Below are 72,089 nucleotides of genomic sequence, written 5' to 3'. Positions count from 1 at the left end.
CGCAGATATAATATTGAACGTGCATAATTTCCAAATTGCATCACATTCGACACTGCAGATATGTGTGAAGTGTGAACTAAATTGGATGAATGGTCCTAGAGATATGCAAAAGAAAAGGAAAAGACAGATACATTGTCTAAATGTTGCTGGATTTGAAAAACATAGTTTTCTTTCATATTCCAGATGAATACCAGTTTATTTCCTAGGTATTAACTTAAAGACTCAGCAAGGTATCTGTGGTCTGGCATATAATTGACATCACATTTTACTTTTCTTAACCAATCGCTAAAGAACTTGACACATCTGGTGTTGAAATAAGGTAAAATATGTGTAAATGATTCCTGTACTGACCCTGCAGTATGTATCCATATCTGACCTAGACGTATTAAAGTGATAGAGTGCCAGTAATGTGCCGTGTTGCTGCATTGTCGTTGAGTTCGTTGGTGTGAGGCTTACTGTAGTTAGAGGGACTCAAAGGGATAGTTTGGATTTTTGTAAGTGGGGGCGACAAGATTGGAGAAACAGTTTGGAATCAAAGAAATGTTCTATTTTCTGAGCTTTACTTTGACAGCCCTTTCGACTTTAAATAATTGCAAGTCCATTTCCATTTCCCATTGATAGACTACAATAAAAAATGGATGACTGGATAACATAAAAAGGTACTTACAGTATTAAACCGGAAATATCTACAGATTAGCATCATATGAGCCTGCTTAAAAAGAGTGGTAGTGTATTTAATGAATGTCATCGCTTGACTTTCTTCCACATAATAACCAGCATGCCAGAGCATCACTCTACATCACAAGTGGTATGCACAGAAGGAGGGCATTTAGCAGTAAAGTGTTCAGAGTATTACCATAGCGAGGCAGCGATGTGAATCAGCCTTGTTTCATTTTTTACCCTGACGCCGTGCGACATGCATTTGATTGACATAACAACTTTTTTTTTTTTTGCTTCGGTTCTTGTTCTGCATTGCGGCGGTTCCATTCCAATAAGTCCTGCCACCAAACTAATTGGGCTTGGTGTGAAACCTCAAATAGTTCAAAACCTCCGACAGGCAAGAGAAAAAACTGTGATTGGTGCAGTTGACTGTGCTGTAATGAAAGCCTCTGTGAAGTCTAGCACCGTTGACTGTCACAGGTACAAAAAAATGAACCTTTCACTGTGTTGATTTTGACAACTAGGAAATCCACTGACAAGCTGCAGCTGTGTATTTTCTCACAGTTAGACTGGTTCCAATGTGACTTTGATACATCGAAGAAAATGTATCATCAACAACAACAAGGTCACTGACGGAATTGCACTGTTGACCAAAAAAAGCAAAGGAAAAAAAAGGAAAAAACTGTAATATTACACCTTTTTACAGGGTCATGCAGCCCCAAAGGGCCAGCGACACTGCAAAAGATTTATTGGAATGATTGGATCCGGTATTTTTGCACTTTGATTTGATCTCCTTCCCCTGCGCAACCATTTCAGCCTGTTCCCTGTGTCTTAGCACCCAAGACCTTCACATCGTGGATCATATCTTGTTTTCTCCCCTCTGCAATTGGTCTTTGACTGTGAAAGGGAAACTTGCCAGCTTTACATAATTGGATTGCAAAAGATTGCTTCTCTCTTTTGAGGCTCCACATCAATCTCTGGGCCTATTAGAGGGAATGAAGTAAATCGTATTGTCATTTCAGTTGTGCTTTATCGAAGGTATGCATCAAAGGTGTGCAATCCTTACCACCACGCTCTCTGGTATTACAGCCTCCCCCTAAAAAAGAGTGACCAAATTCGACAGAATATCAGAGTGACTGATTGTTTCAAGCTGCCTGCAGCACAGAGGCAGGATATGCTCTCTGATCACGGGCTGGGTTTGCTTCATATTTTACTTACCAATTGCAGTGACAAAAGCCCAGTTTGGTGTGTACTCGGTGCAGTCGAATAAAGTGCTTTAACTGTAGCAATACATTTAAAAAAAAGACTGACAGGTGGATGCTCCGTGCAACATACTGTACGTGACCGTTCAGATTACTCCAACAAACAAATGCCTCCGGTGCTCTAAGCCTCTTTTTTTCCCCGTTGCAACATTTTCACTCTACTTTCCGTCACAGCGGACCGACTATGTGTGAGCTCTGCTTCCCAGTTTATGTGCGATTGATAAGGCCGTGCTCAATTCATTACGGTTCGTCACAGACTGCAAACGACATGTTCAGTGGACAAAAGCTTTGCATACTAATTTGAGCATTGCTATGTTTTTCCAAGCAGCAGCAGCAGCAGCCAGCCAGGTGTGATCAACATGTCTCGAAGTGTGTTTTTACCAAAGCATCCTCTAGTCACTCCTCCACTTAGTGTTGCTTCTCATTACCAAATGCTCACGCAATGCATTTAATTGACTGCTATGATCGACCAGGACGGCTTGCATTTATTAGTGTGTGGGGTGGGCTGCCCTTCGCTCCACGGAGGGGGCGATATACAAAGAAATTGTGATGAACGAATAGTTGATACCTTTGGCTTGGAAATGCCCATCCATCCAGTCTTTCTCCCAAAAAATGCAAGCAACATATAACTACACATATTTGGTCGGGTTCTGTACTGGCCGTAGTAATCATGACAGGAGAAAAAGAGGAGTTGGCTGACTGAGTATAAAGAGCGACACATAGCGAAAAAAGTTGGGATGGATGGATGAGTCAAACAAACGCAGGGCTTTCACCCAGGAAAACTCTGTTAAACATTGTGGAACGTTGACTCATTTTAATGGTTTGTCCGTTCTGGGCTACTTTGGATTTGTTGACCTACTTTGTAGTTCATGTATGAGGACGTGTCGCGAATAACAGATGACGACGGCAGGGGGGTTAGTGTACACCACTAAACATCTTGGAATCTACGACACTGAAGCGTTTCCATTGGATTTATTTGTCTTTACATGGCACTTAATCTCAAACGTCATCCTCCAGGTGATCTGCTGTGAGGTCCATTAAGAATAAAGACGTAATCAGGCCAACTACAAACAATGACCGAACTCAAGGGGAGGCCAGAATAATAATCATGTTTAGTTTTTTTTGGTCACATACACAGTTAAAAGCGTTAACATTAATACGCACAAAAACAAAAATCCACTCAAAATAGATTTAACTGATTCTCACAATCGACTTTGCTCTGGTTCGGGTAATGCTTACGTCTGTCTGCTCACAAGTTATGTTTTTTTGTTCCCGCAGCTGGAGTTCCTGCTGTGTTGTTAGAAACCCTGTATGTGATCCAGCTTTGGCGTGTCAGCCCTTTGCCTCTGAACATTTTGTCTGTGAAATGCAAAACAGCCTTTTGTCGGTATTTTGAAGAAGTTTGTAGTGCACTTTGAATTACATTTTTAGGGTGTTTTTTCCAGACTTTTCTGGTAGTTTTGTGATGCTGTGTGAACGCTTTGAACTATTATTGGTTCCTGGAAGTCTTGTAAATTACAGAGTAAATATTCACCGGTAGTTGAAGTGGAGCATAGCCTTCGTTAGGCAGCACACTGACAGTGAGCTCGCATGCATTCATGCTCAGCGTTGATTGGGCCACTGCAACACCTGCACCCCGGTGTTGGTTAGGGTGATGGCATCGCTGTGGATGTGCATGTAATTTACTAAGTAAGACCAGGCTTTGTGTCCGTTTTTAGATCAACAATTTACAATATTTGGAGCCCAAATCAAAATGTAGAAAATGTTACATTCAAGTATGCTATGAAAATTGTATGTATGTGGTGAGAATAATACAATCTGTATTGGCTGTTGTCATGAGCTGACATACAGCAACTTTGAACTCACAATCACAATTGTAGATGTTTGGATTCGGCACCGCGACTAGAAAGATATGTCTTTTGTGCACTAATCCAATGTAACGACAAACGTGTCCCTTAGTTATTAGATCATGATAAGCATTGTTAGAATAATTATTATAATTTTAATATTTTTAGGCGGCTGTAGCTCATGGGGATGAGGTGGTTGTCCCGTAACCAGAAGGTACCCGGTTCGATCCCCGCTCCCCCCATTAGTTGCATGTCGAAGTGTCCTTGAGCAAGACACTGAACCCCCAGTTGCTCCCCGGGCGCTTTCACAGCAGCCCACTGCTCCTTAATAATTAAGGATGGGTTAAATGCAGAGGACAAATTTCATATATATGTAAAAATGTAATATGACAATAAAATACGGTTTAAATTTTTAAGTTATTTCATGCTGTATGTTACTTATCACACTTAGATTATTTAGTAGAAATTAGTTTTCACATTGATTTTCTGTTATTTTTTTTCTTTTTCTTGTATGAATAACTAATTAAATCCACTGTGATTCATTGTTGTAAAACAATGAAACGTGAAAAGCCATAATCAGTAGTACGCTCTCCAATACCTGTGTTGTCACGGATCGAAGACCAGGGACCCAAGCACAATGGACAAAACAGAGTAAGCAAATAATAATCCTTTACTGGAGTAACAGCAGGAACAGAACAGACAGAAACAGGGACACAGACTATGGAACGCTGGAGAACTTGGTCTCAAAACACAAGACAATCTGGCAGAGGACGAGTGAGGGAACCTAAGTAGTGAGTGACTAACAAGGGAATGGGTTGCAGGTGAGAGGGACGTGAGAACCAGGTGAAGGGAATGAAGGATGATCAGGTGTGAATGACCGGGTCTGAAATGACAAGAGAGTTAATAGACAAACAGATCTAATGAAAACAACTAATAACAGAAAGAAGGTGTGGAGCTGAACTGTTACATGTGTGGGTAACACTGGGAACAGCTACTAAATTATGCATCGCAACTGCTTGACAAGAAAAGAATCAAAAATCATGATTGTAGCTCAGAGATCATTTGTGTAGTTTTCGCTTGAGTGGGTTTTGTCAAGATTTGAATGAGTGTTTCAACCCAGATACAGTACTGCAAACAAACCCGATACATCCACCAACCAGTTTCTATATCTGAACATAGGATGAACACTCTTGTTTCCATGAAACGGTTCAACTGAACTATATCTTCCTGAGGAAAATCTTGTTTTTCTTTACCAAATGAGTCTCCATTTACTCTTTACTCTGTCACAGAGAGGGACTTGGCCCGCTGATGTGCAGCTGGCTCATTCAGCGTTGCTTTGAAGCCACTCGATGCCTTGGAGAGGCATACGGTCTGTGTGACCTGACATCACCCAGCTTGTTCGCCTGGCTGTAAAAAAAAAACAAAAAAAAAACAGACACCGGCACTGAAGTCCTGGAACTGACAAGTTTCACTGTGTCTGCCAAAAGAGTCTGAAGCGCCAACCCCGCCCACCCGCTTAGTCAGAGTCCAACTCTTCTCCCCGTCTATCAGGAACTACTGATGGTTTGCTATGAAATTTAGTCCACGATTTAGTCCCCTCAGGATGAATCGTTTGGTAATTCTCTTACTTTTCATCCAGCATCATCTTTTGTCCAATACTTTGCTTTATGACCAAGTATCTGCAAAATCAATGACATTCCCATCAACAATGCAGTTTTGTTCCATGTAGCAAATGTTGGCATACAAGCTAAACTAAGATAGCAAACATGGTAAACATTGAACCTCAGCATCAGCCTGTTATCGTTGTCATGATGGAATGAGCTTTTAGCTTAACGTTCTACAGTCTCGCATAACTGCTTGAATGGCTTGTGTTTATGTTGTCAAATGTTGTTTCATACTTTTTTTGCAGCATCCTAATGGGCACGGAGCAAACAACAACCTAAAGCCTTGATCATACTTCAGTACAGACCTGCACACAAACACACTTCCACTTCCATACACACTACAAATGGGGTCTGCATACAGACTCATGTTCGACACATGCACATCAAAAAACACAATGGATCCCTCCTGACAGCAAGAAGAGTTAGTTTGTATTTCATTTTCATAAAAAATAGTTTAAGAAAAAGAGGATACCTGTATATGTGACCATTTTACAAGAGGACTAATAACGTGGAATACAGTATTCAGTATCCAGGTTGTGGGCTTGCCGTACTTTTGGTCTAAGCTTGGTCTTGACACATGCCACGCAAGTTAAAAAAACATTTTTAACCACCAAGGAGACCCCACTTATTGCTGAAGCCAGTCAAAGTATTACCTGGTGCTAATCCCTGCCACCAGTCATGATGCAACAAAAACTGTGAGTAAGAAGCTTCCAGTCCTGGTGGGAAGCCAAGGATTTCCTGGTCCTGTCAGGTTTAACTTGAGGGTAAATGTATAATAAACCTGGGCTGATTAGATTAACTCGTATGTTCATGTCTTTATAAACAGTTTACAGACAATTTGAGTCAGTATAGATGGAAGCTAAAACCGTCTGCATTATGAAGCTATCCCTTCCTGTTATGTTGTGTTAGATCCACAATTATTCCTGGAGTCTCTTTCACTGAAACACTCTACCCCCCCGCCTGAAACTCTTAAGCCACGTTGCAACCGTTTGACTACTCATGGATGATGTATCACACAGAGGATGACGAGGCAATCCTCCTGTTCCCTTGATAAAATCCTCAATGAATTTGTCAAAAAGATCTTGAAGGCTGAAGGCACCAGCGTCGCTCCCTACAGTGAACAAGTTTTCCTTGGCGTGCACCGCGACAACGTACAAAGGCTCCTTCGAGGCCCCTGCATGGATTTCACACTGCGCTACGTGTTTGTGTGTGTGCAGCCACGTACCTTTATAATTACAGCAGTGAGTGTGACAATACTCACAACGCTCGTCCAATATTCAAAAGAAGATCATTTAAAGTTACATGCTGATGATAAATCTGTTTTCCTGAAACCTTCTTGCTGACAAAATCTTGCCCTTTACCCCAATCCCTCAGTCCACTAAACCCTATCGGCCTTCTTTTAATGGACCTGTACTTGTATAGGGCTTTTCTAGTCTTCCGACCACTCAAAGCGCTACATTACATCATTCACCCATTCACACCCATTCATGCACTGACACTGAGAAATGACCATATTTGGAAGGCGGAGTGACGTAGACGTATGCGGCCCTGGTATTTGTTGTGACCTGCCAATTACAAGGTAGCCCGCCCTAAAGCATACCCTGCTTTATGGTCTCAAAATAGACCATCATTTACTAAATGAACATCACTGTGATGAACAAGACTTGAACCAAGCTATTGAGACCATAAACTCATGTGTACAATTTTTACTGAGGGAATAAATAAAGTGGGAAGCAGAGTCATTTTCTCATAGACTTTCGATACAATCTCACATTTTCTTTTGCATCCAGAGGAGTCGCCCCCTGCTGGCCATTTGAAAGAATGCAAGTTTAAGACACCTTCGCATTGGATTTACTATTCAGAACCAGAGATTTGCCGCCTGGTTTAAATGAAGGATTTAAGGTTAAAAGTGCATTAGGTCAGAGAATTGTGTTATAACAATAACCACAATATTTGTAATACTAGTGGAGCTAGATAGGCAGGAATGACTGCTGAGTGGGCTGTGGCATTCAGAGGAAACTGCCTACTCAGCCAGGGCAGTTTTTTATAGAATTAATGAAATGCCGTCACATCCGCATGCTATTTAAACTCTCAGCCATTAGCAGTAGCGTGGTCTATTATATAAATATTATAGTAGTTTAACAGATTTCCTTTCCCTTCCGCAAAGACCTGCCTTACTCTCCATGCCTTCTTGTTACTGATAGGTAGGTGAAAAGTTTGTAAGGTTAATTATTTCACAATTTCAGATGTGGATGTTGACCGTCTTATTTTGAGCTCTAATATAGAATTACAATGTCCCGATAATGGGAGGAAATTGTTATTATGTTGCCTTGATGGATGCAATTAAATTACAGCTCCGTTAGAAATTTAAATCTTGATGGGGTGTCATATATAAACATAATGTTAACTATAACGTTGATGACTACATTGCAGTTGCCGAACTATACAACTATGTTGAACAATTATTATTTTTGCAACATTAACCGGTGTGAAATCTAATGACCCATTTGGAGAAAAATCGTGCATTCATTACCATTAATTGAGGTAAGAAGAAAGGCTCCCTGGATGATAAATGAGCTGAAACCTCAGAGCCACCTGCAGTCAGAAGTGCTCCAAGTTGTTAATGATCACCAGTAGCAATTTTGCCATCAATTAAAGTGACAAGAGGATGTCAAAGGTGTCTCCGCAGGAAGCCTCTTCATCTAAGGCGTTATAGCATCAACAAGGATGTGAAAAAGAGCCTCGCCGAGTGCTTACTGCAGCAACACACGGCCCTGTACGCGACAGATAGCGCCACTGCAATTAAGAGCCAAGCTTGTCTAATGGGGCAGTAACATGAAGAATATGGGGAGGACACCAATGTGAAAGGCTTGACAGTCTTGAGCCGTGAAAGCTCCGAGCTTCAAATTAGACTGGGAGTAAAACCCTGTTATAAATGATGGCCTGCGGATAAAAGTCACGGGACTTTACTGCTATGGGGAGTTCAGGAGAATAACCCCGGGCCTTTCAGCTAATGTGCTCTTTCAGACACAGAGACGTCCATTTTCACACCGACAACTCTTAATCTGCACACACAACAGATGTGCCACACTGTTACTGCACACAGTCTCGTGTATAATGGAGGATGAAATATGTTGCATGACTTCAGCGACCTTTGCTCTCACGATTACTGCATGAACATCACAGTGTGTAACCCAGCCGCATGCCTGTGTCTGCCACAGAAACTTGACACGGCTTGACTCAGGGTTCCACGCATTTCATTCGAGATCACAGACCATTACAAGTTAATGCCCGTTTCTCTATTTTTTTCACGCCAGCTTTTTCCACGCTAGCTCAATGGCGATGCTGTTCTGTCAGTCGGTCTTTCCACACTTTGCCAACGAAAATATTTCAACAACTTCTGGATGGAATTTGATACAGTATTCATGGTTCCCAGAGAATGAATCTAAATGACTTTGGTGATCCCTGAGATTTCATTTAGCGTCACCAATTGGTTTAAATTATACCTTATTCTGTTCTTCTTGATGGATTATCTATTTTTTATTTTACAAACATTCATGATTTCCATGAAGTCAAATTCTAATGACTTTGATGTTCCTATTTGCGATACAGACATGTAATGTTCATCCAGAATCCTCATCAGGTGGCCGATCATAGGTTCATTAGCTTAAATATCTCTCAAATTAAAACTGATTTGCTTGAGAATAAACACCCAATATGAATGATTTTATTTGGAGTCTTTTGGACCCCATGGACCCCTGAACATACTAGATTGATTAAGCATTCTCTAAATAAAGTGTTCCAGTAGCATTGTGGCTAATGCTGTCTTCCAGAGATGCAAGAAAATGTGAAATTCTCAATATTGTGGTTTGAGGTGTAGTTAACTGGCATCTTGCAGTGTCATGGTAAATATACCTGGTACATGCACGCTGTTGTTCTAGTCTGCATGCAAATGAAAGAAGAAAATAAGTTGTTCACAGTTTTAGTGAGGAATGACCTGTAGTGTTTTCATTAAGTGGGGTTGTTGCAAGATGTTCCCGTCCTCAGCTGGCACCCCTGTCGTGCATTGCTGTTAAACAGAACGTGGCATTGTTTGCTTGAATTAGCACTAAACGCAGCAGTCGCAGGGGAGGATTAAATGCCTTCGCACTGAAATAAATAATTTAAGGTTGCAGGGGTTTACCGATAAACAGCTGTTTATTTAGCGGGAAAATGTTTACTTATATACTCTGGATCACTTCACCAACCAGATGCATCATTTTCCATGCATCACTTTGCCAAATCCCCTTTTACTTTGCCGTCTCTGTTTACTCTAATCTATGGTATTTTCTTGTAAAACCATGTTTTTACCTTCATTTTCACAGCTCGATATGTGTCCAATGTCTACAAATGGCAGGTTGCTGGTTAGTGTCTGATGAGGGAATCCAGGTTGCTTGCTAAGCAAATTCACACCAATCACCCAAGGACACACTCCTTCAGCACACTTCCAAGTGCACACATTTGCAAACCTGTTTTTCTTTTTAATTGCTAGATTTACTGAAAAAATGACAAATGCCATTGGCAATCTCCAATAATGAACACACATGGCGGTGTGTGTGTGTGTGTGTGTGTGTGTGTGTACAACTCTCGTTCAAGATGCAGTTTTATTATCCTCAGAGTGTTCAGAGCTTCCTCAGCCACACAGTCTAAATGGAGCAGGAGACCTGGCAGTAATGGATGTCTTGTCTCCTGAGTTGATATTCTCAGGCCGACTCGGTGGGAGCCAAATTAATTGAAACCACTGAGGCTGAGGGATGCGGGTTCGGGGGCGCACCAGAGGGCAAGGATAAAGGAGACCGTAGTGGCTACAGGGGTTTGGATGGAACGACACAACCTTTTCTGAGCAATGTGGTTTTTGGAGCTTTCGTTTATACTGTCAAGCCGTATTTAATTGGGTTTTTTTTGTCAGCGGCTAAAGAAACATTCCAGTTTTGTCTTTTGACCCGTATCTTTGGCCAACATTTGGATTATGACAATGATATGACATTGCTGCAAAGAAGTCAACAATCAACAACAGAAACACAATCTGCGAAACTATTACTTTATTTGGAGGTAAAACCAAATATAAAAATGTTCAGCTGCAGCAAGCTGTAGCCGGTGATGGTTCTAATACACATTTTCAATACACAGCTGTACTTAATTAACAATAATTAAGTGACTTGATTAAAAAAAAAAAAAGAGGAAATATTGGCTCCGGTAACTAATCTGATTCTATTTTATCTAGAAACAGGATAAAGGCTTGGCAGAACCATGGCTGGTTTCATAATTTATACACAAATACAGGCCCGTGGTTTTTATGTTTTCAAAGAAATGCATTTTATAACGAGATCACACTTTGCCTCAAATTGCTCAGCCCTGACTGACAGGGATGATGGACAAAACAACGAGAGAACACGAGGACTGGAATCATCATTTCAGGAAACATCTCAAGCACGACATGTAAATAATACTCTTTGCCTTTCCCTTTCCCTTTAACAGAGACACCGAGTCAATAGTTCTCAGCGGTTTGACATTTCTATCACTTCAGTTTTGAGTTAATGCGCGGCTGAGATTATGATACGGCGCCCTTTTAATCCCCTTTGTGAAACTGCCTCGTGTGCAGGGATTGTTTCGCTCTCTGGGAGGTGATTCTCGAGTTTTGCAGTGCGTGACCCTTCAGCATAGAAATCCCAGCTATTTGCATTCTGAAATTGAAATGTCTCAGCTTTCTAAACAGGTGAGGCGGTGTCCTCTATGAGTATTTGTACGCCCACGTTGTGCACAGACCAATGTTGGTTGAGATGGTTAGATTTACAATAGATGTTGTTCTATCAAACACCTTTTTTTGCCAGGAGCAGCTGTCAGGTGAGAGTTTTTGTGGCAGCATTGAAATGAGTGAGTCAAAAGGGGAACACACTTTTGCGTTGCCCAATCTTTCCACGACTGCTGTGTGAAAAGCCTCGGCAATGAAAACATCTGAGGAGCTTCGGCAACGGTGAACATCACAGCGCAAACTTGCCCTGTAGCTTTGAAATAAATTAATCTGACGGTTCTCGTGCATTGGGAAAGATGAAGAAGCAGCGGAGACTATCTGCTGCACCACAGTAATGAAAACAATGTAATTTACTGGATTGTAGTTCAGTATCACAGTCTGATCTAATCTATTTTAACTCATCATAGATCTGGGGAAGCCAGAGGATCAGAGGGGCACTTCCAAGCTTTTACCAATCGAGTTCAGTTTACTTGTGTAGAAGTGGCACAAACTGTTGTACAAGGAGCTTTCCAACCTTGATGATGTAACAGGGTTAACTGGTGTTGCGCTCGGAGATCACAAAACCTGAATTACTGATCAGGGCAGTTTGCCAGTTCAGCCTGGTTGGACTTTGAGTCGGCGGGTGAAGGGTCAAACGGCATCAGGCCTTAGGGCGCGTTCATAAGTTATACACCCATTTGGCGTGTCCCAATCAGGGTGACATTTTTAGGTTTTGCTTTGTTCACTTCCTGCAATTGTGTCGGATTACGTTCTCGCTGCATTCCAACAGCAACAGGGTTCGCTTTACAGAGTTTTGACTTAATGCTGGCTTGAGAAAGCACCCAAGTCAGAGCAGGGTCGTCCTTCAGTGGAGAGGCGGGTTCGATCACCGGCCCCACTAGTCCATGTCGATGTGTCCTTGGGCAAGACACTTAACCCCAAAGTGCTCCCGTAGCTGTGCCTACGGTGTATGAATGTTAGTTAGACTCCTGATGAGCAGGTGGCACCTTGCATGGCAGCACCTGCCATCAGTGTATGAATGGGTGAATGATGACATGCTTCGGAAGACTAGAAAAGTCTTTTTTTTTGCTCCCAGGTGTGGTGTAATTCACCGAGTCGTCATGTGCAACGTTTGGCATCGACAAACAACACATCGATTTGCAGCTCGTCAAGTCAAACAGACTCTTTCCGTACATTCTTGAATTTTATCCGTACCAGTGTTCATTTCAAGATGCTTATGTAATGTTCTTAGCGTGTATCCCCAAGCACCGGATGAGGCCAGTGGCTGCACACTGGTGGTGGTGGAGAGAGAGAGGGGGGTTAAGCACAAGGACTGACATCAATTGATGTCGACCGACTCTTGGAACCCCCGAAATCCATTGTTTGTTATTGTCAGAAGCTTCGAAGGCCTCCGTATCCTTACAAATATAATGGAGACTTTTTGCACAGGTTGCAGGATGTAATCGTTCCTTTTCACTCTCTCTCTCTTAAAGTTAATAGACGAGCAGCCATTTGATCCGCCCGCAGGTGAAAAAACATGGCATGCCCATGAAAGAGCCATTGTTAGAATACTCCACACCATCAGACATGATCTATACGTTGGCTCAAAGCCGGTGTGCACGGATCCTTCCAGCAGGCCTTCGCCGAGACCGACACTTTAAAAAAAAAAGAAGTGAACTGAGAGCAGACTCCTCTCTTCTTCGGGGCTGCTTCCAAGAAGCCGCCAACGGAAACCTTTGAAGAGGCTCAACCGCGGAAGCAACAAAACGGCATGAATTTTTTATGTAGTAACCGTATTGTGTGCTTTTTTTTCTTCCTAACGTTCTGCCGCATTTCCAAATTGTAGTCTCTCGCTGCGAGCCTCCCAGCCAGAGCAAACTAGTTGTAGACTCACTCCCACGATGTTGGGGGGGGGGTAATCAAACCGCCACGAACGTGAATTCTCCTCCAGTGATGACCAGTCAAAGCCGTGTGAAGAAAAGTAGACGCTCTTTACACCTCACCTTTTACTAAAATGAGTCATTTGCCGTGTGACCTGCTGAAGGAAAGATGATAAAATTCCTCTCTCTGGTCTGAAATACCACCGCTGTCACCCGTGTTATTTAGGTGACTGACAGCCACGATTGCCCGGCCAGCAAGGCGAGCGGGAGGTTGTGACAGAAGCCTGAGTAGCTGTGATGATACTGTATGGTGTGATGAAGCGGGTGTACAGCATCAGCAATTTATGATCTAGCCTGATGCTTTATTTTCCTTGGCAGAATTTGGTACGGTGTCTTCTTCTTTCATTTCACACAGAGAGTTGTTGCATTGCACTGAAAACAGCAATTTTTCAGTCTGCATTATCATTTCCTTTCCTCACTTCCTTCCTTTCCTTTCTTCAAGGGCACAATATGCCCAGGCGCTCACCAAAACACTCTCTTCATCCCACGATTTTTTTTGTGCGCTTCACTGAGGAAACGTAGATGGGTTTATTGTGTCGGTGACATTGCTGGTCCGGTATCCTCCTTTTGATTTTGATTGGAGAAGCGCTGTGATTTTGCTTCACAAAAGGAACATTCTTAGTTTTCATATTTCCACAACAGTCATTTAGATATTCACCTTGTATATAAATTGGGAGAGGAGCGAATTTCCGCGAAAATGATCATTGCTGACTGGTTTTTTTTACGGCATTTCCACCCCTTATATTATTTTATATGTATCTTATAATAGACAAATAAGCATTTTTTCAAGAATATAGGTAGGATAACCCAATCACAACTCTATGCGTCTGTTATTGAAAAAGTTGTAAATGAGACCAAATGAATACCTTTAGGCATAATTAACTGGCTCTCATCAGTAAAACAAACGGAATGTACACTAGCCTTTCATATCAGATTCAATGTTATAATTACCCAAACAATATGAACATGCAAGCTCCTTCATGTGACTCGAATGTCTACAGCAGCCTTGAATGTTAAATAAAAGGCAATGGAGGTAATTCCGCAAATTAATTTGGCGACCCAAACTAAATTTCTGTGATGACACAGCTTTGGGGAATAAATGCTCTAGCGTGCCCCTCCAGAAGAAAACATGTAAGGCAGTGCCCTCTAGAAGCACCTTAGAATAAATATATAATTTACACAATGGCATACTGTATAGGCTTCCATAAAAACTCTGTGCTGGTGCCCTACCGCTTGCAGCTGGTGGCCTTTTCTATATTTTCAGCCCCTGCGCCTCACACAGTTCGCCACTGCATGAAAGTGTATCACAATCGCTGTAAGGGTGTGGGAGTGGTAGTACATATATACTTACTCAACATACTTTATTGCAGAAGAACTTCCTGTCTGTCTGGGTTGTGATCCAAGAGCAAAAAGGCCCGTTTTTTTAAATTGTTGTTGATCGGGCTCTCCACCGCTCTTCGCACCTGGTTTACACAAATGTGTGAATTTGACAAGACAACATGTTTGTAGATGCTTTTTGATCTGACTCTGAGACCTATGTCTACACAGCTCCACTGCTCCATCTGTGTCTACGGAGGCTGCGTTCATGCACAGCATCGAGTCGAGGTCACCTGCATTTTGGCAGCGCTTTATGTAAGCTGGAAGAAAAGACGTTTTGGATCACATTTTCATATAATACGTGTTAAACACAAGCTGTTACGCAGCCTGTGTAGACAGCTGCATTGATTAAAATAGAGGTGCATCTGTTTCATCTGACGCGCTCGTGACAGACGACGGAGTAACGTGCTGAAAAGCCTCCGGTCTAGGCGAGCTGTAAGAGAAGCCTGACAATCATACGCTATGATATGACGTGATCTTAAAGCTGCATTTCTTTGGATTTCTGGGGCTGGCAGAACAATCGAATCAGAACATCGGTATGTTATCGCCTCATAAAGTTGGCATGTTGGAGTGGATTTTCTGGCCACCCGGTGAATGTAAAGCTGTATTCATGCTCAACACACAGTCCCACCATAGATACCAACATCCTTTAATTACGCATGTTACCCAGCAGATGTGTTTACGTTCTTCTTTTACTTTGTGATAGGAGCATCAGTGGGGAGGTCCGTCTGGTTTCAATACTGAATATTGTTTTGTACAGTCGGCGTGTTTGCATCGTTTCATTCATATCTTATGAAGTTACTTGTCTCTTTTGGTGCTTTGGTTTTCCTACAAAAGTCAGCGACACACACAGTTTTTTCCAAAAATGAACTTCTGACTTCAAAGTTAACTCTCAGTTGGGTTTAGGCAAACCAAACTACTAGTTTCAGGGAAGAATTGTGAAATACTTAGTTAGGAGTAGGAAAAGATTATGAAAACACTTCTTAGTCAGGTTTCTGGTTACATCATTGTTTGGATTCTCGTTTCACATGGAGAACAAACAAAGGTCTCTGGGTTGAAGGATCCCCGATTGTTGGACCCATTCGCCTCCGTTCCCACCCGCCCTGCGTGAGTGCTTTTACGCTCTTTATATTTCCTCGTTGGTACGTGGATAACATAAAAAATAATTGTTACGGCGCATGATTATTGGTGGGTAAAGCTACGAATGCCGGATGAGACCAGCCTGTCCACTGTGATACACAGAGCATGTAATGAAGGGAAGATACACCCAAACAGCCAAATTCATCAAGCTCACAGCTCAACAGCAGATCCACTGAGATGCATCGGAAAAACTGTCTACGGTTATCAATTACATGTTACGTAACAGACCAGAATGAAGCTACTATATGCGTTCACCGACTCCAGCATCAACTGCTCTACACCAGATAATAAAATCCAAGTATGAATACACAAGCACCTCAGGGAGTTGAGTCTTTATGCAGTTTATGCAAGCAGGGTTCACATGTCACATATCTGCAGGCCAGGGGGCGAATTATGAGGATAACAATGCCGCTGTTTCTCACAAGCGGCTCCACGTAGAAACTAACCGACATGGTTTCCCGTGGGTGGTTTACTCCTTGAAGCAGTCTTTCCTTTGATTAGAATACGTGTATAAAAAATGCACCATTGCAACAGCATACTTATGACGATTGACACGGATAGTGTGCCATATCTTTCAAATCCATCTTCAGAAAGTATTATTTAAATAAACGTTTACAAAATAGCTTTAAGCCTTATTCACCCAAAGGCGAATGAAGCGGCTTCTGCTGAAGAATTTGTGCCACTTTATTTGCTTTTAATAATTTCAATTGCTATCGTTTTTTAGAGACATTGTGGGCTTTTTTTCCGGGGCTCTCCATCGAATGGGATACAGATCCCAAGCTGAACGGCACATGCATCACTTGTACTGGAAGCAATCAATCGGAGAGGAAAGGCCTGATGCAACACAGTTGAATATTTGGAGGGCTGAAATTTGAAGCCATGAATTATTCATTTGCGGCACTTTAATGAATATGAAGGGAGTCTCTCTATCATTCACAATCTGTACAGCCTCTGAAATGTGACTCTCTAGCTGTGGCCACTTAGCAGGGTTTCCAACAGGCCCTGTGATACCTGAGGGAAGGGCTTGAAATATATGTGCGACATATCTGATGCCATTTAAGGAGGATTTTTTTGAAAAAGACAAAAACAAAAATCATCTAGTTATTGAGATTTTCATCTTACTCTCCAAAATAGGAGTAATAATCTCCATCAACGCAGTTTCACATTTGATTAAAAAAAAAAAAAAAAAAGACCTCCTGGACACGACAATGATGACAGAGTGATGCATCATGATTCGAATTCTGAAGTTGACCTAAATCCCAATAAAAATCGCCTCATTGGAATGTTAACCTTCTGCTTCCAGACACAAAAACTAAAATATTGAATATGCTTCTCCCTTGAAGCATTGAAAAAGTCACGTTAATTGTCCTTGATTCCTCAATTATGTATTTATGAATTGATTATTGTGTTGGTGCTTGTTGCTTGGGCTTTTGCCGTTTGATGAGGTCAGAGTACATGTAAACTACCCGGGTCTACTTATTCAAAACAAGCCCCTGTTGTTGCTGCCAGTCATAAAATACATTAGTTCCCCGGGGATCTTCATAACGTTGTGTTCAAGAACAGTGAGAAGATAATTGTTTTTGTAGCTTAGATTGCCCGCACAATGTTCTCTTGATTATATAATTGCATTCTGTACTTTCCGTAAATGCGTGCAGAATGTTGGCTTTTGATCCATTTTGCAACATCTGTATTTTCATGTATCCAGTTGTGTTCATTTGAGCTGCAGCCCGGTCCAGACGGCCAACAGACGGTGTTGCTTTTCAAGAGCTTAGCTGAAGATCAAACATACCAGCAGCCAATTCAAAAGCTTACCTTTACTGTCCATCTTCGGGGTGTTGTTCATGTTCGATACGTTTATCCTGAAAAACATGTTTTCTGGTCGTCATACAGAAAGTTGGTGGTGGTTTATAAAGTCGTGTCCTCTCATCTCTCTGTTAACCACTGTGGTCCCGAATGAGATGAGGTGGTTATCAATGTTATTGTTCCTTTTCTAAATGAACGGCATGCAAAAGGTCAAATTTGTCAGGTCTGATTTATTGATGTGAAAATAACAATAAAGCCAGAACACTTTTTATTTTGCTTGGAGCATGGCCCTGTTCCTATTATACTATGTGTGTGACAGTGTTGCCATCCCTATAGGGCTGCATGATTATGGACAAAATACTAATCACGATCAATTAAAAGTGAAGCCAAAACATCTCGACCTGCAGGATGAATGCGTGGGGAAAGTGAAAGGCAGCGCTCGTCCCTTCCTCATTCCCACTACTTGTCCGCCCTTGAGCAAGGCCTTGAACCCAAACGGTGGAGCTGGTCAGTGGCGAGCAGATGTAGAAAACATGGCGCGAAGAGAACTTGCTTAGTAGATATAAAGGGCTCCTTAAGTAAAGAAACTGACTCTTAGTTTAAGGTGTTTATACACTCATGATAACAATGATTATTATATTCAATTTCTGCTAATAGATTTACAGAAATCCTACACACTGGCCAGTGATTCCAATGTCTACATTCCCAAAAACTTGGTAATTGTATGATCAGGTTTTTGGGAGTAAACTGTTCATCTTTGGACACCAGTTTAAAAGCTCTGATCCTGGTTTTGACATCTGTATATGCAAGCTATAAACGAGTTAAACGACTAACGTAGCATGTAAGCACTATTCCAGGTTTAAGATCACTGTCTTCCTGAGCAATCCCCTTCGAGACAGAACAACAACGAAAAAGTGATTCTTCTCCTAATGTTTATTTTATTTTTATTTTTTTTCAGCTAACAGCTCCAGATGCACAAAACCTTTCATAGTCAGATTTGCGATCTGGCCGAGAATCAAACTCACTTTCTCTATTTCTTATAGGGCGACTCATATATTTATTTATTTTATTTAGTATGCCTGTTCTTTAGAGACATGAGGTTGAGTCAGAAAAATGTGACCGTAGGATGTGGGGCTGAACTTCTCAAAGATGTTGGAGATAGCGACCGCTGACTTTTAATGATTTTCCCCTGAAGACAGACAGAGAGGAGGAAGAGAACATTCTAAGAGCAGAGATGAAAAGTGATGAAAGGTCTATACGATTCTTATTTTTTCTTTCACACATTGTAACAACTAATTAGCCTCTCCTGCCCATCACAGGATTACAGAAGGTACTGTAGCATGCAGTCGGCATAATACCTTTTATTCACTTCTTGATGGAAAGAGGTTTGATTCAGGCAGTCTAGTTCATACCCCAAGCAACATTTAGGTTACACTTAATATATATGTAGTACACCCTGTACTTATCCTATCAGACTTTCATGAAGGAAGAGCAGCACACATTATTCTTTAAAAGTGACACTATAAACACAAGCTTTTTTTCATTAGTCCAGTGGTAATCATGGTGACCAACGCGGTCACCATGCAGCCGAAGAAGGGTCTACAGGCTGTGTGCTTACTGTCCATTTATTTATTATTTATTGACAGAAACCCACGGGTCAAATGTTTCCCATGAGGCTTGATGGGACTGAAACATACACCAAATGTGCTAAAACATTGGTGATCATGAATGAATTATAGAAACGTTGTAAGCCATGTTTGAAGAACTAAAAAAGACCCGCCGGTAAAAAATCATTGAAAACAAGTTAACGCAGTTTCCAAATCTGACAATCCAGAATAAGTGTATGTAATAATGCAAGAATCAACAATTTCAAGTCTTGCAAAGTTTTCACTCACCAAAATAAGTTCCAACGGGAAGCTGTTTTCCTCGAGCACAGCTCTTGCGTAATAAAGACCTGTTACCTATATTGTGGTGTAAAAATATTCCCCATCTGCTTTTCTCAAGGAAAATATATATCTTCCCCTCTGATGTTTACAGTGCAGTATTGTGAAAACAGAGTGTGTTTTGTTATTATTATTATTATTATTATGGCAAGTGCAAGCAGGGTTCTATCCACCTGCAGAATCAATCAGTCTTTTTCTGATAGCTCTACTGGAGTCTGTCCTGCTAGAAAACCAAATTACACTGAATAAATGGCCTCCGGTGCCAGCGCAGACTTTCAGGTCATTATGATTAGTTATTTTGTCTGGAAGTACGTGTTTGTGATGTCGGAATTTGTTCCTCCTAATGAATGTAATCTTGTGAAAGCACACTTTCATATTCAGGAAAGTGGGACTAATGTCGGTTCCTACAGAGCATGTCTTCTTTATGGTTTATCCTCTATATGGCTCATTTGTTGGGAGGATGGTGCAGCTGCTCAGCACAGTAGCCTTCAGTCATGTGAAGGCTGCACCTTTGCAGTCCTCGTTCTTTCGTAGGAGGTGGCCCCTGAAATGGGTCACAGCTGCTGACACAACGGAGCCCGGTGAAAAGGTAGGATGCTAAATGAGGAGCTAGGAATCATCGTAAGGCCTATAGTGCCCCTGCTTAGTGACTCCAATCGGTTCAAAGGTGCACGGTGCCATGCCACAATGCTCCAAAGAAATAGTGGGCAGCAATCACTTCTACTAGTGGGTCCATACAATCTAGATTTACAGTCGACTGTAAAAAAAAATATACAGCCGGGCAAGAAAAAGCATAATTCAACCAAACTGCTGAGACTCTGAGAGCCGGTCAAAATAACAAGGCTATCTTAGCCTGTAGCTTTGCCAATTTTAGTGTTCATGCCACAGTTCGTTATAATAGTTTTTTTTCATGGCTTGGGTCAAGGATGGAAGACACAAGGATGGAAGATACACGAGGAAATGACACGTCTTTGTTTCGTCCTCCTTGCCAACCGGGAACAATTGTTTGAACTCTTAATGCCGACCAAATGAGCCCATGCACAAATTGTGTATTTGGTTAAAGGATGAATTGTTGGTTTAACAGCACCGTTGCCAGCCAGTAAAACCATAATTGAAATTGAATACAAACAGGAAACCTGTCATGCACAGAACAAAACATTAATCCATTTCTCTACAACCATGTTTGCCTGAAGATTATATCTGCATATTTAAATATTTGTTGCCAAACCTCGATCTGCATTTTCATCAGTGAGAGCGGTATTTGTTAATGTCTATCCTGTTCCAAAGATTCTTACATTGTAGGAGCATCTTAAAACCTGCTGTGTCTTGCGGAGTGTCCCCTTCCTGCTCCAGACCGTCTTCAGATTATTACTACAATGACTCTCAATACTTCCTGTGTCTCTCTTTCTCGCTGCATCTTGTTCAGCTGGCCGAAGGGCTGATAGTGTCTACGCTGCGGTACTCCGTGATGTTGTCCATGCAACAAATGAGTGCGATCATAGACGTTTTTCCAGGTGGAGCTGTAGTAGCATATACAGTCATCGCCCCTTTCCTTGAAATGTTTGTGTGTGTGGTTGTGTGTGTGGTTATATATATATATATATATATATATATATATATATATATATATATATATTAAAAGGCATAAACACCTCACACATTTTTGAAGAAAATAAAATTCAATTGCATAAACTTGGAGATTAGAGTGGCACATTTGCGAGAAAGAGAGAGAGCGAGAGAAAGATATATATTTTTTGTCAAGTAATCACATAGGTTTACTTTGCAAGGTCGGATCGACATTGTCGCGCCTCAGACGAGACACTCAAACACTGCTTTAACGTGAGCTGCAGAGCACGAAATGTATTATACTGTACCATTCTCCTCTCTTATCTGAGGCGGGGGGGGGGGGGGGGGGGGGGGGGGGAGTCACAGAAGCAGCATGCTAAGTGTATTCCAGACGTCCCTCTCTCCAGCAATCTCTAAGGACATAATCCACCAGAATCTGTGGTTCAACACGAGCACTTTGCTTGTTGTTTTCCTTCCACACTGACAGTGAAAAGTTGAGCACTGTCCCTTTAAAAGTGTCCGAGTGTAGCTACGGTAACGCAGTGTCTTTTACTCTTAGCCGCGCTGAAAGCAAAGACATGCTACATGATCCATGTTCTGAAAACTGGAGAACGAAAAAAATAATTTAAATGGCCAGTGACACACATACAGTAGGTATTATACGACTCAGAAGCTTCATGTACGGTTGTGTTTGCTGAGCTTCTCGGATTGACATTCTGTTAGCTGTCAATATTCTCCTCCAACTCTTCGTCAACGAGTATTAATATGCACTCGCACCGTGAGTGACAGTTTGCTTCCCCAGCTGCAGCGCCACTCATGCTCCCTTGTGGCTGACTGGATTTAAGATCTGAGATCAGGAGGCTTTTTCTGGATGTTTAGACAGCCCGGCACTTTCTATGATGAAACTGTAGCCGTATACAGATAAGACATGTTTTAATATGGCCGTCGGTTGATTGGACAATCACTACAACGAGGGAGGCTCTGTGTTTTCAAGCTGTCAGGGGGCGGGGGGTGGGGGGACGGGACGTGATGTCAGGTCGACGTGTTTATGGGGCCCCGGTTTGATGCAGATTAGAATGCCCTGCTTCAAAAAAAGAGAAGAAAAAAAGGGGAAATAGCAAAAGCCTTAATTACCTCTCACAAGGCTGCTGAAGCTAATTTCTGTCGTCACATGTTCAGCCAATTACACGGCTCACCAGAGTTCACAGGACACCCTTTTATTCAGAGCCCAGTTTGGCTACGCCGGAGCAAGAAGCTCATCGTCACTGAGCAATACTTAACTCTGGATACATACATTTATCCGTGTCAATATTCACCCCCCCCCCCCCCCCTCTAATCATTTTTTGCACAGCTATCTCAATATCACGGGCTAGTGAGATAGGCAGGGGAAGCACATTATCTGTGGCGGAAGGGAGGGGGGAGGGGGGGGGGGGGTGTTACAGTATTAGGGATTATCCCTGAGAGATAGTTTCCATCGCAAGCACCATTAGCTTGGCCCCATCCCATTTTGTATTTCCAACACCTGCGAACCGGCAACCAGCCGGGCAGAAGAATTATTACCATTTTTTTTGTTCTTCTAGGATATATCAATTAATCATGGGGATCACAAGCAACTACTTTAAATTTCTGGACTGTGACCAAGAAACACATCCTCCCCAAAGGATGCCACGGGCCCATGCATCATTAGAGTTGTGCTCTTCGGCAGAGGAGCGGCGCCAGCTCCCTCGCTTATACACCTCGCGGGATTGTGGCCTCTGCATTTTCCACACCACATGCATAATAGCTACTGTCTACGGCTGAATGCAATCAGGCTCCTCGTGGCCGACTTTGAATGCCAAACGAGCGCAGGTCGGGCGAGCAGGCGAAATGAAGTTGATCAGCTCGAAAGTGAGAGTGGACAGCTGACTACAGCGGACATAGATTACCATTGATCACTGGGCAGAGCACGTAGGCTAATGACTCAAGGCTGCTTCGACAACCTCTGCAGTGGGCTGTAATGGTTCCCGTATCCTCTCAATCCACTAAATACCAACGGCTGCAATTCCTCATCGCTCATCCTCGTATCGGCAAATGATTCGTATCGGATTCACGTGCATGAATTAATTATGTGGGCATTGATGTAGACATTACCCCTGGAAGATATTCGGCAAACAGCGCGATGAAGATCCGCCCCGTGCTCTATGGAGGAGTAAACGCTCCACAATACAAGCAATCATTTAAATTCAGGCTCCAAAAGGTGGTCAAGACAATCATCAGCTCAGTCTGATCAATGTGAAGGAGCTCCTTCTCTTTCATTCGGGAGCAGCTGATCGTGGCTGTCGGTCCAAACCATGAGCTTCGCTTTAAAGACGCCCGTTCGGTAGAGTTTTCATCCCTGGGTTTAATTTGACTCGGCTCACACAGCGGTTGGCGAGCGCGTCTGAATTTAAAAACATATTGATTTGGAATTACTTACAGGTGCCGGCCTATAACGGCATCGATCGCAGATCTGAAAAAAACAACATTTCGCATCGATTTCAAAAGTGGCTCAGAGCCCAAAATAATCATAAAAACCTTGCATTTAACCGTGTAATTGCCAAGCACACCTTTTGTGTGAATCCCTTTACGGCTATTAATCCAGCGCCCTAATCGACGGAACAGTTTTACCTCTGACTCTAAAGAACAGCGCAAACTAGAGCAGTCTATTGAAAGGGCATTCCATAGCTCACGGCCCAGAGTAGGTCAAAAGATTGCGTCTCCTTCTTCTTGTTGCGGGTAAAGTTTCTTCATTGGTTTTCTCCGGAACGGGCCGATATATCAACACAGTGAGTCTCATAAGGAAATGTATCAACCAAATCTCCCGTTATTGATCCATCCCTCCATATTTGATTGACAGTTGTGATAAGATTGTGGGCTGACAAACAAAAGGCAAACACCTGCCACTCGGCCTCTATGGGTCCAGCAAAGATGAGCAGTAAACACAAAAAAGTGACATAATATTATTTGTATTGTCTTAATACGGCCAACCTGTTGGCATCAGCACTCACTTGAAGTCCAATATTCACTTCCCTCAGAGCTGATCGTTCTTTGTGCGTTCAAATATCGATTATAAAAGCGTCAACAAGCCCATTGTGTGTCAACAATGGGCTCAGCAGTAATATCTCGGCACCCGGACGTGGCTGCATTGTCTTACCTGTAATTGTATTCGACAAGGTTGGCCAACTCCTCAAAGCTTTCATTGTGCAGTTCTGAATCCGATGCCGATAGTTCTTGGCATCGTGATCCATGGAGGATGTGCTTTCTTTTAACATGTTTTTAAGTGGGTTGAATGATTTACCCACAGAGGGATCTGTGCTCTCCTTCAGTTCCGTCTGTCTACATTCATTAGCATTCCATGTGATATATACCGTACATCAATACATCACACATTTTTGCCAAAGTAAATATGTTGAACTAACAGTTATTAGAAAGCTTAGCATAACCGTTGGCAGTTGTGCTCATCTGTTGCTGCAAACCACATTTTTCCTTTTTTTTTCTTTTTTAATGCTTGACTTGCCACGAGGAGATAGTGGAGCAGCAGTATGTATACACTAAATATCAGCTCCTAGGTATCAGTTGCTAGATGGCCCTTCGGCACGGGATCTTGGCTCGCCAATTTTTCACAAGTTCCAGCATGTTTTCTTTTTCTTCTTCTTTTTTTTCTCTTTTCTTTTCAAGAAGTCTTATTGCAGACGACATCTCCCCTCGCTCATGTGCCCTCATTTCTCCCCCCCCCCCCCCCCCCCTCTTTTTTCACAGCCAAACGGAGCAGCGACTGCCCAGGAAATACTCTCCGCTCTCCTGGACTGGATGGGAGGAAGGAGAATCTTTGACCTTGGGAAATGAAGATGCTGTTGCCATGGGAACTGTTAATCCTTCTGTCACTCCAAGAGTGCCTGGCCGGTGAGACGCCAAGTAGGGCCGCCCTTTTTCTTTTTTGTGCCTAATTCACATGCAGGTTCATTTCATTTGAAAGGGAGCGATAGTCTCAGAAGGCATTTAGCGTTTGTAAAAATGTTGTACAAATGTGCAAAACACGGCAAAATCTGGAGATTTTACTTTAGTTTTAAAGAGCTTAGCGAAGCATTTTCGGGGCAAATAAGAACCACAGAGGTTTGAGTTTAGCAGTTTTCTATTGAGGGATTAAGAGCGACTGCCTTGTGCCATTCTAAAAGATTGACTATTAGTATAGTTACATTTCTATCTTAATATGTACCTACAGCCAGGGATGAACGTGTTCTCTTTGAGGTAAACGTACCCCCTCTGATAAAGGTGACTCACTTCCATATTTATATTAGAAGAGAGTCCGGTACGAGAGCTCACACTTTCATTTATTTATTTTTTAACGCCTCCCTGTTTTATTATGCAATTTCCCCGCTTTATGTCCAACTGCTGCCACTTAGGTGAAATGTGTTAGTAAAAAAAAAAGTGATATATATATTCCGTGCTCCGTTCGACATAGATTCCGCCGTGTGCCTCCGGCTCCCTAATACCTGTGTGAGCAACCTGCTGACGAGTTCAAATCTCTCTGAGGGCTTTCACTTAACGCCTGGATCCGGTAACCAGTGCAGGCCCGACAACCGAGTGAGATTTAATGTCGACATATGACGGATACGCTATATGTTGATCTCAATGTGTACAGCTTATGGACTGGGGGGGGGTGTTGTTTTCTTATTTATGCTGCCATCTCTATTGATTTAGCGTCTCATCTCTAGTCAGCAGTTTGACTGGTGTATCTATGCAGCCTGCAAACACAGAACAATGAAGGTTTATGCAAATAGCGGCGCGCGCCACACCATATAAGATACTCGCCAGCCAGTGAGCTCGGATTTGCATGCACTCCCATGAAATCTAATTAGGTGTTAATTGTGTACGTGTGTGCGTGTGTTTAAGTGTATGCTAGCGGTCAGTCCAGTCGGTGTGTTTACAGGGCAGGCCTCTTCTCGAGCATACACACAGAACCACCCGGTCATTTCCCTGGTGAAATAGCCCGGATTTTAAAGGCTCATTAATTTGTTTAATTTAAAGGACATCACTACCAGGGTAAAAAAAATGAAGCGCTTCCCTCAGAGGCCGGGGGGGAAACGGGGCCTCTTACCTGAAGCAAAGACTCCCACTCTCATTAGGATGATGATAGCGATGATGATACGGGTGGGAGCAATCTTTGTCCTAGTCAAGGTTAGAGACAAAAAGAAAGACAAATTAACCTTTTTTTTTTGCAAGAGCAATGCCAGCGTGTGGCTCAGAAGAAAGAGAGGGTGGGGGCTGGGGAGGGAGGGGTGGACATCAGAGTGTGAGCGTGCATCCATTGAAGAAATGTTAGATTTCATGGGAGTAATTAGTGCAACATTGGTTAATTACTCCTGTGTATTGATCGCTTGGCTGGAACGTACCAGGAACACAAGCTCGACTGAGCAGACACACATGTACAAACAAACATGCATGCAGCCAACAGCTTCTGAAGGCTCTCTAATGATCAGATTACATCAAGTAAAAGGCAGCTCTCTGATATTGCAACTCCCATGTAACCACCTTAACCAAGTTGTCCTACTTGCATTGCGATCATAATGGAATAAAGCATAAGTCAATTAGCCAGCTGGGTTACTTGACGATGTTTCTAATTACTCTTGGCATGTAATATAGCGATATCTTTGGTTCCCTGCATGAACGGTAAAGGCCACACAGTGAACCAGACGCAAAGTAAAGCATATTTTTAGTAACGCTGAAAATCAGAAGCAATCGACCATTTGCTGAAACTCACCCACCGTCAAACACCGATGGTCCAATCAGGGCCTCGCAAACCACACATTGGCACAGCAGGCCTTTTAAATCGTCGCTACAACGCTGAGTCAGCATCTAAAGAAAGATCTGGCTCCACACTTTATCACTCTGACGTGGGTTGAAGAAAATATATACACAGGATCTGCAGTCATCACAAGTCACTGCGGTATAATCACGGTACGATCTGGTATTTATTTAAACCAATCACAATCGTCCTAGAAGCGGCGCCGAGTACAGGATGCAGCGACGGGGCGCTCGTCAAAGAGTGCCTGAGGAGTGAGTCACAAAAAAAACCCAAATTAGTCCGCTTTTCTCCACTTGTTGTTCCGTCATCTCAAGATTGAAGCCTGAAATAAGGTCTGTGACTAATACAAGCTTAAGATGTTTAAACGTTTTGTTCTACAACATAAAAATACGTCGGTAAGTAACGTTTGAAGCTTTTATGCTAAGCTGTAGTCCGTCGTGAGCCCAACGGCTTCAAAAATCATAAAAGTAGTGTTAATTTATGAAGTTCACCTTGCTGAATAAAACGTATATTTTCCAAAAAGCCAATGATAAAATTCCCATTGGCTTTTTGTGTTTAGGGAACCAGTGCGATGCAAACTTCTGGCCTTCGCACTTGGAAAAACATGTCATCCGCGCAGCGCTCTATAGAAAGCACAGATAGCACGAGAATGCCGCATGAGGTAAACAGCCGCTTATGTACCCACTGGATCAGCTGGAGGAACTTTTGATCATTGTACTTATACTCATAAAGACAGATGTGTTCTTTCTTTCTCTCTGTATTATCAAGGAAGAACGTTGTTTGTGGTCCTTTTGTTGTTCAGACCTACATTGAACATCTATTTTAACCAGATGGTGAAACAGAAAACAAATCAAATATATAACCTGAGTTTAATCTGTGATCTGTCTTCACTCCAGTGACGTTGAGAACAATCTGATCATTTTGATTAGATGCAGCATCCAATCAAATAGCTGTTGAACAATGAGGGGGGCGTGTCGGCCCCTCAGAGGATATGAGCTTTGGGCCCGCCGTTAATATGGCTTAGGGTACAGCCCAAGTCTCCTATTGTCATTTCCTCGAACCCGATATCTCTCAAAAACTAAAAAGACACGAGCAGTCAAGTGTCGAGTAGATTAAAAGTGTGTTTATCTGGTTTAACGTCGGCTGCAATGGTCAGCATGCCTGGTAACCTAACCCAAGAAGGGAGTATATCATTCACTACTTTGCAATACAAATTAATGGGGTTCAAATCAATGAGTCAAAACTTGCTTCTAGTTCTCTTTTCCTGTATTTACACTGATGAAATTACTTCTCTGAACAAGCTCCCCGGTTGTGTGCCAGTTAGCCAGTGTAGGACGGGGTTTATTGCATTATCTCCCTCGTGAAACGTGCACAAGGGGGTTTATTAAACGCAGAAGAGCCATGTTGGCAGCTAATTATATGAGTGTAGAGTTTAAAGAAATTTTTTTTGAGCGGCATGTGATTTTATTTATGCATTAATTCAGTGTCACATGCTGAGCACAGTCGTACGGCTAATGTGCTTTTTTTTTTTCTTTCAACACAGGGAATACGCTCCATGGTCCTCTCTTAACCCAGGAGCCCAGTGACAGTATATTCCCCCTGAGCACTGATGATAAGCAGGTGTTTATTAATTGCAAAGCAAAGGGAAACCCACCTCCGCATTATAGGTAAGTGTTTTTCTTTTTATTGACCTTTAACTGCCTGTTACGTGAGACTACAGTGTTTATGATTAATTTCCCCAAAGATGAGAAGGAATCACACTATTAGCAGACCTAGGAAACCTATTTAGTCGTTCCTCTGCAGGTGGAAAATGGATGGGGGGGAAATAAACACACAGTCAGATCCTAACTACAGCCTTGTGGAGGGGAACCTGCTGATCAATAACCCCCATGTCATCGACCACGGAGGAGTGTATCAGTGCATCGCCACCAACACTTTTGGGACCGTCGTCAGCAGGGAGGCCAAAGTCCAGTTTGCTTGTGAGTAGTCAGATGTTTGTATTCACTGTTACTGACATGACACTTTTTAAATTCCCCTTTTTGATTTGTGAAATTGTGCATTCACAGAATAACACTATTGAAGGTGTAACATACAAACAGCTATTCGCTACCCGAAGATGTCGTGGAGTGAAGTCGACGGAGGATGTAGTCGCTCGTCCTCTTGTGTGTGTGTGTCGTTATCTGAGTTCCTCCTTCCTTTGTTGACATAGCCTGTGCGTGTGTGTGTGTGTGTGTGTGTGTGTGTGTATGTGAGTGAGCGCCCCACAGCTGATAACGTCATCCCAACCGATTGTATCGCTGCCGCAGTGTGTTATTCGCAGATTGTTGTACTAACAATGGTAACGGACTGGTGCACTGAGGTTATTCCTTGATTGTGCTGGTTTGGTATCTCTGTGACACGTCCCCAAAAGTGGTCGTGGTCTTGGCAGTATATTTTGTTCTGCCGCATTCATATTTAAAACGCTGCAGATCCACACAACAACCATAAACTGAGGAGAGCTCTCCACAGGGATCCCCCAATCGCCATTGTGTGAGATGGCGGTGTCACCTCGGCGTGCTAGTCTGAAGGAACGAGGACCACCACGTCTTGATTTTGGCGGATTTTCTCATCGGTCGAGTTCTGATTTGATCACTGCTGATATTTGTTGGATCTCTCCTGGGACTCGGCTGGTATTTATAAGACTTTGGGATTGATATGTCCTCCCCGCTGTTTGTTCTCTAACACCGCACGGCAGCATTTAATTAAAGGTGAAAGTAATCTCTCAAGCTCGATTGTCGAGGGACACTTTAGTGCACCTCAAACAGATCTCCTGCTCGTTCCGGCGATATTAACGAGCGGCTCCCGGGTCTGACTTGTAAGCAACGCGAACAGAAGTCATTGTGCAGAATAAAATGCCCTTTTGCTCGTCGTCACCTTTTTCTTTTTTAGTTTTTGTAAAGTTATTCCTGCTGTCGAACACTGAAAAGTTGTCTTTTTAATTTTTTTCTCCCCCATTTCACATTCAACAGTTCTGCAGAACTTCGGCAGGAAGTCCAGGAACACGGTGTCGGTGCGAGAGGGTCAAGCCGTGGTTCTGCTCTGCGGCCCTCCACCCCATTACGGAGGTACAGCACTAACTCTTCTGCATTGTCTGCTGCGGTCTCACACTCCTGCTTGCCTCAGCAGTCTTTTTTGTTCCTCACTCGGCTGCTTATTATCTCGCTGTAACACCGCCGTGTCTCTTTTGTTTTTTTTGTTATACCTTCCCACCTGCTCTTTTTGCTGCTCTTCCTCTCCAACTCTGACACACTGTTTTCCACTCACCTCTCCTTATCTGTCAGATGGAGGGGGGGGGGTGGACTTTTTTTTCATGATCAGCCACCGCTCTCCCTGCCCGGACCCATGCCTTCACATCTATAGTTCATAGCCTTGCACTTCTTAACCTTGAGCTCACTTTTCTTGCCCATATGATCTGTGACCATGCTCTCATCTATAAAGTCTCAAGGGCTCCACTTCCCCCACACTGTCTTCTTATTTTTTTCCCCCTCATATGTGGGCAGGTTATCTGCGAGTAATAAAGTCTGGCGGTGGCTGCTGTGACCAGGGAAGCGTTTATCCTCATGGCACAGCTGCGAGTCGGCTCGCATGTGTCTGTGCGCCGCTGATTAGCAGACCCTCAAAGTGGTCTGCACTCCTGCAGCCATCCGGTGCCCAACAGCACAATTTCACGCCGGCGTAGCAGTCTTTTCTCCGCTCCCTGGTGCCAGCTGAATCCTGCGGCCACACAGGGATCCACACTTTAACAATTTGCCCTCCGGCCTCCCCTCCCCTCCTCCTTTCCAAAAGCCTCCATCTCTTCATTTTTGCCTCTTAAACACACACATTGTCACACATTTGATGGGATTTGCGCTACACGATAATACTGGCTTGAGGTGTTCTAAAATTGAAAAATGATGTGGTTTTTTTGGGGGGGCGGGGTTTCTTTTTTTTTGCTGCCACATTATGTCAAAAAGCTTCTTAGCCGCTTGTTGATTGCGCCCCTCGAGGAGCGCGGTGATGCACCTTGGTAAAAGAGGGATCACACAAAGCGTCTTTGAGCAGGTAAGTGGTCTAAAAAGGAGCCATGCTGAGAGGTAAACTCTGTCGGAGGACATGAGATTATGTGCCTGCAAGTCCTCTGTTGCTGTGAGACTGCGAGCTCTTAAACAGACCCACTCTCTGATAGTTCCTAATCATGAAAGGTCTGTCGGTTTGTGGCCCTGACTTCTCCCCAATAATGATTTTAATTCACTGTTTTTCCTCAAGGAAGCGAGTGGGACTTTTTACCGTCTGCCCAGTCAAAAGGTCTGCCTGCAGAATGTCATGTGTCTGATACAGAAGGGCTGCACTAATAGCCAAGTTCACTCTGCTGGGCCCCTGCAGACATCTCCGCCTCTCTCTCTCTCGCTCGCTCGCTCTCTGTGTGTGTGTGTTTCACAACACTGCTACATTGGCATTCTCATCAGCCCTTTCCATTCTTTATTTTGACATGAATCCTCCTCTTCAATCTGTGTGACAAGAGCGAGAGCGAGATCGACTCAAATAGATACTTCCTGCGAAATCTATAAAACAGAGTACGACAAAGCACACGCGTGACCTTGTGACCTGCTTGCATTCTGTTGCCAAGTCCATCTTTGCTCCATACCATACCAGAAGATATTTTTTTATTGTTGATAAATCATATGCAAAGACCAAAGCCGATACTATCAAGCTGGGTAATCAGAGCAAAAACTGCCTTGTGGTTAAAAAATAAATACAATGCACAAGGGGCAGATTTGGTGGGCGCGTGTTTTTTCAAGTACCAGTGAGACAATGAAATGCAATCCAGGATCACTGGCTTGATCCACGAGCTTAAAGGCTGATACGATAAAAGCCAAAACACTGCACAGCTGTTTATAATACTTAAAGGCCTAAATAACATAAGGTATTCTCCTGTGATATAAACTGCAGAATGACATTGTTCACATCCAACAAGGATGAATGTACGTCTGCACACATTTGGTTGCAGAAGGACGTTGAGCGGGGCTCTGCTGCTCTACAGAATGACCCTGCAATTTGTTTTAGCTTGTGCCCTGCGTGTCAACGCGCCTGCTGAGCAACAGAGCGGCCTTAAAAATAGGATGAGGGCGCTGCATTATTTCACACAGTCTGGCTGAACTCAACCTTGATCCATCTTGTGCTGGTTTTTCGACTCACAGGCTTCGCCCCCAACCAATTCATTCCTACTTCCTGCATCCAAAAATGGGCCACAAATACACTCTTTATTTCTATGAAAACAAAGTCATTTTCAAAAATCACTGGAATTTATTTTGCAGATGTTACTGGAACAAACGTTAGTAACACATTTATTGGTGACTATTTTCATATCTTCAATATTATTATTATTAAATTTTTTTTCAATGTTGTGAAACGTAACACACAATACAGGAGGTAAGCTAGTTACCTTTACGTTCTATGTAACGTTACTGTAACGATGTCTAGGAGTTACGAAGAACCAGAGCAGTTCACAGCTGCTTCAACAGAAGTGGCAAACTTGCTAGCTTAGCTAGCGGACGTTCATGGGCTACGATACTGTCTAGGGGCTGTGGCTGGTCTCACAGAATAACTAACTCTTAATTTGTTCTAACGAAGACAACTCAATGACCTAAAAAGTAAACATCATTCGGAAGGCATCACAAACAGAACACAACGCCTTTTACTGGTGGCCTTCGGCCAAATGCGCCATGGTTGCCCGCAGTGGCGGCACCGCAAACAGAACATGTAGGTGGCATCGTAAAAAAGCCTTGAATTTTACTTTACGCAATTTAAAATACATATCTATGTTGGTTATCTACGCCAACCATTCACGTACTTTACCATAAGCAACGACGGACGCATCCTACAGAAAGTCACTAGCTAACGCGGTTAGCAGTCACTAAAACTTGCCACCACTAATGGCAAGCAGTCACACAAAGCAGTCGCGGGATTCTACTGTTTTTTGATGACTCAGCCTTCACTTGTGAGTCTTGGTAGCTAACAGAGTGTGGGCGATTAAGTGTGTGTTTGGAAACCTGAACAATTTGTCCAACTCCCTCTTGTAATTAAAACCATGCCAACATAGTCTGTTTAACTAAAGAAGCTCCAGCTGCTATTTTACCCTTTATTGATTGTTTTCAAGGGATTGTTGACAACAATATCAAATATGCTAGCCCTATTCTGTGCTTCTTCAATCTACGAGAAATAAAATATCTCATAATTTGTTTTAGAAGTGATCTCTTCCCATGTAGGTCCTAATGTCATTTTGGGAGTGTCACAGCAAGGTGTATTATTATATTTTTAATCACCTTCTGTCTTTTCCAGAGATCAAATATTCATGGGTTTTCAACGGACAGCGGAGCTTCCTGCAACAGGACGCCCGCCGTTTTATCTCTCAGATGACGGGCAACTTGTACATCGCCAAAGTTGAAGCCTCGGACGCGGGGAACTACACGTGTGCGGTGAGAAACATGATGACCAACGCCACGGTGTTCAGCTCTCCAACCCCCGTGGTGGTGCGGAGAGACGGTAAGCACCCTCAGTTCGCCTCTGCTGCCTCCTGGTTATCTTGCGCGCTGAACTGACGCGCGCTGTCGGCTGCGGGTTGGGGTTTAGGGTGGGTGGGCGAGCCGGGGAGATAAATCGCTTGTCTTGAGCATGACAGTGTTTTTGCTTTTTGTTCACGAGATTTCTTTTTTTCCCCCCCCCCGCACCATCCCAAAGCCTCTGAACTGTACAGGGGTTGTTTTGTTCCAGGAAGCCCCATCTATCTGCATGAAAGCATATATTAACATAACCAGAAATGCAGACACACTCGCACAGCGAGGAGCTTGCCACACATATTAAACCCCCATCAGGAGCGTTTATGTGTACCACTTCAGATTTGAGCTGAGGCGAGATATGTAATCCAAACTCATCCATCCGCTAAGCCATCCGCTAGTGTGCACGGCGCCGACACCGCGCGCTTCGCTCCCCTGCCAGTGTCACCCGCGCCGCGACTCTTATGTCCAATATGAATTACAGGGGAACTGCATGTCCACCTTTTTTTTGTGTGTGTGTTTGGGACTGATGTGATTTGCTTTTATCCTTCACGCAGCAGTGATGGGTGAATACGAGCCAAAGATCGAGGTTCAGTTTCCCGACACCCTCCGAGTCTCTAAAGGATCATCGGTGAAGCTGGAATGCTTCGCCCTGGGAAAGTGAGTGTCAGGAACGTTGCCACGGTGCACCGTGAACCCGCTTACGTTGCATTGTCCAACTTGTGAATGGGCCAGACAATCCTCTGCTACAGCAAACATGGGCTGCGAGTTCTTGTGGTCAGTGTGAGCGGAAGCATGTGGCCAGCGTGACCTTTCTCTGTGTGTGTGTGTGTGTGTGTGTGTGTGTGTGCGTGTGTGTGTGTGTGTGACCTCTGCAGCCCTGTGCCTTCCATCTCATGGAGAAGAGCTGATGGAAACCCACTCCCTGGCAAGATAAAAATCAACCACTTCAGCGGGGTTCTGGAAATTCCATACTTTCGCCCGGAGGACGCCGGTGTGTACGAGTGTGTGGCCGCGAACAGCAGAGGACGAAATGTCGCCAGAGGGCAACTCGTATTCCACAGTAAGAGCTTTGTATACTTTTTGCTTGCTTGTCTTAAGGAGATGACTGCCAATCGTTTTTCTTTTTTCTTCGCGCTGCACTTTTCTTTCAATCAGTGACTTGAGGTAGAAAATGAGATTACTCATACGTCAGGAAAGATCTACCACCTCCATAGAATCAAAAGGAGCTGGCTGTCAAACCCCAAGCGTTGGAATTAGTCACGACTGTCTTCTATAAGCAGAGAGATGAGTCTCCGCCGGTCCCGTGTGATGAACGCGCTGACGGGGACCTGGAAACGGATTGTACATTTTGGGGTTTGACATAGAATTTGCGTCCCAGCTGTTTTGATTCTGAGGCGTCTAGTTTTGACCCGAGCGGTGCCAAACACGGAGGTGGAAGTGGCTGTTGACACAAAGTGGGGTTGAGGCATGCCGGGGCCAGTTTATTTGTGTGGCATATGTCACGCACAAATGTAATTCAAGGTGCTTCACATAATCCATTCAAAAAGAGACAAGCTTGAACCGACAAATTCAAAAGATTGAAATCCAATTAGAAAAATATTCAAACATGAAGAACTGCAAGTTTGAAAAAAGGCCGAATGTTCAGTCAGAGGCAGGTGGGCACTTATTCTGGTGCACAGTAACTGCATGCTGCTTCTCCACGTTTAACTTGGATTCACTGACAGGCAGAGATGGATGGAGGTCCTAAACCAGTGAGCGATCTACCGACAAGCAACAGGGATTCGAACTCTATTTCATGACTCCCTGGACGTTGTTGCGATGTTCTCGCTCTTCTTTTCTGTACGGGCTCAGCGATCGCTTTCTGAACGAACAGTTTTTTTTTTTTACAAAATTCCAGCCTGCTGGAGATTAAAGCTTCATCTCCCGAATCACACGATGATAGTATGCAAACTTGAATATTGATCCGATGTGGCTGTCAAAGTTTCTCTCTCTCTCTCTCTTTCTCTTGAGTCCGTGATTACACCGAGATTGATTTTCTGTGTATTTATTTGGATCCCCACCAGCTGTTACCGGAGCAACGGCTCTTCTTCTTCAGGGTCGATAGCAAAAATAATTATGGCAGCAATTCCAATGCGTTTTTTTTATATATTACCGAGGCAAGCATTTCAATACTGGTAATATGAAATGCACGGGCATATACATGCACATGAGAAAATAGAACAAAGTACAGTACTAGTTTGTAAAATCCATACTAGCAAGTCTAGAAGTACAATGGAGAACAATACACTTTGCACTACTCCATCCATCCATCCATTATCACCCGCTTATCCGGGGTCGGGTCGCGGTGGCAGCAGGTTCAGCAGGCCGACCCAGGCCTCCCTCTCACCCGCAACACTCATTCTGGGGGATCCCGAGGCGTTCGGGGCCTCCTACCAGTTGGACGTGCCCGGAAAAACCTCTAATGGGAGGCGTCCAGGAGGCATCCTGACTAGATGCCCGAACCACCTCAGCTGACTCCTTTCGACACGAAGGAGCAGCGACTCGACTCCGAGCTCCCCCTCTTTGCACTACTCATCGCTTCTAAACCCCTGTATCTAGTCAGAACCTCCTTAAATCTACCTATGACTCATTAGTCATGTTTTTTTTGTTAGGTAATGTTCTCAGGTAATACCTGATAAATGATAACAAATATAGAAGCACTGTAGCAGTATTTCTAAAGCTTTTTCGAGTTTGCTGAAAACTGCCACTAGATGATGTGCTAGTTTTTCCTCCTCTAGTATGATTTCTGCAAAAAGTCAGTTGTCATGGTGGAGGGAGCACTGTTTTTCTAGGAGATGGGAGCCAGGTTGATTGGCGACGATTGCTATCAGCCCATAACACGCTCACTGCTCATTCTATACAAGTCCGACCTGCATGGTCGTGTATAAAATGTGTATAAAAAACTAATATCTGGGGGCAGCTTTTTGGTACGTAGGCAGCGTTCTGCTTTCTGTTTGTCAGAGAAAGTGTTGAACGATCACGTTGAAGCAGGCTTTTGGTTGCATGCGGGTATATAAAGCCTGCAACCCATCGGCTACCATCTGATGACGTTTTAGCTTTTTATTGATCTCCATCTCTCTACCTCGCAAATTTGACTAAACTTTGTGCCCTGTGCCCTCTGCTCACACATTTAGATCTCTAAATTTAGCTCTAAGTACTCATGTTCATGTTGCTGCATTCAAGGTCAGATCATACAAAGGGAAATAGGGAGTCACCTGGAGTTGATTGTGCATTCAGGTTGTGGATTGGGGGAAATGAAGCGCTTCTGAAGGTTAACACGTTTAAGTAAATAGAGTATTGGAAAAAAAATGAGGTCGCACACAAACGCTGCACCTTGAAAGCTGCAATGAATCAGTTGAACAGAGAAATATGAATTAGTAACAGCTACATAACCCCCAAAAATATTATTAGAAAAGGAATAGTAGTAGAAAATGAACAATGAGGAAATTATTAACATCTCAAGAGCATCCAATAAGGAATATTTGTTCTCATTAAACTTTAACTTGAAGATCGAGGAGGTGTGAGATCCCTGTCCCCTGAGAGAGTTTGGCTACATTTACCTTTAGTGAGACACCAGCCATCATCTCCGTCCTCTTCCCTTCTGCCTTAATCCTCTCTCTCTCATTTTCTCTCTCTCTCTCCCCCTCTGATTGTAGGTGTTGTGGAAACTGTATTTTGTATGAGCTATATTTTCCTTTAGTCTCTTGGTTTATCGAGCCTGTTGCTTTAATATCGCACGGAGGCCGACACATCAAACTATTTTTCACTTTAATGAGTAACAGAATATTTTTTTCTCGCCGGTGGAGTTGAACTGCGATGCAAATTGATGGCAATCTGGCATCTGGTTGCTTTATTTTATTTATTAGTATTTGCAGCATAATACATTTCCCCCCCTCGGTGATCCATGAACTGCACCTACTGCGCTCTGCGCCTGCAGGCCAGTCCGGGGCACTGACTGCGTAATGAGCTGCTGCCCCAGTGAAATCAGCTGCTAAATACACGCAGATTCCGACAGCAAATGAGATGAAACACGTAGTGCAAATATGACACGATTGATATGCGTATATCTGAGCTGAAAATCACTCCAGAAGTCAAAATTAGACAGCAATTTACTCCACGTTTAGAGCAAACAAGCTGTAAATGTTTGGAGAGAAAAAAAAGCTGCTCTCCACTGCTACTGCTAACGCAATCCAGTTATTATATATCACAAAAAAGTGTTAAACCAAGGAGTTTACCATTATAATGATCATTACACTAATTATGAAGGAAATCAAATATTGGTCAAACTAAATACATCTGCAATTTCATTTTTTTTAAATCCTATTCATCTGTATTTTCCACAGATGCTGAACATCTGCACTGGGTCCAGACGCTGAAAGATGCTCACATGGCCATCGACGCTAACCTGCAGTGGGAATGTAAAGCTATGGGCAAGCCGAGGCCCACATACAAATGGCTGAAGAACGGTCAGCCGCTAACTGCAGAGGTAAGACGCCACAAGTCGAGCGCAGAGGCTTGACATCTGCGAGAAAATGTGGGAACCTCATTATGGTTTTATTGTGTATTTCTCCTTTTAAAAAGGAAATTGAGAATCACAAATCTCACTCGCTGAAAACCTCGAAGCCAAAGGATGGTCGCAAAAGAGAGAGAAAAGAAAATGGACATAAATCATTGGAAGATGCCGTCAAACATTAATCAGCTGGTCTGATTTGCAGGGCCGGATCCACGTGGAAGCGGGCAGACTGACCATATCCAGGATCAGTGTGTTGGACTCTGGGATGTATCAGTGCGTGGCAGAGAGTGAACACGGAGCTGTGTATGCCAGCGCCGAGCTCAAAGTTGTAGGTAAGCAGTTTGCTCGCCCTGTATTATTTACAACGGATTGAACCTGAGGCAAAGTAGAGATACACTGCATGTACATTGTGTTCTCGGTGGAATGAAAATGCTTCCTATCTGAAATAAATAAATGATAGGTGGCAGAGCCAGCTCCACGCTGAGCCTTAGCCCCCCTATCTTTCATTTCCATAATTCTCTCATACAATAACCCAGCGTGGCGGCGAAGTACAATTTCCGTAATTGCTCGTGATGCACTTGACATTTCTGCTGCCGCGCCCGCAAAGCGGAAAACAAATGTCCCTTAACGCGCTTTTTGCTCCTCAGCCTCACCGCCGGACTTCACCGGGCGGCCCGTGAAGAAGGCCACCGTGATCCGGAGGGGGGGCGAGGTGGTCTTAGAGTGCCGCCCCCACGCCTCCCCCAGGGCCACCGTCTCCTGGTGGAGAGGGGGCGAGCTCCTGAACGGCAGCCAGAGGTAGGGTGTTTACTGTATGCGCCTCGCGGCGTATGTTATAGGGTTTGCTCACATGGTCACTTTCATTTCTAGCACTTATTATTGCCATTTATGCTCAAGGATGTCTGCTCAAGGAAAATTAGCAGCATTGCATCGGTCCAAGATAGACCACATAAAATATGTTGTCTCCAGCTTTTAAAAATATTTTTTTAAATATTTTGTTGTACTAGATGTAAGAATGAGGCCATGACCTCCTACAAGATAAGTGCAATTTCTTTTCTTTTCTTTTTTTTTATTACTTCAAAGCGTCCGACAGCGTCAGAGCTTTTCAATGAAGTCAACGTGCTGGAGACCTTGTAGGGATGAACGCTCTCTGTGTGAAAAGAAAAAGAACGAAAAACAGAGAAAGGGAGAACTCATTGCAAAACTTCACCCCGGGCGACATGACAGGCCACCGTGTCACGATTTAAGGGTCCGAGACGACGCCTACGAGCTCAGAGAAAAAAAAGTGAATTGTTTGCAACAGACGGATGCGCGCGATAAGAGACGACGGCGTTGTGAGCACAGCGGGAGAGCTGCTTACGGGAAATGTTTGCGGTGGAAGTGGAGTGGGTGAGGAAAATGTGATGGCGGTTCAGAAAAGCAAGGGGGCTGGGCTCGATCGCTGCTCGAGGTAAAGATTAAAGAGACTCAAATCAGCGGAAAACCACTTTCCAGCACGACTCCACGCACTTTTCACCCTCGTAGAGGCGCTCCCACCGTTGACGGCGTTGATTTTTTCTTATGTAAATCACCATCAGAAAGTGCTCAAACAGTGTGATTAATTTAATGGCTGCAATCTTTTCCCCGAGAGCCTCGCTGGGAAGTGATTTTTCTTTCTTTCATATAGGTTTAACAAAAAGTTTCTCCGCGTCCTAAGTTTCTTGAGTTGATACGTTCTTGTCAAGCATTGCCAGCCGAAGAAAGAAATTACAGTATTTTCCGACATTAAAACCACCTCAAGTCAGAAGGCATCGTGTGCGTGCGAATAAACAAATTTGTACCTTATGGTTAGCATGTGTATTTATAGGACTAGGCTGTGCACACACCCGCCTTCATTCTCAAGCGGGTCGCTTCAGACAGCTGTGAGCATTAAGTCGGAGAGCAGCGGTTCTCTTACAGACGCTTACGGACAAAAAAATAAAACTCTAAAGAGATTTTTAAAAACATGTGAACAAGTGTGTACTCCAAATTCTCAACTCAAATTTTGAATAGCTGCTGAAGTGAATAGCTTCTCCAAGGTTATACACACATTAGTATGTGGCCCCCACATTTTTAAACACTGATTCCAAAGTCCAAAGCTTCCGCTATTAAAGCTGCTCTGATAAAAAAAAGAAAAGAAAATCAGCATTCGATTTGAATACTCAAATGGGACTTTTCTCCTGTTGGATGGCCACTTCATCCACAAAGTGTTTTTATAAGATCTCTCGGGTACATTCAGCACAAAGGTCACACAGTTAGCTGAACGCGGCGACCTGACAGTACGAGTCTTTTAGCAATCAAACGTGTTTTCTCTCAAAATTGAGTCCAGTAGGACGTTTTCTACTCAAAACTTTTCAGTCCAAAAAAAAAAAAAAGTTTCAAATGGAGCAAAAAAGAAAGTCTTTGCCAGCATTACCCAGGGTGCAGCTTGACTCACCGGAATGGAAATACTTCTGATGAGTCTTTGGTTGGAATTCATCAACACCAGAGTCCTATGTGAATACAGGAAGATAAGACCTGAGTAGCCCATTGAAATGTGCTGCCAGAAGTCCTGGGCAAAATGGGCCATAATCATAATATTTTCTCTTTTTTTTTTTAACACAGTTTATGCTCATTCATTCCGATGCATAGATGTGAGTGAATCGGGAACATGCAATAATCCAAAACGAGCACTTCTCTCTTCGTATGGCGTCGACTGGACATTAAAAAGGGGCTTTGACACAGTTCATTATGATGACCTGCACTCCACTAAAACGCTCCTGTGTGTTGTAAGAGCGGCCCGATGAAAACCCACCAGCTGATGGACCCAGCAAGGAATTTCCAATTACTTGTTCCGATTTCAGATCACACCAACAACGTCGGTGCAGTGTTTTTTTTGACAGCCAATCTATCAGTGAGCAGACTGCAGAGAAAGAGAGAGAGAGAGAGAGAGAGAGTGATCTGATCAGAGTGGCGTTAAATGTACTCATGTAACACTGAGGCACATGCTGACTCTAATTTGTGTTGGTTTTAATTTGCATGCTGGTTATGCATGCATGAAGTGCAAAGCGTACAGTTCGTCTCTTGCTGTATTCTTTCTTTTTTTTTTACCTTTTTCATTTTCATGTGGGTTCTGGCATGCAGGAAAGGGAGAACAATTTACCCAGGCAGCACATTTCTTGGGACAAAAGTAAAAAAGTCCCAACAGAAAGCGACTTTGTCCACAAAGCAGATAGTTTCTTTGCGTTTCTATTTGTTTCCCAGCTCATTGCCCCCTCGGGTCATGTTCTCAGCGCGCCTCCATCACTCAGCGTTTGATATTTTTGTCAATAAATCAGCGCAAAGCACCCCCGTGTCAGACATGCTCTCTGGGTCTCAGCGCGGCCTCCAGTGAATACATATTTATTCCAATGCGGAGCCAGTGTAAAACTGTTTGATTTTCAGGCGCTGGCTGCTCGCAGGATTCCTGTTTGATTTACTCGATCCAAAAGGTCACAACAGGAGCGCATTATCGGCCTCGTTTATGAATATGTTAACATGCTTTCCTGGGCAGAGCACACGGCGCCGAGAATGTTTTCACTCACTTTCTAAAGTCCCGTCGTACCCCCTCAGTTTGATTGTCTTGGATTGATTTTGTCAGGAGAGTCTCTGAACAGCATCTTGTTGTCTGAGCTGTTGCTTTAAAATGTGGATACGCACTTATCGGGAGTCAACTTTAATTATTATTGCGCACTAAAAGCAATGAGCCTATTGGGCAGCAGCTGTACCTCTTTGGGGCCCTCGGTGTCGCCTCTCAGGCTACATACAGGCTGCCCTACTTATTGGTAAAGGTTGTTGTGTGGTAGAAAATTAATAACTGAACTACTAACAAGGCAGGAACAAAATCCTTCTTATTTATATTTCATTTTATATGTTAATATTTCTATTCCTCCTAAAAAAAAAAAGACAGTATGAGAAACAAATTATTTTTGCATTAAAGGAAACATACCGTGCTAATTTTCAGGTTCATACACGCTCTAATGTTACAAAATACGGATGAATAAAGATAACCTTTAAGCCGAGGATTGAGATACTCAGATAAGATAAGAGAGAACTTTATTAATCCCGAGGGAACGGGGGGGGGGGGGGGTATTATAATGATCTTGTATGAGCACGAGTTTTGAGCGTCCGAGTTTCCCATTTTAACAATACAGAGGTTTTTTTTATTTATTTTTTTTTTTTTATATATATATATATATATATATATGAATGGTTGTATGTCCCTACATGTGCCCTCGATGGACTGGCGGCCTGTCCAGGGTGTCCCCTGCCTTCGCCCTATGTCAGCTGGGATAGGCTCCAGCGCCCCCGCGACCCTAATGAGGATAAGCGGTATTGAAAATGGATGGATGGATGGATGGATATATATATATATTTTATTTTTTTTTACACTTTTCAAAGATCTGATTTAATTGGCTGCATTTTTTTTACAAGAGAGTGTTGCAACACAAAAATGGAAACGTGGTTCATGAACACAAGCTGCTACAATCAGACCACCATGGGGTCAAAGCTCCTTCCACATTTGTATTATTACATTTTTTTTGTCAAGCACTCTCATCAGCACTCCCACTTTATTCCTCCCGTGAGACCAGCCTGACATTTTTTATTTCTTTTTTTTATCAAGTGAGACTTCTCCTATATGTCTCCATGCGATTACTATTCAGAAATAGCTTTACAGCATGTTTTGATACTATCACCACGTGTTGCAGAGCGATAAGGCTGCAGGTAGAGATCCCGTTCTAAATCTCTCTCTCTCTCTCTCTCTCTCTCCCTTCTCCTCCTCCTCCTCCTCCTCCTCCTCCTCCTATCGCCGCCCTGGTGGCCCGCTGTGTATCCAATTAATATGTGCATTTAAGCTGCTGCGCTGTCAATACTGTGCTGACCCTACAGCAAATCTGTTCTGCTTCAGCTAAGATAATTGTTATCTTCTGAGGCGTGCAAATGGAAAAGGAATAGATTCTGAAGCCTTCATTCAAACATTTAAATGAGAGGCTCGAGAAATGACACCATATCTCTGGCCAGGAAGCGGCTTCTAATTTGATGCTTATCGTCACTTTTCATTCAATTAACAGCCAACGGATTGAGAACTGAGCTGTTTAAGTTTTGATCTTCTCCCCCAGACAGACCATCTTGCAGGACGGGACGCTGCGTATCACCAACGTCTCCGCATCGGACGGAGGCAGGTACACGTGTTTGGCCAGAAACCACTTCGGAACATCCAGCAGCTCCGGGACGCTGCTGGTGAAAGGTAGGTCCTTTTGTTGTTGTTGTTGTTTTTGTTTTTTCTCTGCACACTTTCGCTACTGTACCTTTTTTTTTTTTTAGCCAAGGGTTTAAAAAATACAAGCTCAAGCATGAAATTGATAATGAAATATATAGCCATGTTATGCTCCCGCCGCTTTGACAGACGTATAAGTCATCTGTGTTTTTCTCAGCTGTGAGTTATTGTGCATGTAGCAGAGTGGGTGGGGGGGGCGTCTGTAGCTGTGAGTGAGAAATATTTTTGACACTAACATTTAATTTAAAAAAAAGAGCTGCTGAGGCACTTTCAGATTTGGCTTTTTAAAAAATGATGATCATAGAGTGGGAGTTCTTTATCTTTTCTTTTTTCCCCCTCTCTAGTTGACATTGTGATTGCAGTGGGTTTAATTATTCATCACTGAATTATGAGAGGCATTCGCTTCCTAAGTGAAGTTATTTGAGGTCACTTAATTACACTGATAGAGCAGAATCTGGGCAAATTAGGCTTTATTGCGTTCTTCATTTTTTGCTGGATTTTATAGATGTACAGCGCCACAATGCTGCCACGATTAATTCTCATTTTTTCTCCCCACGATGCCCTAGAGCCCACCAAGATCCTGGTCCCGCCCTTGAGTCTGGACGCCACCGTGGGACAGAGCATTGTACTGCCATGCGAGGTGTCCAGTGATTCGTCCCTGATTCCCATCTTCAAGTGGTTCTTCAACGGGAAAGCCATTGATTTCAGCAGGCGGGAGCACTTTGAGATGATTGGAGGGGTATGTAGTCGAGTTCTTCTTGGAGTTTTAGGCCAGGGCAACCAGAACCACGGATGTTTACTTCTATCATCGTTTTTAAATGCTGGAGCTGATAATGAAGCTACTCAAGGCCTTAAATGAAGGTGCATTTAAAGCCTTGAAAGCAAGTTAATTGTTAATCTTAATTGTTACGTGTAGCCAGTGTAATTATTCTAGTACGATGTTCTCTTTTCCTGGTTTTTGATCAAACTTAAGTTGTTGCGTTTGGCTCAAGTTGCAGCCTTTCAGGTTTTTTTCCTTTTTTTTCTCAGTGATAGAGTATGATGTGCATCACAGGGATCCAAGCGAGGCCTCTAAAGCACACTTAAAATGATCATTTCTGGTTTTATAAGGACTTGCGCCCCAATGTACATAGACATCCCATATAATTCACATGTTTGCAGTGTCATTGCAAGTTTACCTCACAGCTACCCGCTAGGATATGACAGGAAGTGACTGCATTTGTCAAAAAACAAACAAACAGCCAAACTGTTGTTGGATTGAAACAAACGAGATGCATGTTCAAGTAATAGTTCTCTATTTTGGGAAATATGCATTTTGGGAAATATACCGCTCTCATGTCTGTCTGCGGCTAAAGCTAGCAGCTAAAGCTAGCAGCGAATGTGTCGCGTGACCCGTTTCTCCATCGCGGGGGTGTGATCTCACCGGACAAGCGAATCCATCAATTCTTCCCCGAACAAAAGAAGCTCCAAATGTTCATTTGTGCTCGCTGCGATCGAGTCCACCAGGCCCACGGAAGTCGCCCGCACAGCGCCGACATTTTCCGCGGCGAACATAACCACGACGGCTGTTCGACTCGCCTTCGTTATAATACACAAAGCAAGGGGGTCGGGTTCTGGTTCGCTCTTATCTTGCTGGACAAAAAGAGGAGTTTGGAGAAAGATACAATACATCATCTGAGCTGGAAGGGTAAAGTATGAACACAACAAACAGCGATCCACAGCTAGCTAAAATAAGCTGTTTGGAAACAAGTCATCTTGGTCCGGCCTCCCTTTCAATGTAAAGCTGGAGTCATTTTTCCTGCTACCCTGTCGTGTTTTTGTTTTTTTCTCTCCAAAGATGCGTATGACTGAGAAAGAAATTGTGCTCTGAGGATTTTTCATACTTCTCTTTTTCTTTTTCTTTTTGACTCTGCTACTTTTTGCTGTTTTTCTTCCGCTGCAAGACTTTTATACCAATGTGTCTTTGTCATCAGGGATTTGCAGGTGACCTGATGGTGAGGAACATTCAGCTAAAGCATTCTGGGAAGTACGTGTGCATGGTGCACACCGAAGTTGACACCGTCTCAGCAGCAGCAGACTTAATTGTCAGAGGTACACATCTTCTTGCTTGTCATTTTGCAGTACTCTCTATGGAGCTTTTCAATTTCTTTTTTTCTTTTCTTTTCTTTTTCGTGGAGAGCGTGTGTTTTTCTTAACATTGTGATGCACACGCCTCACGGCTGTCAGATGAGAGCAGCAGCAACATGATGTCAGTTTTGAGGGATTCGGAGGAAAAACAGCTTCAAAAGGCTTTCTGATTGACAACCGTGAGCATTTTGATATTAATTTATTCTGTTTTTAACCCATGAGCTCTATGATCATCGAGTTAAAGGTGAGTTACCCCGAAAGCTTTGGGGCTATCCGGTTAAGATCCGAGAACGGCTTCATGCAAGAGTGACAACACTAAAGTTTTCAACTCCATACATTCTGTGGAGGACATGTCTGATGTTATAACGTGGCTGTCTTTAGCTTTATGGGAGCTTCAGAGGACCCACGTGACTTTTGACTTTCTTTATAGTTCGGCGGTTCGTGTGACGTGATCCTTCCTTAACGTTACTGTTAAATACTGACTCCTGGTCAGTGGCCCTGACACCCCTCCAGCGTCACGTTTTGGGGCGTGTCGTAAAACACTCAAAATAAACTTATTTCTTTCTCATCCGCGGTGTTCTGAAGTGCGTTTGCACTCTGCTCGTCGGTTGCTTTGGCGTCACGATCATCTCCTGAATTTCTTTCCATTCTGTGCCCAGTTTACCGAGTGTGTCTGCAATGGGTCGGACGTGCGTTGTATTTTTTGTCGTCTACATAAAGAATTCCAAGTTCCATGAAGGGATTTAAACGGCCGATCTGGTATTGATGTCACAACAGACACGTCCTGAAAGTGAGAGATCATGTGTGTGAAGACAGCTGTTTAGTGTGCCAAGGAGGTCATGGAATATATATATATATACATATATATATTTCTCTTTTTCTCCGCCAGTCACTCGATTGGCATGATCCCTTTTTCCTTTTTTACTGTAAACCGCTGTGCCGGTCACAGCCAGTCACCCATGACTGAATTGGATAACCAAATGGAGAGGGGGGGGGGGGTATAACACTGTTGTCTGGGAGGTTCAGATTGGCCAAGCGTGAGATCAAGAGTCGGCAGCCAAAGTCAGAGACGGCTGCGGATTTAACGTACGGATCGTGTGCGTAATCTGAACCCGAGCGTCGTTGATACCCAGTGATCTCTTTCCAGCAGCAGGTCGCCCCGCTGAGGGCTCAGGGCTGCTTTCTTGCAGATTTGCGGGCTTAGCGGGGAAAATCCGCCGGCCCTGTTTGTTTGATCCCATGTTTGTGCTTTCCCTAATTTCAATGAGATCTCAATTGAAAAAAAAATCCTGCCTGGTTTTCTATAAATCCCTGGTCATTAACAGCCTCCCCAATGTTATCGTGAAATAATGATTTCCCTCATCGCGGAGAGCACACGAGAGAAATTGTCCCTCTCACTCGACGAGACTCCCCGATTCACGACTTCTTTCATAGTTTGTAAAAAAGTATCTTCTATTTTTGTATTTTTTGTAGATCTGAAACTCTGTGGCCTCACACATGCTGTAAGTAAACGTATACAGTGGATGGTGAACTATTCAGTGTATTGATTAGAGTGGCACTCCCAATAGAACCCCATTATAACTCCACACAGCCGCACACCGAGCCTGTATCCGAGTTATGAATCACTTCTGAGTCCGCCGCGCTCACCTGAAGGGACCTCCCCCTTTTCGGCTGGCGCTTTGTGCAGTGAGGCTGACGCAGGTGTCTTGTCATCGTTTCGGGCTGTTGCAGGACCCCCTGGTGCCCCGGAGGGCCTGGCGGTGAGCGACATCACTGACACCGCTGTGCGACTGTCCTGGGGCTCCGGACCTGACAACCATAGTCCTGTTACCATGTACATGGTCCAGGCCAGGACCCCCATCTCTATCGGCTGGCAGACTGTGAGAACAGGTAACAGCTGCTTCTTATTTTCAATGCATGGAAGTCAACACTGAGGATTTACACTGTAATATGCGAGTCTGTGGCCACAGGAGACTTTCCTCTCTTTCAAAAACTAAGGGTCGTGTTGTTAAAATCGCTCACGTTAGGCTCTTTTTCATCATTCTAAAGTTCACTCAGGAAACAGAATCTAACATGCGGCTTGTTAAAACCATCCGATATTGGAGTTACGAAAATCTGATAGCGATACACCAGTTTTCTTTAAATAATTGTGATATATATATATGATATATATATCTGCTGTGGCACGGTAATTGACCAATTTATATGTTGAGCTCTTGTTTAAACAGCTGTGTGCAGGTAAGAAACAGGTAGAGGGAAAGTCAATGAGTTACAGACACAATCAAGTATTGCAAATGAACTCGTGTAATCCTCTGCAACAGCTCTACCTTTGTGAAAATAATAATATTACGTTTTCTAGACTTGTGTTATTATGTAAAAGGTGATTGTGATGTTGCAGGCGATGAACAAAGTCTTGGAATCCTAATCTCGACTCTGTTAACGAGGTGTGAAATGGTGTTAAAAGGCTGTATTACGGTTTATTCAAACTGCCTTTATTGGCCTTTATGTCCCTTCATCGTCCGCAATAGAGGTTGTTAACGTTTGGTTATATAAAGTGGAGAATATATAGAGGCATCGGCCTTCTCTTCTCTTCATTTTCCTTACACTTCATTCTACTTACCAGGCTATTTGTCAGAACTAATCATTAAAAAGGCAATAAGCAAGTCTTCTCCGGCACCCTCCCACAGCGTTTTCCAAGCGGTATTTATTATTGTCGGTGCCGAGCAACGACCAACCACACAGTGCGAAGATAAAAGCGGAGAGGTTTTTAATAAGTGGGACGATTTTTAGTTAGCTACATGATCTAGTCGGAAGAAAAGCCGAATGAATGTCAATTTGGAAGCCTCTCGTGTCCTGGAGCTCTCCATCCGAGGCTCAGTCTTGTTTTTAAAAAAAAAAAAGAAAAATGTATCACCACCTTCACCTCCGTCATTTTCATCATTTTTATCGCAACTTCATGAACAAGATGGTGACATTACACTACGAATCCCTCCGTACGAATCACCTCCGCCACAAACAAAAGTGCCATCCGCGCCGGTCGCGCCGCAGTTTTACGCGCTCGTGAAGTTCATTATCCCCGGAGGCCGTAACAAGAGGCAGACTGAGCGTGGCACGGTGGCGGCGAGGCTTACGGGGAGCCATCCCAAACGCAGATGGTGTCATTATTCTACAGCCATTACTTTGCGCAATCAACATTTACTTGGTAATGACAAGTTTAAGCAAAACCATTTTTTTTTTTTCTTCCCGTGCTCTAATGTCATTTTATCTTTCTGTAACCTCGAACGCCGGTTTATTTAACGTTCCCGTTTTATGTGCGAAGCGGCGATCTTAAACGTACCACGCCGATTGCAGGAGGAAGTTTATGTCGGTAATGTCACGTCGACTGAAGCGACCCCCTCTGAGAGCTTATTAAATCTGTGTATTTCTTTATTGTGTGTGTGAATTGCATGATGACGTTGCATCCACAATAATTGCAGAATGTGTATTGAACGTGCTGTAACGGGAATAATTGATCCACTTCCCTGGTTTGTGAAATGTTTTAGTTTTTTTCATATTTGTTGGAGACAAAATGTGAAATGTGCCTATTTAAAGAAGAAAAGAAAACAAACACATCTCAATTCTAAATTCTTTAATCCTAGTTCCTGATTCTGTGCCTGGACAGATGATGCATGCAACAGTGAAAGATTTAAACCCCTGGGTGGATTACGAATTCAGGGTGGTGGCAATCAACGGCGTTGGCGTGGGAGAGCCCGGCACGCCATCAAAACCGGTTCGAACCGCAGCAGCAGGTATCCTCTACAATTTGTTGTCTCCCTTGGTAACAAATTAATCAGCCCCACTTGGAGAATGTGATTTATCCTTTTCCTCCGGTGCTCCCTGTGACGTTTTTTCGAACGTGCCGATCGTTTTTTTCGTGCCAATGCTTTGATTACCCAATCGCATGCAAAAGAAATGGAAATTGAGTTACACTTTTTAAAGCATTCACGCATCCGCACTTAAAACTCTTGTATGTCAGAACTCTGGAACATGATTAATTCAGAGAGAGAAAGAAGGAAAAAAAAGTGACCTATTGGCACGCAAGGCGTCGGCATGATGTCTCTATTTTGAGCCGGATCGTAATTTCCGTCCCGCAGGTTTGAATCACAAGGGAACACGTTTCCCCCGCCGTGCCTCACACATGGGGCCGACACACGGCGAATAACGTCACCACAACACAGACACGCGATTGGCTTGTTTTACAACAATGAGCAGCTCTCCGCAGGGAATTGTACCTCCTCGTTCAACTCTCACGAGGTCGAACACGATCCTGTGCGCCTGCCTGAGACAAGTTCCCTTTGTGCCCCGTTTCAGTTCCCAAGGTTGCGCCGGTCCACGTGAGCGGCGGCGGAGGAGCTCGAGGAGAACTCGTCATCACGTGGGAGGTAAGAGGATCATGCGCCTCCCCTGAGTTGTCATCCGTTGTGACGAGGCTGTCGGCGAAAAGGGGGGGGGGGGGTGACCGCAGTGGCCTGGCGCTCAGCGGAGCGGCTTTTAATTAAAGGCAGAGCTCCCCTGATTTGCTGCCTGCTCGCCTCCTTTCCTGCTGCGTAAATCAAAGTGAAGATACGGAGCCAGTGCAACTTTCATATGTGTAAATCTAGAGCGAGGTGACAACTTTATATTCTTTGGATGTGGCTCGAAGTGCAGAAAGATGCTGAGCTTTCACTCGATACTTTGTTGGACATAAAAAAAAAAAAACTTTTTATACTTTGATTTGTACTTTTTTATTATTCAACTGCTGCTCACAGCTGTTTGGGTCAAAGGCGTAACTTTCCTGTGCCCCCTCTCTCAGCCCGTTCCAGAGGAACAGCAGAGCGGAGAGGACTTTGGCTACGTCGTGGCTTTCCGCCCACTTGGCAGCAGCACCTGGATCCAGACAGTGCTGGCATCAGCTGACGCGTCGAGATATATTTACAGGAACGACAGCGTCGCACCCCTGTCCCAGTTCGAAGTGAAAGTGGGAGTCTACAACAGCGTGGGAGAGGGGCCGTTCAGCCCCGTCGTCACATTGTTTTCTGCAGAGGAAGGTGTGTGTGTGTGTGTGTGTGTGTGTGTGTGTGTGTGTGTGTGTGTGTGTGTGTGTCCCCTGTACGTGCTGCGAACTTGTGATCTTGTTCAAGAAATGCACTCTTAATTGCTAACATGCATAATTCATGATCTCTCCTATTTAGAGCCCACTGAGGCGCCGTCGAGAGTTTGGGCCCGCGCTGTGTCAGCCTCTGAGATCGAAGTGTACTGGGAACCAATTCCCAGCGAGTCCGGCAGCGGGAAGATCATTGCGTATGAGGTATGAGAAAGAAAAGTTGAAATAATAGTGCCACAAGGAATATTCAAACAAGGCGCAGACATTAATCCCAGGATGACTGGCAGTACAATAAGCCGGCGTTCATTTTAATAGAACCGCCAGTGGCGACAACGAGGAAATATTCTGACATTGAAATACTGCATGTGTTGGAGAAGGAGATTTTCTCGAGGATGAAGAGGTCTGTTGGCAGCTGTTGTAGCCTCCACAAGACCTCAATACCGAGGATGTCTGGGAGTCTCTATTCACAATAATAAATAAATACAAGAAAGTGTGAACATCATACATCACTATCCTGTACAACAAACACTCTCCTGGGATTTGGTTGTGGAAAACCTAGATAAAAATAACAGTCTCTCCTAAACCCCAGGTATTTGATGATGGTCAGGTATTCCCGGGTGGCTTGCCCTCTACGGAGAAGCTTTGAGGTCATCGCTAGTTTTTGGTACACACATTGTTATAAGACAGGGGTTTAATGCACCGTAACAGCTTGTTTGGGAGCGAGACAGCAATTTAGCTGAGCTTTACCATGAGTACTCGTTCTGAAATAGGAAAACTAAATGTACAAGTTTGTTCCAATATAAAATATACACCTCCTTCACAACATAAATGTACTTTTACAACCTTTTAATGTTGCCAAACATTTGATTTACCATTAATTGTATAATTATTTAGAGGTATGTTATTTGACTGTTGGATTTAAAATACGAAAGATCCCATATTGTATGATTTAAAATGTCCATGTCCTTGTTCGTCCATGTTGTATTATAAAGCACGTCTGAACAAACCTGAACATGAGCATGATATGTCTCCTTTAAACTGGGTAGATATTCATTTAGATTCTTAGAATGTCAAACTTTTGTCCACTGGGCTTTTGTGACATATTCTAATCATTTTCTAATTTAAACTTAAATTACCTCTCAAATCAGGATTCAGTGGATCATTTAAATTGCAGGTGCCTGAGCGCATTGCCCCAGAGTGTACTGTACAAGGCTGCTACAACCAGTTCTGTTTAGCTATGGTTCATAATTAAAGTTATACAGCAACTGCAAAATATAGTATCAAATATTCTATTCTGGATGAACAGACAATGGTTCTGCTTTTAGAAAGTGGCTTATATCATATTGAGTTAGGTACTTAGTTCCAGAACTTCATCACTTTCACTTTCACGTATTTAGATGAGTGTTTTACCAGAGGCTATGTTTCATTAAAGGCGTCATTAATTTGGATGTTGGCTAGAGTGACAATTTGGCTCACTCCATCGCAATTAGACCGTCGGGGCAATTAAGAAGAATATCTCAAGGTGTGGACTGCAGAAGTAACAGTAATGCAGAGTATAATGTACAGTAATGCAGAGTATAATGTACAGTAATGCAGAGTATAATGTACAGTAATGCAGAGTGCAAGGACTGATTCGGCCTATTTAGGCCCAACTACCGCAGTCATTTCTTCACATTCGTGCCATACAAAGATTGTTTTCTCGTACGGGCAGGTTGCCCACATATCCTCAAGTTGTTCCTGACTAAGACTATTTCATCCCTCCGGTACACTGGTTCCCTTGGAGCTGTCAGGGGAATTGTCAACAGGTGCACTGGCACTTCTACCCGCAAATAGCTGATGGCCACAAAAGCGACAGGTTGTCACGTTTTAAACTGCTAATGTCAAACAGCTGTTTACTCATCCACATGCTGGTATTTACGCGCCTATCAGATACCGGGCAACATGGGCCATTAGAATTAGCACATCCACGCAGAAGAAGACTGCAGTGGCTCTAATGTTATCTACACAATGTTAAAAGGAGTCAGGGGCTAAGCAGTGACCGTTCACGTAGGTTGTTCCATTAAAGGTAAAGTGAAGGATAATAAGGCCAGGGTAATAAAAAACAAACACAGTGCAGCGGCCCCCCTCCAATCCCACTCAGGTCAACGCTGCTGGCTGTTTCAGCACTGTTTTCATTGTTTGCACCGCTAGCGGCTAGCCGCCGGCTCAGCTATTGCCACGATGAGGTGGATGCAGTCCCTAAATCGTAGAAATGGTGTGAATCATAGAGGTCATTTAAGTTTATTGCGGTTACTATACGGCTTGATTGGAAAAGTATACCTGCTTTCCGCCGCCCCCCCCCGCGTCCTAGAAAGTGTTGGAATAAAAACTTTTGCGTCTGCAGTCTTCTGGATAAACCCCAGAAATAACCTTGCTCTGAAGTTGCTCCTGAATGTCCCAGCAGAGGATGCCAACAGCCTCATTACTGGCCTCAGTCCAGCCAACAAGGGAGGGAGGCGGAGAAACTGAAGAATATAGCCCATTCACTATGCCCTGTCCATACACCCTGCCAGAACACAGCGCTTGGGCCAACATGTATTTCATCAGAGGCCCTTAGTGTTGGGAATGAAGAAGTGATCCCTATTTATAACCAGTCGCCAGTAATTTGTTTCTGGAGAATCGTTCAGCACCAACAGTAGTGATTCCACAGGAAGCATGACTATGTTTTCATGTGGGACATGTTCCATTATGTTTTAGTATGCGGTTGTATTTGATCAAAAACAGATGTTTTGGCCCTGTTAGCTGTGTTGTTCGATGGATACACCCAATGTTTTGATTTTGTTCATCAAAAATGATCACTATAACACCTGTATATATTTCGTGAAAAAGGATAGAAAAACCACAAAATAAATACAGATTATCATGTTGAAAAGTCGAAACGATGCTGCAGCCAGCTGTGGAGCCGCTGTCCCAGCAGGATTGATCGGCCCCAAAGGGCTCTCTTCCGTGAGTGGTGGGGCAACGAATGCCATTTAGGCATTGGTAGCAAGGCCTTTCATTTTAGTGAAGTGTCCTTGTACTTTACTGTCCATATTTATTGTGAACAAATTTCAGAGGACTGCCTTTCCAAATATAATAATAATATAAACCGCACGGCAAAAAAAGGAGAAAATACACTTGGCTATATATGTGTTATGCAACCCGCTGTAATGACCAATATAGATACTCTGTACCTCTGTGAGAGACATGGGAAAGAGTGGTATTGACTGAATTTGGTTGCAGCTGCCTCAACCAGAAACTCTTGGCACATATCCACAACGCTTGGCAAGTTAAGCTCTTCTGTGATCGTACAGGGTTTCTTGCAACCAGTTACACAAGCAGCAACCACTTAGCCAGCTTTGGAATGTGGCTTTTGACAGAGTTGTTAAAGATCAGATGACTTTCTATTGTGCCTGAATATGGGTTCCCAACTCATCGCGGACGCTTTGTGGTTCAGTATTTCTGGAGCTTTGATGGTTTCATTGCTCCATTTGACAGGATTTCAACACACTTTGCTTTCGGCTTGACATCCCTTATTTGAAATCAAATTTACTGGCGCAGGGTTGTCTTCCATCAAAGCTCCAGAAATAGTAACCACCAAGATGGCTGCAGTTGATTTGGATCTTCCTGTTGAAGCTGCCATGGAGGCACAGTTTTTAATCTTCAAATTCTGATGGCATTAAAACGGCAACACTCGTACAGACATATTGCGTCCACGTGCTTTTTGGTCCACGCCCGTTAATGAGGCCCCCCCGTGGAAAATTAACTGAAAGGTTCCAGACTAATTTGCGTTTGCCATTTGTTCATGAGATGTCAGGCTAATAGGGTCCCTGGGCGGCTGCCCACTTTGTCTGGTTGGTAATCAAGGGAATTTAGGAGCTGCATTGTTCTTGTATTGCCAGCAATAACATTAATATCATTTCATTTGAACAGAAACGTTGATGTTGCTGACTGTCATCAGCTACTGGCACATTAAAAGGCATGTAAGATTTCTGTTTCATTGTTTTCAAACTGAAAGTTTTACTTTTACTCGAGAAAAGGATTGCGGGGAGTAGGACGAACAGATGAGGACCTTCCTCAAATCCGTCTAAGAGCATGACTGACCTCAAACCCCTGTTCACCCCTAAGATATTGTAGTTAATTAACAAATGAGGTGCTACCTAGGTGTTGGAAGCAGCATAGGTCTCTGCCGTGATTAACTCGTTTAGCCAGACATGCAGATAAACCCACAGCTTAATCTATTCCCTACACTTTGGCTTGTCAGAATTTAAAAAGGCTATAAAAAAGTTCCAAGTCTTCAAACTCTTTCAATGCAGCATATCACTTCTACTACAGCTCCATGCAGACTCCTTCTGCCATCCCGAGTTACAGTTGCTAAGCGACCATTGGACAATCGGTATTTGGGGAAGGCGTTTAGCAAACGGTCAATTTCCTTTACAATATAGGAACCCTTAGGGGAGACAACACAACAGATGCTGTTTTCTACCACGTCCCGGAAGAATTTCCTAAATTACAAGGCACATTTCATATATTCAGTACCCTCAGCTGTCATGTGGATACAACAGTAAAGTCAGCTGTAGGTTTATTGGCAGGACAATCCAGTGCCAACTCCAGACCTACTTCTTTAGTTTATATTTCTTTCTTTTTTTATTTCAGTAGTTTTTTGTGGCATAAATAAATTGCTACATTTGTAAAAATTAAATAAATACATATATATATATATATATATATTGATGTAGTTGCTATGAATATTTAACTTTTAAAAATATTTGTATTATTATTAATTATCTCATCATGTATATTAATAACAATAATAATAACAGTAATAATAATAATATATCTAAAAGTCTATATTTGATTTATTGTCAGTGGTATAACATGAATTAATAGAGAGATCGATAAGGTCTTGTTTTGTTGCACTGCTTTTATTTTTATATTACAGTTGTAATGTTGTGTAATTACTATGTTCATTTTCATGCTAAACATTTTTAGATTTTTTTCGTCTATTTTTGTGTTTTAATGTAGTGGCCACATTGTTTTTGGAAGTCACATTGAATTGAGTTGAATTGAACTGCATTTAATTGATTTGAGAGAGAGATGGATAGAAGAATTTCTCTGATTGCAGTATTTCACCTTTGTTATCGTTCTGAGATGCTCAATAGGACACAGTGTGCGTGCGTGCGTATGTGTGTGTGCGTGTGTGTGTGTGTGTGTGTGTGTGTGTGTGTGTGTGTCTGTAGCAGATGTGACGTTAAAAAACTTCTTTCACTCAGGTTATTTAGGTGTTATCCCAAGTGCTTTTAAAACTGCTATAATTAAACTGCTGGTGTTCAAAATAAAAACCATCCTCAACACATCTGTTATCAGTAACTCCAGGCCATGTCGCTAATCTGCCTTTTCCACGAGCAAGATCCCTGCGAACCTGTGTGCAGCCAATTGAATAAGCAGCTCCTCTCGAAACCATCTGTTTGACATGTTCCTGTCTGGTGTTCCCGGTCTCGTGTTCAGGGGTCATAAATGATCCCACTGTGAATACAGATTCTGACGAGCTCCTCGTCCTTGCACTTCTCACTCCCAGCGATGCGTTTGGTATTGCTGATTGTCAGATACGGTATCACTTGGTAGATAAAAAGAAAATGTGGGTTGGAATGCCTCCGGACCTACAGTTGCTGATCTGATAGTGTGGAACTCAGATTTTTTTTTTTTTTTAATTTCCTTAGAATGACTGTTTCAGCATGTTAAAGACTTAAACCTAGATGACCCTTTAGCTTAAATCAATCTCCCTTGTATGACCCCTTGTGCTTCTTATCACATTCCCTCAACCGGTTTGTGACAACCTATATGCACTCTCGAATAAAACTCTTCTTTATAAGCACATTGTGAGACTCTCAATGGGGAATTGGCTAAACAAATAAGGTTTGACTTGACTCCACCGCTTCGCAGATTATTACCGGTTTATGGATCGGTAATGGGAAATGGAAGATGCCAAACAATGTGTCCGGGTGTCCGCGGTAACACTTGTATTTTTGGTCCAGGTTCTCTTTTGGGAGGAAGGATCTGAGCAGAGTGAGGCGGAGAGAGTGAGGGTTATCGACACCACGGCTCTGCTCTCTGGCTTGAAGGGAAGCACGGTCTATCTGATCTCAGTAAGAGCCCAGAACAGCGCTGGACTTGGACCCTGCAGCCCCGCTTTTAACAACACAACCAAGAAGCCACGTGAGTCCACACACAAGACACAGGAGTGTGTTTGTTTCTTTTTGCTTTTGCTTTCTACTCAAATCACCTTCCACGGGGTTCAAGTCTATTTCAATTCGATACTCACACGTTGGAAAAGTTGTTGGTCACTGGAGACGTTTCTCCCATCTCTAGCTCTTCAGTTGCTCTGCATGGAACGCCAACGACTAAAAAATCTTAAATCCTATAAGGTGTTGCTATTTGATGAGATCTTGGATTTCTACAACCTCGAAGGATCATTTCATCGGCTTGTTTTGTTACCATACTGTCCGACCCGCTGCACTATGGGTAAAGTGAGAAAGCACTGCTGAAATATTGAGCAGACTTTGATTTGAGATTTGGCTTATATAGATTTTACAATTGAAAGGTGCGTAAAGAATAGTTACAGAACACGTATCAATAATAACCTATAAGCAGTCGTCTTAACATTCTGGAGTCGATGGACGCGCCGGTGTTTAACGCGCCGGTTATATTCATATCTTCGCGGTAAAACGGATGTGTGGCCGGAGTCTGTAGACGTTCTACTTCCGTGTCCTTCTTCTCACGAGATCGTACGTGATTCACACAGCGAGCCAAGAGCTTGGACGTGTGACGTGTGTGTGGAGCTCCGCCCTTCAACGTAATTTGTGGAATCGTGTATCCGTCAATATTTTGTGTGAAACTAACCAATGAACACTTAGGAAATGGACCGACCCACCTTACGGCTCGGAAAAACACTGCCGTATTCAGTTAGTAAATAGTTGTTTTTTATATATAGGCCATATTCTGTTCTTGAAAAACAGACTAAAATATATAGTAAACATTATTTTTTTAATGAAAAACGGTTGTAATGTTCATTTTCGATTTGTATACATCCCATGATGCTTGATCTGTAGTATGAAGTCATTTTTCAGTCCTATTTTATCTCACAATTGGTGAAAGTAGAGTTGCAGACAACACTTTTACTCAAAAAATGATATTACAAAATTTGGTTCTAGACATTTATGACATGTATCTGCCATTTTATTTATATAGCCACCACCTTTTTGAACCTAAAGCTATAAATAAGACCCCAAATGTTAGAAAGTAAGTGTAGAGAATACTATTGGTGATGGCACAGTTGTATGCATTCATTTGTAAACCTCGTGTCCACATCATTACATGTCTTGCAGCTCCGAGTCAGCCGCCAGGGAATATCGAGTGGAACCTCACCAACTCTAAGATCTTTCTGAATTGGGAACACGTCAAGGCGTTGGAAAATGAGTCCGAGGTGACGGGATACAAGGTGAGTAATAGCAGAAACTCCAGAAGTGGAGCCTCGGCAGCTGTCATCCCATCGAATGGCTTTCTCATCGCAGTGGAAAGATGGACCGCAGCGCTCCAGCGCTACATTATGGATTGGCCCTGTCTGGCCCTTTCAAAATTAAAAGATCGGTTTCAGGTGATAAAACGAAAAAGGCATTATGACCACGGAAGGAATTCGGCGTCTTCCAACAAGTACAACAGTGGCTCGTATTGAATCCACTTTTCATACAAGTGTGGACCCCCCCCCCCCCCCCCCTGCTTTCCATAAATATATAAATAAAATGTATTCTCCAGAGATATGCGGCCCTGCTCATTTAATGATAAGTCTTTCGTGAGGCTCTGTTGTGAGGAAGCATGCAGAGCCTGCAGACATGAATGGTTTCACAATTTGGCATTGCTGTGAATCAAAAGAAATAACATCTGTACCATTTTTTTTTTTACATTTTAAAAATGTAATTCCTAGTTTTGAATCTTGAAGGATAAAATAAACAATTATGCCGCGTTTCAATGGAGTTGAATAACACAAGTAAATGTGTAAAAAGGATGTCCGAGGTCGTATTGTGAAAATATGTTCCACTTTTGAGTCAGCGGGCCAAAAAACCCACAACTCCTCTCGAGAGGGTTTGTATAACCAACATTTGGTCTCCTGCTAAAGGGAACTTGATTTGTTTTTCACACGCTAATTTAATATGTTGGATGAAGTCATACTTTCCCATTTGCTCAGGGGTCCTAACGTTTTAGTTTCCGACTGTCACGACTGGAGAATGAAGCGCTCACTCCAGGGATCCTCCCTCTCCTCCAGGTTGTGTATCGTCAGAACTGGCACAGCAGGACCACCGTACTGGAAACCAATAAGACCAGCCTGGAGCTGCAAATCCCTTCTGGAGAGGACTACCTCATTGAGATCAAAGCTCTGACCGGAGGGGGCGACGGCACCAGCAGTGGTCCCATACGAATACCAAAGATGTCCAGTAAGTTTGAAATCCTCTGCAGTTGGAATTGAGCAGAGAGGCGGCGGCGCGGGTGCACTCCGTGTGACTAATCCCCCGTGTGACTGATGCTGTTTATCAGCTTTACCGTAGTTTGAACAAGGCCTTCAGAATACACATGTGCATTGCAATAAGACTCGGACGGTGGTTTTTGTCCCACGGTTCAGAACCCTCATGAAGATGACTTTTTCACTCAAAATATTAAAGCATGCATCCTCTATCCGCTATATTGTGCCTCAAATAGTGATTTACAATAATGTTTGAATAGAGCTGCAGTTTTAGAAAAGTACTTCCATAAAATCTATTTTAATATAATTGTAGTATTATTACATTTGAATTAAAACCCATGAATCTTGTATTATTTTCACTAGAACATTTTACAACACGTATCTAAAAAACTTATTTAACAGATTTCATTGACCTTTTGGTTATGGAGTTTCTTTGTTTTAAGTCATTTCCATCCAAATATAGTATGTCCATTTACATTTACAACAATTTACATTTTAGATTATTTGCAAAGCTTGTTTTTCACCACCAATAAAGCAAATTAATCCAGTTTAGACCAAAATTGCTACATAATGGAATTGGAACGAAGCTGTGAATTTCATACTGACGCAGCCATGGCAACGGCCCCCAATCACTCTTTTCATGATCTAAATTAAAATGTATTAAAAGTTCTTTTGAAAACCTCATTATGTCTCTCACGGTTAACTTTTTTTTTCTTCTCTTTTCTTTCTAGGTCTTAACTCAAAGGGGTGTGTGTGTCCAGTTCCAATCAGGATTTGCCATTTTATGATGTTATTTCGTCTTTTTATGTTCATTTTTTGAGCTTCTAATGCCTTTATATTCAGCTCTGGACATTATTGTATTTATGATTATCTTCTACATGTCCAATATATGGAATAACAAGATAACCAGCCAGTTTCTGAACCACTGGTTTGCCAAACCAAAACTGGATGATGGGAGCTCTGATTTGACAACCTGTCAAATGCCCACAAATATGTGGCTGGACTGTTGCTCACAGGCAGCAGCACAGTTACAAAACCATTTTCATCTGCCTATTTTCAGGACCACTGCAATCCTCCAGGATGCACGAGTTTGGTAAACATGGAAAGATGAATTTCTTATCTGTCATTTTGAAATGAACCTGAGCACAGGGCCGTGTGTGTGTGTCCCAGTTTTCCCCATTTTACTTTCTGTTTCCACCTATTTTGCCTCAACTTCCAAGTCATTTCTTGGCTCGCTGTGACCTCAATGAACGTTACGGATCAAAAAAGGTACACGCTTCACTTACTTCGCATACTATACATAATATGCAATTTGAAAACAAAATATGTATTTACTTGTTAACGGGGGATGTCATGTGTTTATCTTATATTAAAACAATTGTAGACGTATGCCATTTTTTCATTGGAGGTGGTGGAGTCAAAATTGCGCCAAATTTAAGTAATTAGACTTTAGATTTGTAGCTGTTTTCTTCACTTCTAGTCTTTATGATGAGGAAAGCTGAGCTAATTGACTCCCAGCTCAATAGTTAAAAGAATAGTTTGGATTTTTGTCAGCAGGGTTGTGTGAGGTACCTATACATAGTCAGTGTCTTAGCTCCAGATGACTGCGGTCAGCATGCCCCCGGTTTGGAGAAACAGAGGCAGCAGCAAAACATCACATCACTTTAAGTCCACGCTATATTTAGACTATATTCATCCCTTTATCTGCCGTCAGACATCCCTTTCCAACGGGGACCTGCAGCCGTTATCTAATCTCTCTTCAAAGCCACCAGACTCAATTGACAAAGAACTGTAATTTTACCTTTAGAGAAGGTAAAAGTTGTAGTTGCTGTCTCCCGCTGCCTGTGAAAACTGATGTAACACCTTAAAAAAAACAAAGTCACACAATAACAATAACTAACTAACCAATCAACGCTGCAATAGGCCTGCAGCTCCTGGGTGTTGGAGGGTCAAATTGCTCTTTTTGTCAAAGTAGGTGGCATAGACGGCGTAGATAACGGCTTCAGTTCCCTGTCGGGAAGTGCAATGTGAGGGGGGAAGGTAAGTGAAGATACAGAAGTGGTATAGATTTTCTCATCTAACTCTCGATTAAGCATACAGTATTTCCCAAAATGTCAGGTACAGGTACAAGATGTCGAAGTATCCACGGGAAATGGTGCACGTTGGTAAGAAGAGGGAGCCGACTCACGAGCAACAATAGTTCATGCTTTGGTTTCATATAACTTGAGACATATTCCTGATAGTATACCAATGTATCTTTTAATTTACTGTGTGCAATTATTTTTGTAAATGATTCCTGCATGTGTGTTTTAAATGTGTAGTGCTTAACACTACACTACCCACAGTTCACTCGTAGCTCTAAATAGCATTAACGCAGCTCCCTAGACTATAACCCTCAAACAAGCTTCTTTTTTTCTTTTCTTAACAAATCACAATCTGGTTTCTACTCTTTGGGTTAATGAATCCAATCTTGTTCCGTATTAGTTCACAATGATGTCCGTGCTGGTTTATTTTTTTTAATTTTTTTTATATCTGTCCGACGGCTTTCTCCACAGTGCACATTCTATTTTTCATTTTTGCAATTAAGGTTACGCGTGTAACCGACTGTGACCACCGGTCACCACAGTGGTCACAGAGTCCGTCACGACAGACACATTCTTAATCAACACTTTAATACCTGCCTCAGTTCATCTGCAGAGTCAGAACCGGCGTGAATGTTTCCAGTGTTCATTTTATGCAACGACACACTGGCTAATCCCATCAGGCTTTCTGAACATGTTTCAAGAAACACTCGGGAGCTGCTGCCTAAATGGATCGGAGATATCGGAAACGGATGCAAACCCAGATGAATTATCGACAACGCTGCTTTGCCTTATCAAGTTTATATTCTTCAGATCTGCTTTCAACCTCTCTTTAAAACATGCAGATTGTTATATTGTTTGAGCAAAGGGGCAGGCTTATCAAACATATATGTTCTTTACTGTCTTATTTCTCATTTGTGAAATTGTATGTTATGAGAAATGGAGTTTAAAAACACCTCCCATGCAAAACAGCTGTAGATGAACCTAAATTGTAGGAGACAAGTTTTCGGTCGGTTGCCTCCTTCACACAACACGCTACTGAGTGATTAAAGGAATAAGAGAGAAGGTGTTGTTTAGGTTGTCCTGATGAAATGTAATTACGTGCTACTGTAATATTTTAGATTTCAGATGTGTTTGGTCGGTGCAGATTTTATTTGAATTGCCTTTTTTCTAATGTTGGTACCGGCCTGGTCTCACCCCCGTGGCGTCAAATACCGGCGCTCGGGCAGTGGCCCTGCGTCTCGATGGTGACACGGAGGTGCCACCCTTAGGCGTCGGAATGAAGACGCATCGGGTTTTCACCTAATGCTAAGCTAACCCCATCCGCAGAGCAACGGGTGGAGTTTGAAGTGTGGGAGGGAGCTGGTGCTGATGGTGGTGAAAGTTATTTTTACTGACCAACTTTACGTCATGTGACTTTACGTCTGTAGCTTGAGTTATGTAACCAAATCAACCTATTTGAACCCAATCCATCCACTCGTATTGCTTTGACGGATCTTCTTGTTTCCTAGAAAATGAAATCCTGTTTACAATTTTCTGTTTAATGCTATTAACTATATATGCACCTTTTGTTTTTGCTGTAATATTTCAATATGTCTGAAACCTGTATTTATGATTTGTTTTTCCACTTTCATTTCTGCTTCTTTAACTGAACCTGCAATCTGTTGCTTCAGTGATGTAATACCATTGTATTAATATAATAAGATATCTCTGTGAGATGGCGAGACGACTCAATAAATCCTTCACATTGAAACCCTTTAATCAGTGGATGTGTTTTAGCTTGTGTGATTCACACACACACACACACACACACACACACACACACCTCACTGAGAGGAAGCAGACCTGCTCTTTGGGGGATTGGTCTCTGGAGACTTCTGCTGCGCTGCAGAGCAAATTGTGAGTAAGTACACTGAGAGATTCTCATCCTGTGGGACTGAAGAAAGGTTACACTGGTGAAACAAAGTTGTCAGGAAAGAGGCAGAGTTTTCCCTCAGGACCAAGGGAAAATTAGCAAAAGAATGTAACGTGAGACTTAAAGTTGTGTTCACCAGTCACCGTTAAATTAAAAAAAATCACACAAGCGGTGAAACCGCTGGCCTGAAACCACACCTACACACTGTGGGAGAACGATGCCCTTTACTTGACTATGGATGCCTATAAGTAATGGTTTAATTACCACAGATGGGCCTCATCAATATTTAATCATTCTACAACAGGGATATCATATTTGAATATGGGTTATTAAACTGTCATACGTAAGACTACATTATAGACCCGCAGTTTATGTTTGGTCTCGATTTCTCCACAAACAAAGAATGACCTTCCGCAACTCGCTCCCTTTTTTTATTTGTTTCCTGTGGCGCCTCTCGACTTCCACTCTTTATTACCAGTTGCAGTAAAAGTCAGTTCCCACAGTGATGTGATCCCACATGATATAATATTCATGATAAAACGCAACGAGCAACACATCCCGATTACCCTCCATGACTACTACACCAGTAACCAGCTGATCCCGGAGCCCCGCAGGGGGAGCGGATCTTATTCGCTCCGCTAAGTAAATAAATGGTGAAAAGACCGCTGAAGATGAACAGCCCTCGTGTGTTCATCCAACTCTGGTGATCCTTTTAGGCTACATTTACACATAGCCGGGTATTTACAGAAACGAATATTTCTGCCCCTCCGTTTTCAAAAATAACGTCGTACACACAAGGTCGTTTTCAAAAAAGTTTCTGTTTATATGAACCCGCATAAATACGCCCCCCGGGCACCATCATAACTATGCCAAACCTGTAGTCGGCAGTGTAACGAGAAGGATAAAGACATGCAAACCAATCAGAATTCTCAAAACCAACAACAACTACGAAAAACACGATCAACTTCCTTTTCGTTGGCAGACAATGTACCTACGTCTTGGGAGTATAGAAAGCTGAAGGACTGCTGACCTCCGTGCAGTTCTTCGCCTCTGCTCCTCGATGTAAACAATCAGTTGTGTTCGTAAATACAAACAGGCCAAAAGGGTTTGCATTAACGCACAAATGAGCACTACCTTGACACCATCCATGATCAGTAGCCTAAGTAAACTAACTGTAAACATCGGACGCTCACATGACGTGAAGCATTTTTAGTCGCATACTGTGACGTTTGACAACCTAAAACTCTGTTTGACCGAGTTCACACGCAAACACAAAAACAGAGTTTTCAGAAATCTCCACTTTGGCCGGAGTTTTTTAGAAATGATCGTTTTCTGTGATAAAACCTCAGTTTTTGTGTAAATGAAAGGCCAAAACGCATGAAAATATATGCGTTTTCCCATCGTGTAAACGGGGTCTTAATGTGCTTCGTGATATTGTGAAACTGGTCAACATGTCCGCCTACACGATGCAACGCATTCCAACACAATATAGATGAAAGGTGCTGGTAAGATGTGGACAGCAAAATGTTCTGCAGAAAGGTTCAGTTGTATTTCTGTTGCGGCTCAGTCACAACATTTGGCCACAGCGTGTCAAATATTACTCAAATAATATTTGTAGATCGTACCGGCTAATGCCAGATTGTTTCCAACGGTCGAGCGGGACAAACGATTGCGGACCTTCTCAAAGTGTGACGGCTGATCTACATGTCATTCTCTAATAACCAGATCTTCAATCATTCAGGTGATTAAATCAGGTGTTGTGACCATTCTCAGAACTGAATGTCAAACCAGTTCAGGGTTGAATCAAACTTAATTCATACAGTGTCTGAGGACAGGCATCACCAAATCGCCTATAATTACTTGTCAATCTCACTATCAATAAGTAATCTGCGTGACAGTTCACGCCATCAATATAAGACATTTATTCACATGACGTACTATGAAGGGCGAGAAAGTCCACGTAGTGGAAGGATGTCTCAAACAAACATGTGACTTTTCACTGGCGTTCACTTTCGGTGTGAAACTCATTTACGTTGTTACGTAAGAAACGTCTTTTTAACCCTTTAACAATGACGACTAAGGACCAATCCCAGTGACCCCCCCTAAGCCCTCAACCCCTGAACCCTCCTGAGGGGACTTCCTGATGTCACCTGGTAAATGGAGTGTGAGAGGGGGACAGCACCTTGCTGCAACATATCACATGACCATGACTACATAAGAAAATACCCACAACAATTGTGGGTATTTATTGTATACTTTTTACTCCATGATTTAACGTCTTCCAGGCTCTTTCCTCACGAGATGAGAAGACATTTCAAATGACCTTGCCTCAAAGTGGAGTACAAGGGTGGAGATTGGGATCGGGCCTTAGGCTTTGGAACTACGCCCTTGCCTTAGTGACGATAATGTTTTATCGTTGACTACTTTGCTTACGTACGTAATTCACGTAAGAACTGTCCTTATGCTAACCCAAACCATGATATTTCCCCGAAGCCGTACCAAGTCATTTTGTTTGAAATCACAAAGTTAACCCCGTGTTTAAAACCTGCGATAGTCCGTATGTGGCGAGCTGGGAATGAGATTTAAAGGTGTAGGCATGAAAATGTGCTTAAACGCGCTTTTGCCTGCCAATGAGATCCGAGCCCGGACCGATACGACGTCGTCTCCGGACCCGGAACTTGTAACCAATAGATAATTGAGAATGATTTCATTTTGACGGAGCGCTTCTACCGGCGCAACTCCTCTAACCTTTACGGCACTCAATCAGCAGTCCAGGAAACACACCGACCAATTACATGCATTGTAAACCAACGCACGTGACGCTACTCGGCCTATCAAATATGTGTATTCCGATAAGCGTCGCCTTCGATATTCACACCACGGGAGAGAGAGACAACAGTCGGAGGATTACGTGAGTCAGAGAAGTCAGAGAAGTCATTTCACATGGCGTGGACAGGGAGACCAGAATAGAAAGAATAGAAAGACTCCGATGTGTTCAGTCTTCCCACAAGCAATTCAAACCAGTATGTCATATGTTCAGCGACCGTGGCAATGATGAAAAACAGCTATTGGAAGAGCCACTGCGGGACAATGCTCTCATCTTTTTAGAAAACGTACCTGCTAAAATCCGAAATGAAGGAACAGAAAATAAACAATTTATTTTTCGGTGTCCAACAATGCTGTAAAGGGAGAGGGGAATAAAGCTGAAACAAGTGGTTTAAATAACCACGGATAAAGTTCCTGCACACAAATTTCTCTTTTTAGAAGATGAGAATAACTTAATATTGTGGCTTTTTTGATTGCCACCACTTAAATTAATTTAAAGCTGTAGGGCAATGACAGTTCAGTTCTAATTTTCTAAAATTAAGTAATTTATTTTTCAAAAGCTTTGTGTTATGAATTTCAATTTCTTTATCCAATCATTGAGAAATGAGAGAAGAAAATTCATTTATTATTAGAGTATATTATTTATAATTCGTCCAGTTAAATAATATTGTTGAGATACTACTCAATTTAACGTTATTTATTTGATTTGACAGTCAGTTGTTGACTAAATTCAGACGTTAACACAACGGTTGTCTACTTCAATACATATAGCACTAAATCAAGTTAGACATTATTGTGATGTTCTGGTTCTTTGCATTAGGCAATTCCCTCTAACTGGACCTCGCTGAATTTGAATTTAGTACACCTGCTGTATGCCTCCGAATACAGCCAGTGTTACTATAGCTACCAAACGGTTCAATAAAACAGGATCATTCATCTTAATAAAAGCATCATCTTACCAAAAAGGCATTTCTACAGACTGCCTCATAATATCATCCGGTATTTAGAGAGGCAGAAGTTATGTACATACGCTCATAAAGTTGATATCAGTAGCAAAGATCCTGGTCGAGGCAATTAAATGTATGATGGATTAGACCGTTTATCCCTGGCATTAGTCTTGGGAGATAAAATCAGCAGCGATATGAGTTTCCTCAGAGCTTTCTGATCTCAGCTCATCATCTCTGTGTCATAACGAAATTGATTTACTGTAAATATGTCCAACATGGCTGGATATATATATATATATATATAAAAAAAATGTTAAGACCACAATTTAACATTCTCAGTTACAAAAGAAGGAAAGTCAAAGATAAACTCTGACAAACTCGATAAAGCGTGAATTTCAGGAACTCGTACTTAAATATACTTGTCCAAGACTCGCTCCCACTCGCAGAACTGCTGCACAATCTCCTTTTGACTTTAAGCTGCCTGTCCTGCTGGTGCAAAATGTGGCCTTAAATATGTAAAGCAACTGGGAGAACCAGAGCTTGACTCACAGCTTGAAGCTAATCCTTTATTCATAGAAATCTCCTGAGAATGGCAGCAGACGAAAGGGTGGCTTCTTTACCTTTTGCTGGGCTGCGCATGTTGTGCTGCTCGGAATCCAACCCCCGCTCATTATTATCAATATGTGGGACAATCCGAGTGCTTAGGTCACCTGATAAGCGTGGGTTGATCTGTCAAAAACTAAACCCGAAGCTCTCACAAACACACACACACACAGTGCTAAAAATAAAAAGGAAGTAACATATGGACTGGATTGTTGTGGGGAAGTATAGGCAGGAGGCTCTGTTCCTACATCCAGTTTCAAAATATGATTTGATGTTTATATTGAAAATAAGTTGGGGGCGGGAGGAACTAACAATATTTTCTGGTATTGTGGAGGTGTAGGCTGCGAGATATGTCAGAAAGTGACAGTGTGTGGACCTGAGCTGAGCTCCGAAGTAGGAATGAAGTGCTGTGATGGACAGAAGATTGGCTGGGAATTAAAAAAGACCATGAGCCCTCTCCAAGCACCGTGGGACAGCTGACAGGCATCCTGTAGAGCTCTCCTCCCGGGTTCACAGGGAAGACCTCTGGTGAGCGCTGGGACTGACAAACACTGCACTCATCACTTTGGCTTGTGGAGGCAAACATTTCTTTGCAGAATCCCACTGTTACGCTGGATATTGGAAATAATAATCAGAAAAGCTTTTTTTTTAATGATACCATGGAAGAGACACTCTATAGATAGTGTTCTAACAAGGTAGATAAGGGACCTCGCTAAAGCCCAAAGACGTGACTTAAAACTGTCCATTCTTTCTTATAGCCATCAGGGGGCGACTCCAAAGAAAATGACCCTACTTCTCACTTGATTGATTACCTCAGTAAACATTGTTGACAGGAGTTTATGGTCTCAGTTGTCACCATTGTGTTAAGCTATCGCAGCGTCGCTACCATGGTGTTGTTACCATGGTGTTGCTACTATAGTGTTAAGCTAGCACAGCATCGCTACCATAGTGTTGCTACCATAATGTTGCTACCATAGTGTTAAGCTAGCACAGTGTCGCTACCATAGTGTTGCTACCATAGTATTAAGATAGCACAGCATTGCTACCATGGTGTTGCTACCATAGTGTTAAGATAGCATGGTGTTGCTACCATGGTGACCATAGTGTTGCTACCATAGTGTTAAGCTAGCACAGCGTCGCTACCATGGTGTTGCTCCATGGTGTTGCTCCATGGTGTTGCTACCATAGTATTGAGCTAGCACAGCGTCGCTACTATGGTGTTGCTGCCATAGTGTTGCTACCACAGTGGGGCCTGGTTGTACTTAAAGATAGCTGTTAATCTATTTTAGGAAGTACATTTTATTTTCAGCATGTCTTCTGTTAGCCAAAATATCACAGTTGAAAAATGTGAATTGCTAAGCAAGCTAGCTACCTAACGCTATGCTTGCGGCACCTTGCCCCCGCTAGGCCCTCACTCTTCCCCAGGTTTACTTCTGGTTCCAAAAAAATATATATGGTGAAGAACAAAACTAAAGGCTATAAAAAATCAGTTAACGCACTTAGGTGACTTCACTGTGGCTACATCCACTTCCTAATGACAGTCAATGCTATAACCTAAACATAAAGCTTCACGTCATATTTCATATTTGGCCATCATTCAGTATATTACAATCTATTCAGTGATGGTGCTATGGCAGCTTGGTTAAGCCAGGACCTTCTCTGTCCTGAAGGACGATAAAAAAAACTGAAAAGGAAGTGGAATTGATGGCTTGACTGATATTTGCGGAGAAGCCTCAATAGCCTCAAAAGTAAAAAAATAGAGGGGAGACATCAAAACCAGGATGTTTTCAAAACAAACTGCGGATATGTGACATCTATTGTTACTCCTGCTCTTCAGACAGTCTTTTCAACCTGGCTGTCAGTTCACATCCTTGTCAGATATTGGTTACATCCCAGAATAGACATGAAGAAAACCATTGCGAAAAAAAGTCAAACATCAGCAGCAATTCAGAGCCGAGCATAAAGGTCTGCCTTTTTGAACGCGCGGCCTATTTTATACGTCTGCTGTCATATCGTACAGCATGTCCTCTGCAACGTACATGAATTTCTCGGTGAGTATAGTCACTACCTTGTGTGTTCGCCTTCCATTATTGATTACCTGCTGCGAGGCTGTAAGACCATAATCATCTCGTAAATCCACGGTCGCATTTCCTTTTATTTTATTTTGAAGGGCACCGTCGACGTGTTTTTTGCACTTTGTCTTTTTCACTTAACATTAAGCGCACCGCGAGTTTGTGTCGTTCAGGGCGCAACAATAATGTCTTCTTTCTGTTCTACCCTGCACAAGCGCATCGGCGCATTAATGCATGTAGGTCATTAACCTTGGAAATCCCAAGTGGATCTGGACGTTGCTGTGTCGATCACTCCTTTTAAATTATCAAATAAAAAAATTGCAATTATTGATCGGTGAAACATGAGTTCATACGCCATAATTTGTTGCCTACATGTCATCCGACTTGCACAGCAGCTTGCAATGCACACATATAGAAGAACGACCTGATGTTACACAGTCCGAACAAAACGCAATAGAGGTTCACTTTATTTCATTTTTTTTATTGGATGTTTATATATTCCTAATGTGTAAATAGTGTGATCCTCTCGGCTGATAAACATCTACATAAAGCACATTAAATCTGCTCTGTAAATATACTAGTTTGGATGATAAACTGCTATACTGATTTACAGTCGCTACACAATCGGAATGGCCATTTTTACTAAATACTTGCGGCAGAGTTTTAACGAATGTGTGTGTGCGTGAAAACTTCTGGTCTATGTGTGATTTTTCAAATTGATACCGGCAGAACAATTTGCAAAAACTGGCAACCCTGAAGGAGTGCGTGGTATATTGACATGCAGAAGTGCAGGTGAGAAAACGCAGGAAAGGAGTAATAGAAACGGTGGGAGAATTACACCCAATGTGTCAAAATGTTGAACAACCCCAAGCTCAGGAGGGGGCAGATGGACTTAAAAGAGGCAGTTGTTGAATTATTTCACATGAGTCTGAAGAAGATGAAGGGATGTTGTTTGGGGGTATTTTTGTTTTTCAATGGAGAATGTCAATGACTTACTATATGGAAGTCAAAATAGCCGACACTTGGCATTTATACTCTATGCGCTGCATTATTCCCCGAAAGCCAGAGGGTGTACAAAAACAAAATGAACTGTGGAGAATCAAAAAGACAGCGGGTGTACCTCATAGAAACGCTCAATGACTGTCGGTGTAACCGGCAAGCCATAAACCGACCTCAACTATACCGAGGAGGGATTATAATTATCCGTAAACTCATATCTCATTTTGATTTTTCATGGACTACTTTATTGTTTTTGTACAAGCACTGTCAAGAAAGAAGTCAAGTGTTAAATGCATTATAAAGAAGAATTGACCGTCTTTGTATGATCACGCCTCGCACCGGCTTCCCTATACGGCGAGTGTAAACTAAGCTTAACTTTGCACTCGCCACCTGTTGACGAGATTCAATCAAACAAGGACTTGCACAAAACCACGTATAACCGGGCCGCGGCCTCCTACAGCTCTCCAGATAAACAAGATTTGTGACATGAATCACAGCCTGCATCCTCCACAGTTATCTTTTTTCTACACCCCAATATCACAGATCACAAATTGGCTCCAAGGGGCTTTAGAATCTGTAAAGAGAATGGGGCACCCCTCTGTCCTCAGAACCGCCATTCAGATAAGAAAACACTCAAAATAGAGATCCCTCTCCCAGGACGGACAGACATGCGGCACGTCGACCAAACATATTAAAATTACATTCCAAATGACAAAAACGTATGGATACACTGTAAACATATGTGAAGAAATCGGGAGGACGTCGAGGGACTTCAGGTTGTGAGACTCACTTTCGCTGCTGCAATATCGTCTCAAGAAGAGTGAATCTGAACGCAACGGTGAAATATCCCCTGGACAGTCAGAACAATCGCAAACCTCTTCGCTTTGAATTCATCGGAACTAGAGCAGCTGTGAGGAAGTATATCGAATGAAGCTGAAGACCAAAACAGAGCAATGGAGGAGATCGAATATCGGTCTTACGGGTTTTTTTTGGGTGGTGGCCAGAAGCACAGCTTCATAAGGCCGCAACATCTCAAACGTTTGTGTACTGCATGATGATGAATGGCAGGGCGACGCTGATACGGACTCAACACTGTTATCAATACAGCTTTCCTTCCGTCATCTGTCAGTCGAGAGCCTGTAACGCCTTAATCATCCCATCCCAGCTTCCACTGCGCACTTTTAATTACCAAACCGAGGTTTGCAATTTGTGCTCCCTGTGAAGCAGTCGTCTTCAAAGATGCAATTACTGAGACGACTGAATCGCCTCCACATCATTAAGACGGATAGATGTTACAGAAACGGCTGCGCTTGTTAGCTATTGCCGGACTCTTTGTTAATGATGTAAAATGTTGACAAAAAGAAAAATGACCAAAGTAAAAAAAAAAAGAATAAATCGAGTGAATGCAGCACATAACAAGACACATTCGGCAGTTTACCTCGAATGCCCCGTCTCCTGTCCTTCAACGCTGATCTGATCTGGATTATTCCTCCAGTGGAGCCATTTATTTTCATTGCTCACTTTGTCTCAGGCAATCAGCCTGAGTGCTGGGCGGACATCTGGCCAGTGTCAGCACTATATCGACCGCCGGCTGCATGTTGCTTTACTGCATACGTATGTATGTTTG

At 42.8% G+C, this 72,089-nt stretch overlaps 1 protein-coding gene across 1 annotated transcript; it reads left to right on the top strand.

The window, feature by feature from the left end:
* Positions 1-24,838: 24,838 nt before the first annotated feature.
* On the top strand, positions 24,839-59,025 carry LOC117730844 (contactin-4). Its single transcript, XM_034532849.1, has 21 exons — positions 24,839-24,905; positions 28,340-28,463; positions 28,600-28,775; positions 29,805-29,900; positions 33,154-33,357; positions 33,926-34,028; positions 34,247-34,431; positions 37,754-37,896; positions 38,126-38,255; positions 38,571-38,721; positions 43,080-43,207; positions 43,804-43,976; positions 45,211-45,328; positions 47,096-47,254; positions 49,003-49,152; positions 49,715-49,785; positions 50,196-50,430; positions 50,575-50,690; positions 56,540-56,720; positions 57,890-58,002; positions 58,825-59,025. The coding sequence occupies exons 1-21, from the start codon at positions 24,839-24,841 to the stop codon at positions 59,023-59,025; spliced, it is 3,024 nt and encodes a 1,007-aa protein (XP_034388740.1).
* The last annotated feature ends 13,064 nt before the right edge of the window (positions 59,026-72,089 follow it).

Source organism: Cyclopterus lumpus, chromosome 5, assembly GCF_009769545.1.
Source record: "Cyclopterus lumpus isolate fCycLum1 chromosome 5, fCycLum1.pri, whole genome shotgun sequence".
NCBI classification, from domain to species: domain Eukaryota; kingdom Metazoa; phylum Chordata; class Actinopteri; order Perciformes; family Cyclopteridae; genus Cyclopterus; species Cyclopterus lumpus.
This window is presented reverse-complemented; position numbering and strand designations above follow the sequence as displayed.

Bases quoted from the DNA above. Each gene is read 5' to 3' on its own strand.
- LOC117730844 (XM_034532849.1), top strand. From the start codon at position 24,839: ATGCTGTTGCCATGGGAACTGTTAATCCTTCTGTCACTCCAAGAGTGC. The intron at 24,906-28,339 runs GTAGGGCCGCCC...CTTTCAACACAG, and splicing joins CCTGGCCGGTGAGACGCCAA to GGAATACGCTCCATGGTCCT. The intron at 50,431-50,574 runs GTGTGTGTGTGT...TCTCCTATTTAG, and splicing joins ATTGTTTTCTGCAGAGGAAG to AGCCCACTGAGGCGCCGTCG.